At 32.7% G+C, this 72,089-nt stretch overlaps 3 protein-coding genes across 5 annotated transcripts in view; all 3 read right to left on the reverse strand.

The window, feature by feature from the left end:
• Window positions 1-321: 321 nt before the first annotated feature.
• On the reverse strand, window positions 322-3,676 carry LOC127724260 (big defensin-like). Its single transcript, XM_052231199.1, has 3 exons — window positions 3,581-3,676; window positions 1,375-1,603; window positions 322-607 (listed from the first exon to the last, which is right to left on the reverse strand). Exons 2-3 carry the CDS (start codon window positions 1,592-1,594, stop codon window positions 465-467), a joined length of 363 nt encoding a protein of 120 aa, XP_052087159.1. The 5' UTR covers window positions 1,595-1,603; window positions 3,581-3,676; the 3' UTR covers window positions 322-464.
• Window positions 3,677-11,796: 8,120 nt separating this feature from the next.
• On the reverse strand, window positions 11,797-37,197 carry LOC127724250 (autophagy protein 5-like). Of its 3 annotated transcripts, none has more exons than XM_052231182.1 (8): window positions 37,111-37,197; window positions 32,514-32,651; window positions 32,030-32,157; window positions 29,928-30,006; window positions 28,243-28,405; window positions 21,624-21,715; window positions 19,862-19,970; window positions 11,797-17,236 (listed from the first exon to the last, which is right to left on the reverse strand). In XM_052231182.1, the coding sequence occupies exons 2-8, from the start codon at window positions 32,622-32,624 to the stop codon at window positions 17,100-17,102; spliced, it is 819 nt and encodes a 272-aa protein (XP_052087142.1). In that variant the 5' UTR covers window positions 32,625-32,651; window positions 37,111-37,197; the 3' UTR covers window positions 11,797-17,099. The 3 variants fall into 3 exon arrangements, with proteins under 3 accessions (XP_052087142.1, XP_052087141.1, XP_052087143.1); XM_052231181.1 differs by having other exon boundaries at window positions 37,067-37,197; XM_052231183.1 differs by lacking the exon at window positions 37,111-37,197 and adding an exon at window positions 36,971-37,048.
• Window positions 37,198-49,187: 11,990 nt separating this feature from the next.
• The window catches only part of LOC127724238 (cysteine sulfinic acid decarboxylase-like), a 27,777-nt gene continuing 4,875 nt past the window's right edge, over window positions 49,188-72,089 (reverse strand). Inside the window, exons 2-14 of the mRNA XM_052231161.1 lie at window positions 64,928-65,061; window positions 63,586-63,679; window positions 63,308-63,398; window positions 61,329-61,435; window positions 59,275-59,525; window positions 58,187-58,303; window positions 57,586-57,650; window positions 56,325-56,403; window positions 55,299-55,380; window positions 54,763-54,880; window positions 53,485-53,539; window positions 51,014-51,103; window positions 49,188-49,481 (exon numbers count right to left, since the gene is read on the reverse strand). Coding sequence (XP_052087121.1) covers window positions 49,302-49,481; window positions 51,014-51,103; window positions 53,485-53,539; window positions 54,763-54,880; window positions 55,299-55,380; window positions 56,325-56,403; window positions 57,586-57,650; window positions 58,187-58,303; window positions 59,275-59,525; window positions 61,329-61,435; window positions 63,308-63,398; window positions 63,586-63,679; window positions 64,928-65,061 — 1,463 coding nt within the window. The 3' untranslated portion in view covers window positions 49,188-49,301. The remainder of the gene's footprint in view (window positions 49,482-51,013; window positions 51,104-53,484; window positions 53,540-54,762; window positions 54,881-55,298; window positions 55,381-56,324; window positions 56,404-57,585; window positions 57,651-58,186; window positions 58,304-59,274; window positions 59,526-61,328; window positions 61,436-63,307; window positions 63,399-63,585; window positions 63,680-64,927; window positions 65,062-72,089) is intronic.

Below are 72,089 nucleotides of genomic sequence, written 5' to 3' on the forward strand. Positions count from 1 at the left end.
TTTGACCGGGCCCGATTAGGTGGTGTTGCGTCTTACAAAGTCTATCCAAATTATTTTTGCAACGAATTCCGCTCAAACCGGTGCTAGTGGCCGTCTTAAACTTGCAGTGAGGTGAGAGTTTTTTTTTTGTTTTGTTCCGTGTTGAAGGCCTCACTGTGACTTTGAGATGAAGAACAGTAATAAAAGCGCTGTTCCTTTGCTTTTTGTGTTTTTTTTTTCTGTTCATGTATTGATTTTGTGTCATGAATGGATACCCAATATCCTTTGCTTTTCTATTAAATGTTCAGTATTTTAGATGCTATGTAGAATAAGTAATTAAACAATATTTAGCAATATTTTTGAAAAAAGTGGTTTTTAATTACATATGTTTTAATAATAAGAAAAAAAAATAATAAGTAGAAAAAGTGCATGTAAAAAAATGAAGGAAATGAAGATCGTTACAAGTCAATATATTTTGCTCCTCATTATAAATTGGTTGGACGACAGCAATAGTACGATCCACAAATGTCAGTATGATACAAGTCTACCATCTCGTGACTTTGACATCTTCGTCTACACCATCCTCTGTTATTGGCACAGGAATGACTGTCACTGTCCCCTCTTGACCCTGTAAAACATCATTACAACAAGTCACAACATTGTTATTACCGGTATTTGTTCATTGTTTCCCGTCGCAGGGAACATAGTGTCTTCATCCGTCCATGCGTCTACAACACAGCATTACACAGAGACCATTTGATAGAAAGTACGGATACTTAGAAGGATTATTTTTCATCATATTTTCCTGAACATAATTTAACAAATATACTCACAATGGCAATATTTGATTACCTCAATTCATTTTTACTCTGACAGTTTGTTTGCACTTTTGTTACACGATGACGCCTTTGGAACGAAACTTCTCTTATATTGATTTACAGAAAACTCTCATTCTCGGTAGGATTGTTTCTTGTATTGTGTAGTTGTCTCTTATTTACCTTTATTTTGATTCGACCATTTATAATGGTGTTATGGAACTTTGGCTATTTTTGGACTAACGTCCTGCACCACAACAACAACTTGTGAACGCACCTCCTTTGACATCGTATTAACGAACGCTGTCATACTTAGTAGGATTATTGCCCTCATGTATAATAAAACATATCTTATCGTAATTATCATCCGATAATTTTTACGATAATTATGGAACTTTCAATTTTTTTTTCGACTATTGTACAACATTGATACCCTGTTAATGAAACACCTATGAAAACGTTTGACAGAAAACTCTCATACTTCGTAATATTCTTTACAATTATGTACCTTGGAAAGAACAGAAATATGGAGACATGGATCAAAATATCAAGAATCTTCAAAAGATATAAGCATACTTACGGATTGCATAACTTATGACAGCATAAATCCCATAGGTTGCTACCAAGGCAAGAAAAACAGGTGCTGACACTGTCATTCCTGCGTAGGATGCCAATGGTAGTAGTGCAGCTGTACGTTTTTCTTTTCCAACCTTAGTCTTAGCTAAAGCTTTTCCTAAAATCGGTCCTGGTATTATCAGCAACATGGTATAGAGCAAACAAAGGAAGGCAATCTTGTTCATATTCGATATCTAATACAAAAGTCGACAAATTAATGTGAGAAATAGTGGAATTACATCGTACAATATTACAAAAAACTTAAAAGTATGAAAATGAAAATTATTTTGATATTAGTATATTTGCATTCGGTATCAAAGTCTCGTTTGGAACCCGTTTGCAAGCATAACACATTGGTTTATTATTAATTTTACAAAAATTACAAGAAAAGTTTTTACTATGTGCATCGGTATGCTATTAATTCAATCAACATTGAAAATGAAATAACATGCAATATAGAAGTAAAATATTTATTATGAATATCAAACAAAACAAAAAGGACAAAGAATATATGAAGTTTGCGTTCCTAATGAAGAAACGCAAACCTGACCATTTGAAAGTCGGGGTTGTGTAAATGTTTAGAATCTTTAGGCACTATATGACAATTAGGAACCTATTAAGAATAGCCAAATTCATATGTCCCAACTTTGCCTCATAGAATTTGAACAAGAAAATTAAGCGAAGAATGGAAAAATGAACATATGCAAACAAAACAAATAAGACAATAAAAATTAAACTAGAGGCTCTCAAGAGCCTGTGTCGCACACCTGATTCTACTTTGGTTTTTGGAAATCATTTTAAAATAGATAAAAATCATAACAGATACCCTAATAATGAGTGAGGCCAAATTTAGTTTAATATTGGCCCTGTAATTTAATAAAAAATCCTGGTGGCCATCTTGAAAAGTAAATGAGCAACAAAGTAGCAACACTTCATCAGCACCTCATAAGAAACATTTATGCAATATTTGGTTTCATTCCATTCAGTGCACCTCTAGAAGAAGCATTTGTATGTATTTCCAATAGGGTCTTATGTTAAAGGAAGTCTCCCCGCTGGCGGCCATCGTGGATGAAGGATCTGCTTCAAAGTAACAACACTTCATAAGGAACATTCATGCCATGTTTGGTTTCAATTCATTCAGTGGTTCTCTAAAAGAAGACATTTGTATGTATTGTCCATAGGGTCCTTTGTTAAACACTGTCCAAGCTGGTGGTCATCTTGGATGATGGATCGGCTTCAAAGTAAAACACTTGGTCAGCACTTCATAAGGAACATTCATGCCATGTTTGGTTTCATTCCATTCAGTGGTTCTCTAAAAGATGACATTCGTATGTATTTCCCAAAGGGTCCTATGTTAAACTAAGTCCCCCGCTGGCGGCCATCTTGGATGATGGATCGGCTTCAAAGTAACAACACTTGGTCAGCACCTCATAAGGAACATTCATGCCATGTTTTGTTTCATTCCATTCAGTGGTTCTCTAAAAGAAGACATTTGTATGTATTTCCCATAGGGCCCTATGTTAAACTAAGTCCCCCGCTGGCGGCCACCTTGGATGATGGATCGGCTTCAAAGTAACAACACTTGGTCAGCACCTCAAAAGGGACATTCATGCCATGTTTGGTTTCATTCCATTCAGCGGTTCTTTAATAGAAGACATTTGCATGTATTTCCCGTAGGGTCCTGTGTTAAACTAAGTCCCCCGCTGGCGTCCATCTTGGATGATGGATCGGCTTCAAAGTAATAACACGTGGTAAGCACCTCATAAGGAACATTCATGCCATGTTTGGTTTCATTCCATTCAGTGGTTCTCTAAAAGAAAACATTTGTATGTATTTCCCATAGGGTCCTATGTTAAACTAAGTCCCCCGCTGGCGGCCATCTTGGATGATGGATCGGCTTCAAAGTAACAACACTTGGTCAGCACCTCATAAGAAACATTCATGCCATGTTTGGTTTCATTCCATTCAGTGGTTATCTAGAAGAAGTTCAAAATGTAAAAAGTTAACGACGACGACGACGGACGACGGACGACGTACGCCAAGGATGAGAAAAGCTCACTTGGCCCGAAGGGCCAGGTGAGCTAAAAACAAAGATTTCAAGTGTACGGTGTATCACATACGTACATGAATAATTCTTATAATAATATTTGTACATAAAAAAAGATAAATACCTTATTTCACGTGGCAGTGTTGTTGAAACAATCTCTACCTCGCTACGTTTGCCTCCTCTGTGAATCTAAATAAATCATATATATATATATATATATATATATATATATATATAGACATTATACATGTAAATCAGGATGTAAAGTGAAAAAGTAATGATAAACAGGATGAACGCTTTCGAACCATGTCTCAAGTATGAGATATCTTATTACGAAATGTCTTCTTTATTTTGCTGTTTATTATACTTAGATCGAATGCCTTTCAATGTATTTCAATTACAAGATAAAGGGTATAGACCAAATCCTAAGATCTAACAAGTTTGAGCTTTTTAAAAAGCTGTGGACTGCTTCGCTCTATCCTAATTTAAGGTAACACGTGTGCATGTGGTTGTTGATTTAGCATTGGAAATGTAGTATTTTTAGTTAGATATTGACTGATATAAAATGGATGTCTTAGACTTGGAATATCAATTTTTGTATATATATTAAGATGAACTTTTCTAAAATTTTAAACTGGCTGTTCAGTGTTGTACGTTATACTCCCATGCTTTTAAAAAAAAATTCGATTTACTTGTTGAAATTCAAAACATTTACAAAACACGACTCTCGAGGTGTGCCTTTCAGATTGACAGAAGTTATAAAATACAGATAATGCATTTTTGTAAACATTGTATATGAACATTGTTTAGCTAAACAAATCGTGCATATTACAGATTAACAAAGCAAATAAACAGGTGTTAAAAATTGTTATTTCAATATTGAATTTCAGTGTGCAATATTTGCATAATAAAACGAACATGAATTAATAACACTTGATCGGAACTGAAATACACATAGTTAATTTTCCGGCATTTGATGTCTTATCCTGAGACGAGAAAAGTCTATAATTCTTTATCTCATTTAAGCCAATAGCTGTTGCTGTATCTCAGCCGAATCATAAAGCAACCAATCAGAATCTTTATGTGATAAGTAATTATTTCAAGATGGCGTGTATATCGACTGAAACTAATAGCTCCGTACCGTGATGCGAAGCAATCATAGCACAGAAGGCGTGTATCCTTTATTGACTGCAGGTCTAAGTTGCGGTAAAATGTCTTACAATACTATCAAAATTTTCTAATACATGCATATGAATTGCTGCAAGTCAAATATTAAGTCACAACTTTATTATAAAAACAAACCTTTTTCAAAAAATCTGACTAATTCATAAGTTACCTTCATCTGTTGGCTAAGCTGAAAATGTCTATTAATTTCTTTAAATGCATGAGTCTGATGAACCAAAAGGACTCAACATTTGATTTTCATCATTTAAGATGAAAATTGAAATAATGTTTGAGGAAAACATTCGCCTTAAAGTCAATTATTCCTCTATATCATAAGGGAAATAAGAACTATTCAGAAAGACACATAAAGAACGACCTTAAACTAGAAACTATGACAAACGTGATTATTTCACTTTCCAATTGTTAACTTCTCATTGCTCAGCAGTAAAATAGAGGCGAACAATACCACAGCAGTAATATTCCCTATGCTTCGTCGTATCGCAATTACATATCATAGTTTATACGTTACCCTCGTGCATGTTTGCACTATACAGTCTTCGTTAATAGGGGTGTTCTCCTTTATTTACACCTCAACTGCTCAAACAGAGTGTTGAGGAAGAACGAGTAAAATCGACACTTCTAAATGTTTTTGCGTTCACCATCACGAATTGGTTGACCGATACAATGTGTCGGTGTCCCAACTGACTAGCGACATTTTTTCGCGTTCCTAGATCCTAAGACAGCAATATAGTCGTCGGATCTGTATTTTACATATTGTGTCATATTTTGACATGCTGACTCAGTGTAAATTCGCACTGATAGTTATGCGTGTATAGCAGGAAACGAATCCCTTGTCGATGTACCAGGTCTTGTTCCTTTTTGGAAATCATACGATTCCGTCAGGGTTTGTTTGTTACCGTAATTTGTTTCTTCTTAATCGATTTGCGATTTACGAGATTTAAACATCGGTTAACTTAAATCGTCTTAATTTATAAAACAAAACAAGTTCATAGTTTATCTTTTGAAACATGATTTTTCTTATATTCTGTCACTGCTATAGCAACTCCATATAAAAAAATAAGAAAACAAAGAAACAAAAAAAATTTAATAAAAATTGTAAAACGTAATTGCACATTGCATCGATCCTTGATCCTTCGCTTTAACAAAATAGAATAACATTTTATATCATTTCATTTTACATTAATTCATAATTACATGTATAACTTTTGGTACCTTTAAAAGAGAAGCGAAAGATACCAAAGGAATATTCAAACACGTTAAAAAAACGAAAAACGACCACAAGATAAACAACAGTTAATAAAACACACTATAGAAATCTGAAGACAGAGTAACACGAACCCCTGCCAAAAACCGCGATGATCTAGGGGGATTCGGAAGGGTTAGCAGATCCTACCCCACATGTGACATTCGTCGAGTTACTCCTATAAAAAGTTCTAATTGGCAAAGTTGACCTTAGATGGATTTGGCTATTTTTTTTAGTTTGTTTTTTGTCATATAACTCTTCAACTTTTTCAGTTCTTATACATCCTTGGCTTTCAAATATTCGGCTTTGAGCGTTCCTGATGAAGGTAAATCCAGAAAAGCGCTGTGGACGCATGAAATTTATAACGTGTTTTTTTCCCATTTTTTAATAAGTTACTAGTAAATTACATTACTCTTAATCTATGATGTGCAAGTTTAACAAAGTACCATTATCTTTCGGATTTTGACCCCTTGAGAGGAGGAATTGTCTTTACCTCTTTACGCTTACGAAAGTCGTGCACTTTTATAAAATGGTTTGGCTAAGCTAATAAGTAAATACGTATTGTATGATAGAAAGAAAAAAAATCAAAGCACTGTTAGCGCTATAGGCAGTTAATTAAAAACATGATGAAAACTTTGGCAGTGTTGCTTTAATTGTTTATCACAGCTTGTTATATCTCATGTTTCAGATTTTTTTTTATACATGTGCTGTACTGATTTCCACTATCCTACACACTTTTCTCTAAAAATATACCATTTGTTTTCAAACGTTTATCTTTTTTTTTAATTACTTTAAAATATGTATCCTTTCGATGATTGAATGTCTGAGAAGATGTATGTACACTGTCCCAGGTAATGGGAAGGTTTGGCGCCAGTAAACATGTTTAACCCTGCCAGATTAAGTGTGTGTCTGTCCAAAGTCATTCAGTGGTTGTCATTTGTTGCTGTTTATCATATTTGTTTTTCATTATTGATTTGTACATAAATCAGGACGCTAGTTTTCTTGTTGGAATTGTTTTACATTTGTCATTTCAAGGCCATTTACTATGCGGTATGGGTTTTGCTCATTGTTACAGGCCGTATGTGACATACAGATGCTTACTTCTATCAACTTCTCAATACAGCTGATGAATGAATTTAACTTATGCAGGAATAATGTCATCAGAATTAAGGTTTTCCACAGTGGTGTATAGTTTAATTCCACTATGTACTAGGAGTTTTCATATGCCACATTAGCATTTTTAGTTAGATCAGCAGGTGTCACTCCGTACACTAACTGATTTAATAATACTGGGAACAATCTGAGGTGGTGTAATTTTATTGTTTATCATGCATGGATCATATTACACAAAATGCTGATGTTGTTGGGCTAGAAATGCATTTAATTTATTTTTACATTATTGTACTTCTAAGTGTCCAACCTATTACATTTACATCAAATTTCATACAAATATTTTGCCTGTCTTTTTTTAATATTTTTATATTCTTCATTTCTTACATACTTTATAAAACATATTTCATGTATCTGTACATTGTATCATCATGATGTATTCAAACTATCTTTATATAACTGATATCTGGGTTACTACTTGTATATATATTAATAGTGTGCAATAATACAATGTAGTAACAGTTACACAGAAATATCATAGTTCTGAAAGTATCATTAGACAGCCTCAAAAATAGCTTGACTGTTACAGTAAACTGCATGACAAATAATATTCATGTGTTGTAATCCCTGGCAATTTTGTAATAATTCCTGTCAGACACCTGAACCAAAATTTGTCTGACTAGTCGTCATATGATGAGACCAGGTAAAAATCTTCATAGTACGTGTACTTTGATGATATCTGTACATGTATATAAATATATTCAAAACATCAAAAAGGTCTAGAGTTTCATAGCTGTCATGGAATTATTGTGATGACTAGTCAATGCAGCTACTAGATAGAATCATGTATTGTACATGTATGTCTTGTCACTTCTAGGATATTAAAGCCAAGAATTGGAATCTAGCTGAAATAAAAACAAATATAAATATTTATATTGTTTATTTAGACATAAAATCATGATAAATATTTACACAAGTTTTGTCCATGAAATTGAAAAGAAATCATCATGGGTTATCTTTTTTTAGGGTCAGATCAAAGTTTGATTTTTGACAAATTAAGAAATAAAATTATGTTAAATACAGAATATGTTCTGTTTGATTCAATATTTTCAGCTTTGCCCTATAAGGGGAGATAACTCAGATATTGCAACTTTTACACTGGAATGTGTTATGAATTAAGCTATTATGTTTTTTAGCAAGAAAACGAATCCCGTGACCCTATTTTTTCTATTTATATTTTGAAAGCCCATCATTAGAGCTGAAAAATTAGATGATTTAGTTTTCTTTCTATCTCCCAAAATTGTGTTTTCCATGAATAATGTATACACAATCTGACAGTTTTGCACAACCCTGTGGCTTGAAAAAAAGCCCCGTGACCCATACTTTTATATTTGCGAAAGCCATGATATAAATTAAATGTTTGCAAATTATCAAAAACTTCTATGGATTTTGATTTAGAACCCCATGCATCTACCTTAAGTACAAATAACATTTTGTCAAAATCGATCATTTTACTTTTACTGGGGCTAAAAGATAAAGATAATCAAGAGAGATGTCAGTTCGATCAGAGATGCAAATACTGTGTCTTTAATTAGAAATAGCAACCCAATACTTTTGAGTACCATTAATGTGGTTTTAATTACTGTAGTTTGTTGTGATATTTAGTCATACTTCTTCCTGGTCTAAACCAATTAAATATTATGTGTGTGCGTAAAAGCTTTCAAGTGCCACTTATGGTTCCATTACATCCTTATCCATACAGGTTTATTTTGTATTTACATTTGAACAGAATTCTAAGTTACATAAAAATTATGAAGATCCATTTAAATCCTCTCGGAACTCAGCAACAATGGTACTTTTCAATTAGATATGACTTTTGGAACTCCATTTTAAATTTGGTTGGACGCCGTATTAATTCGTATGAAGTTTTCCAGGCAAAATATAAAAAAGTCTTCTGAGACGTCATAACTTAATTATCGGACTTTGATTATAAGGCTACAGTTTGTAACAAGTGTGGACACAGATCAGTGTGGATAGTAATTGTTTGTTTAGTGTTAGTGTTTTGACAGTGTTTTTACACAGAGTTTATACATGGGTTGTGCCCCACCAGATGCTTTTGATCTATTTCCATATTTGCCTCATAGAGCCCAATATCAAACTATTCTACAGTGACATTCATCTAGGATTTTAGATAAGTAGCAAAAGATCAAAATCAGCAAAGTGCAGGGTTCAACATTAACTTTTTCAACATATGATCGATTTCGATATATTACTTGTCCTAAAGAGACAACCACTTGTCCAAATTTACTCACTGCCAAATTTAAGGACATAAAATCTTATAAAATTCAACTTAAGGCTTTTGTTTTTGGCATTATTCTGAGAAAAATTAACAAAGTGGCTCTGTTACTTGCTCATAACTACACAGCAGTTTTTATTTGCCCAATGATAATTTCGATTTTTCCTGGGCAATCAGAGCAGCTTTTAATGTCGAACCTGATATTGTCATTTATTTAATGTTGGAGAACAGCTTTTTTTAATGGATTTTCTGTCGATTCGTATGTTTACATATTATTCCACTGTAGTCACCTTTGTTTTTGGATATGTTAAATAATCAAGAATTTTCTATATACACTGCCGAAATTTACCCAAAGGAACTTACTTTAAATAAATCAAATATAAACAGTAATAACTGTCCTTTCCTAGGTTTAGATATTTCAGTTTTACACGGGAAAACTCGACGCTAAAATTTACGACAAAAGTGACGATTTTTCGTTCCCTATTGTTAATTTTCCATTTTTGGACGGTGATATTTCTTTGACACCATCTTACGGTGTTTATATATCACAACTCGTTCGCTATGCCCGTGTCTGTTGTAACGTTTTTACGGAGATGTTGTTTACCGAGCCCGGAAATTTGGAAACGATCCGGGTAAACTTATCGATCATACCACATCTGCTTATTTCTATACCATGATTCAAAAGTAGTAGAACACCCTAGGTACATGATTTGGATCTTAATGTGTGATATGGTTTCTGAGAAGTCGTAGGTAAACATTTCTTGTATGGCTTTATTGTGTTCCACTGTGGTGGTAATATCTTAAGTTTGACAAAAAAAATGCAAAATTAGCATAGGATCACCTCAGTAATGCAAGATTGTGTTTAAATCATTTTTGAGAGAGTTTCTAAGAAGCTTTAATTTGTATATGTTTTTCTCATAGTTTCATGTTAAACTGTGTCCAATAGTGGTGACCTTGCTGAAATTAGATTGGCAACAAAAAAACTGAAAATAGGTATTAAGCTATCTAATGATAGTTCCTACAATATTTTGAATAAATATGCAAAGAAACTCTTACGAAGATGGTTGGAATTTTAGGTACATTTGTAATCAGAATACTTTTGTGCCCAATCCAGCATTTTTTGACAGAGTTCACCTGAACTCGACCTCATTTAATGGATCAGTGATCAACGTTAAAGTTACCTGATTAGGTCCGTTTCTCAAATACTATAAGCAGTAGGTCAACTATATTTGGTCTATGGAATATTGTAATTGGTACATGTCAGTCTAGCAGGTTTCATCCGACCCTGACCTCATTTTCATGGTTCATTGGTTAATGTTAAGTTTTTTGTGTTATTGTCTGTTTTTCAAGTACTATAAGCAATAGGTCAACTATATTTGGTGTATGGAAAGATTGTAAGGTGTACATGTCTGTCTAGCAGGTATCATCTGACATTGATCTCATTTCTATGGTTCAATGGTTAATGTTAAGTTTTGTGTTTTGGTCTGTTTTTCAAATACTTATAGCAATAGGTCAACTATATTTGGTGTATGGAATGATTGTAAGGTGTACATGTCTGTCTGGAAGGTATTATCTGACCTTGACCTAATTTTTATGGTTCAATGGTCAATGTTAAGTTTTTGTGTTTTGGTCTGTTTTTCAAATACTAATTGCAATAGGTCAGCTATATTTGGCGTATGGAATAATTGTAAGGTGCACATATCTGTCTGTCAGGTATCATCTGTGTTTTGGTCTGTTTTTCAATTAGCATACACAATAGGTCAACTATAGTTGGTGTATAAAAAAATTAAAAGGTGTATATGTCTGTCTGACACAATTTATCTGACCTTGACCTCATTGTCATAGATTTTTAAAAATGTTAAGTTTCTGTAATTATGCTTTTAGTAAAACCTTTATCTTTAAGACTTTCAACATAAAATCAATGGTCAGTAAAGCAGGCAAGACATTTCAGTGTGTGCACTCTTGTTTCTTTTGAATTGTTTCATTTTTTTCACATTTTGTCATATAAGAACCTTCAACAGCAGTAGACTATGCAGTTTGAGATTTGCTCATTGTAGAAGTCTGTATAGTGACCTATATCCATTTACATCGTCGTCATTTGGTGGGTATTTGTCTCATTGGTTATCATACCATGTCTCCTTATTTTTATATTAAATGATTTTGGTTGCATTCCAGGCTTATCAGATAATAGTTTTAAAAAAGAAACCAATTAATGATATGCGTCCAATATGCAATGATATAGTCAAGTGATTTCAGATGACACTTAAGAGTTGCATTACAAAAGATACCACATGCTTACTAAATCTTGCATGCCCAAAATAGCGAAACTTGTGCTAACAGAATTAGTACTGACGACAGCTCACCATTAGGTCCAAGTAAGCTGAAACTTGAAAATATGAGGACATGTATATACATATCAAACAAGGACAAATTTTCAAGAACAAATATACCACTAATTATAACATATAAACGATATACAGCTTACCCGTAATGATAAATTACCCTATGATATTTTACTTTTTATTCATAATCAATTGCACACAACAACAGCACTTTTTTTAACATGTACATGGTATATATATTTAACAATAAATTGCAGTGCTGCACATACTTAAAAAGACTTGATAAATCTATACACATACATCACAGTACCCTATCACACAATGGAAATACATAGTTAAGAAACAATAGAAATTTCTTCAATTGAGCCATGATCAAATACACTTTATTGCTATTTGTTCGTCATTATTGGCCATTACAGACCACGACAGACATTCCTGTAAAATTTTAAGTCATAAGAGAAAATGTCTGAAGCAACAATGCAAAAGTGATCGTTGCATGACATCAATAGTTCAAGTGTTGCAAAATCTCAGGTCAAATATTGATAATCTATAATGACTCTTACAACAGAACAAACATAACAATCACTGAATACATGCTTTAGAGATAACTGTATTGTATTTGAAGCTATGCGGACGTCCATCGGTAGTTTTACTGTCGCAAATTTAGTTTACCTGGCGACGCGTAGCGGAGACAGGTAAACGGGTATTTGCGACAGTAAAACTACCGATGGACGTCCGCAAAGCTTCAAATACAATACAGTTATCTCTATTCTAATGCAAAATAAAATGCTTCGCTGGGCGCAGCTTGATACGACCGCAGAGGTCGAACCCTGAACAGTTGGGGCAAGTATGGACACAACATTCAAGCTTGATACAGCTCTGAATTTGGATTGTGATTAAATATTTGACACAGCATAGGTTTCTGACACAGAAAGAATGTGGTCTAAGAACTTGATTTTTTTTAATTTACCTATTATGATCCAATGTCCAAAATCAAAATACATGGTTAGATTCAGCATATCAAAGAACCCCATATATTCAATTTTATTTTAAATCAAACAAACTTTAATTTTGGACCCCAATTTGGACCAACTTGAAAACTGGGCCAAAAATCAAAAATCTAAATACATGTTTAGATTCAGCATATCAAAGAACCCCATATTCAATTTTTGTTAAAATCAAACAAAGTTTAATTTTGGACCCTTTGGACCATTAATGTAGACCAATTTGAAAACTGGACCCAAAATTAATAAAATGCTCCGCTGGGGCACAGCTTGATACGACCGCAGAGGTCGAACCCTGAACAGTTGGGGCAAGTATGGACACAACATTCAAGCTTGATACAGCACTGAATTTGGATTGTAATTAAATATTTGACACAGCATAGGTTTCTGACACAGAATGAAAGAACTTAAAAATTTTAATTTACCTATTCAAACCATATCATTATTATTTGCTTTTATATATAAATCAGAAATCAGAAATAACCAATTTAAAATGGAAAATTTTAAAGAAAAAAAAGGAAAAAAAAATCCCCCCCCCAAATTTTTTGAACCCCCTTATGATTCATCACCTGAAACTCAATCCCAGCCTTCCCTTTGTGGTATGGTACCTTGCAGTACAATTTCAGAGAGATCCATACACTTGAACACAAGTTATTGTCATGAAACTAGAAAAATGCAAGTTTTTTGGCCCCTTTTTGGCCCCAAATTCCTAAACGTTTAGGGCAATTACCCCCAAACTCCAACCCAGCTTTCCCTTTGTGATATGGAACCTTGCAGTACAATTTCATAAAGATCCATACACTTACACACAAGTTATTGTCGTGAAACTAGAAAAATGCTTGTTTTTTTGCCCTTTTATGGCCCCTAATTTCTAAAATTTTGAGGGAATTACCCCCAAAATCAATCCGAGCCTTCCTTTTGTAGTATGGTACCTTGCAGTACAATTTCAGAGAGATCCATACACTTGAACACAAGTTATTGTCTGGAAACTAGAAAAATGCTTGTTTTTTGGCCCTTTTTGGCCCCTAATTACTTAAATTTGGAGGCAATTACCCCCAAAATCAATCCCAGCATTCCCTTTGTGATATGGAACCTTGTGATACAATTTCATAAAGATCCATACACTTACACACAAGTTATTGTCATGAAACTAGAAAAATGCTTGTTTTTTGCCCCTTTTTGGCCCCAAATTCCTAAAATTTGGAGGCAATTACCCCCAAAATCAATCCCAGCATTCCCTTTGTGATATGGAACTTTGTGGTACAATGTCAGAGAGATCCATATACTTACACACAAGTTATAACTGGAAGTTACAAAAATGCTTATGTTTGGCCCCTTTTTGGCCCCTAATTCCTTAACTGTTGGTACCCTAACCCCCAAAATCAATCCCCACCTTCCTTTTGTGGTATTGAACCTTATGGTAAAATTTCATAGAGATCCATTCACTTAAACTAAAGTTAGAGTGCGAAAACTAATGTGTCTTCGGACGACGACAACGACGCCAACGTCATACCAATATACGACCACAAAAATTTTTTTTGCGGTTGTATAAAAACAAATCATTCAATTTTAGTCATTATTTCTGTGTAGAATTTTCATTAAACGAAAATTCCGCAAAATGATGTTATCTTCTTTGGCGCCTAATCTAGGCGACGTCATAGGTGTGCTTCCTGCATCAAACGTAAACACTGGGCGTTTTCTGGGTTCTTGTCCGCTTCAAAATGTAATAAAATTTGATGAAAAGAAGTTTTGTAGGTCCAAATGTGAGTTTTTTTGCTTATTATTGGAGAAATTACATGTCAATATATTCCCGAATTCAAAATGTCGGCTTCTTTAGTTACAGACAGGGAGATTGAGAATTTTACGCTTGTCTTCATCCAATCAGAGCCATTGATATAAACTAATTGCATTAGAATAGCTGTTTCTCTCTTTGCCTTTACCCCTGAGTTTTAAATCTTTAGATTCTTAAGAAAATCACTTCCACAACTGGTAAAGTTAAAGGTATCATTTTAGGTCAAAATTAAACTTAGACAAAAGATGCAAGAATCTGTGTCCATAGGAAACCATGCCCAGATCACACTATATTACTAATTGTAGTAAACAGAAAAGTCAGGATCAAAACCCTTATTCAACATATAATTTTAATTGTTTACGTTATAATGAACATGTGTACCAAGTTTACAGTTGATGTGATCAAAACGTCAAGGTAAACTCTGTGGCCAAAAACTTGAATCTGATACAGGATAGAAATGCAGACCGTTAACACACAATGCCTTTAATTTTTGTTTTTAGTTTTAAAAGTAAAACAGTTATATTTTCTTCTTCTCTTGAATTTTAATTGACAACAATGCTCTTATAGTTGTTCATAGTTGTCTCTACTTTTCCTAAAAGTATAATTTTATGGATAAGGAAAATCTCCTTTGTCTATTATCTTCAAAATACTGCTCATTTATGATTCTCCAGGGAGCAATTTTAGAAGACCTTGTGCACTTAACACCTGAGCATAGAAGACTTTCTTAGTTTAGTTGAGATAAAAAGTTAAACTCTATAAAAAAATTTATCAGAAACCAGAAAAAAATTGTTTATGCATATTTTGACCTGCTAAAACTTTAACTTGAGATTTTAAGAGGTTGTAAAAAGAAGATTCAGAGGAGATTATTAAGACCTTGAAAAAGCAAATTAACATCTAACAAATTTTTTACACAAGTAAATATATAAACTTGCATAAATATTACCCCTGACCGCCCTGTATACTATCGTAGGCAGTTAATAAAAGAAACAAACATATTTGCATTAATTGGGATCTTCATTCTGATTCAGAAAAAAAATGTCACTGGAATTCATGGACAATTTATGTTAAAAAATAAACATTTGAAAAGTGTGCTTAATAATACTTCTAACAGTTTATTATCTGATAATTTCCTTCTCATTCTGCATCAGTTCCAGGGTTTTTCCATGGCATTCAACAAGATGGTATCAGTAGACATAGATGAAGATACCAAAAGTTACTTTTGAATTCAAGACATTAGATAAGCTTCCCTGGATAGAAATCATGGTACAGTGCAGATAAGTGGACTCATTAGAGCTGGAACTGTCATGGAGTTTGGAATAGTGATAGGAAAATTTGCATTTCAAAACATGCTGCTGATGGTTACAAAATTCAGGGGGTTTTCCAGGATTATTTGACATTTTTTACAAGTGTAAACGGCATGTATTTCCATGCTGAGAATGACTGATATAATATTCAAGGATTTTCAAAGTAGAGTGGTAATCCCTTGACTGATTTAAGGTTATCACTACAAGATTATACTCTTGTGCTCTAATAGGGTACCCACCTTTGGTCACAAGGTCATGTTTAATAAAAATTACCTCTGGTCACTTTAAAATAAAACAAAACATTCAAATAAACCATTTTGAACCTTTGTTTAGGTCACAGGTTCTATTAAATGAGAATTGAGGTCGCAAGCAAACCCTCAAGTCTTTCTTGATTTTGTTATTGGGTCCCACATTTACCTTTATTTATTTAAGCACTCTTATTCTTATTCATGTAGGTTAAACTGGAGAAAAAAATCATAAGTAATGGACTAAATCACCAAATATAAATGAAGGGAAATAACTCATTATATATCAAATGGCTTATTGGCATTCAATGAAAATATTAGTTTTACATGCATGTACAAATAAATTCTCTTTATTTTCATATTTCAGAAACACAATCATTTTATGTAAATTAGGGCTATTCCATTAAATTGATTGTGGGAAAGTAGGATGTTAATTTTCCTTTTTGGCCATGGGGGGCATGGCTCATTTATGGTTGTATGTACATAAGATGTATGCAAATTACTTAAAGCATGGTTTCTTGTTGGGAAAACACGAAAGTCCATTTTTTCCATCAAACATTCATTTTAACGGCATAGCCCTATCAATCAAAATCATGTTTATGGTTAGAAAATCAGAACAATGTTTGTATATGCTATTGAAATGAAGAAAAAAAAAATTTGAATGAAAAATGCTATGATCTTTGGTTTCTATCAGAAATTCCAACAAGTATGCTGCAAACTTCAAATCAAAGCTCAACTCTTCTTTTTCTGTTTGTTGTCTTTCTAAAACATTGATGTCTTCTAAAGAAAATTTACATAGAATGGAATAGACATGACACAGTCATATCAATGTTCAAAGTTGCTTGTGAAATCTATAAGTCCTGATGCATTATGCTTTAGAAATCTGGCCTTTTCAGTTAATATAATTCTCATCAAATTTACAGGCCCTTCGTGAAAACTTCAGACTGTAGGCCTAACCGCTGACCCTGAATTGCTATCGTACATTATCATCATTTTAAATCACATTTCATGTTTCACATATCATTAACTGATACAGTTCAAAATATTCATTTGCAGAATTGCAAGAAATTATTCAAATCACAAGAATTAAAATAAATAGACCTAGATTTTGAACTCTCTGCATCATCCTGTGTCCGTTTTGTCTAATAAGCATATATGCAGAAAATTGTCTGGGTAACTAAAATTCTGGGACAACCACAATACTGGAGTATTTAATGTCATTTCTATACCGTGTGTTACAACTCTTTTCGTAAATGTATCTGAAACAAAGATGACATGGTTTAAAAAATTAATAACACATAAATAGTGAAAGAACAGAGTTCCAATGTCCCCTGCGTTGCACATATTTTATATCAAAGGTACAAGGGCAATAACTAAAAAAAAACCTTTTTTTGTTCTTTAAAACAATTTATAAATATCTTAGAGAAATGAAGGCTTCAGAGCAAATGCAATGCGATTTCTGTTATAATTAATTTTTCCAAGGGGCATTACTCGTTCAAAATATTTGATCAGAACTTATTTTTGAAATTGTCAAAGACATGGCTGATATAAATCTATGATATAAGTTTTATAAAATTCTGAAAGAATTTGAACACATGAGAGCGCTAACAATGCAATTTTCCATATAATCAATATTTCCAAGGGACATAACTCTTTTAAAAGTAATTGATCGACACTGATTTTCAAATTTGTTTGAGACATTGATGATATAAATCTTTCATATAAATTTTATATAAATCTGGCATGAATTGTACACATGGGTGCTAACAATGCAATTTTCCATATAATCAATATTTCCAAGGGGCATAACTCTTTTAACAAGCATTCTGTGAGTATTGCCTGGCAATACATAGTCCCCTACCGGTTAAAAATTCATTGTACTGGAACAAAATGCTAACTTGATCTATAACTTGTCATGGTGTAAACTATATAACAAATATCAAGTCAATATCTTAAAGCATGACGAAAAAAATGTGGAAAATTGATTATTTGAGTGAATTTTCTAAGTTCAAGGACCATAGCTCTGCACAAAATCATCAGGCCGGAACAAAATTCGAACTTGATCTGTAACTTGTCATAATAAAACTATATACCAATCATGAAATCAATATCTTCAAGCATGACACAAAAAAGTGCGGAAAACTGATTATTTTAGTGAATTTTTCTAAGTTCAAGGACCATAACTCTGCAAAAATTCGTCTGACAGGAACAAAATTAGAACATGATCTGTAACTTGTCATGATAAAGCAATATACCAAATATCAAATCGATATCCTCAAGCACGAAGAAAAAAAGTGTGGAAAACTGATTTGCCGGACTGATGGATGGACAGACAGACAGACAGACGGACGAAGTGCAAACCTAAAGTCCCCTTCGACTTCGTTGGTAGGGGACTAAAAATAATTGATCAGCACTGATTTTCACACTCGTCAAAGACATTGCTGATATAAACCTATGATATAAGTTTCATTAAATTCTGGCAAGAATTGTACACATGAGAGCATTAATATTGCAATTTTCCATATAATTAATGTTTCTAAGGGGCATAACTCTTTTAAAAATTATTAATCAGCACTGATTTTCAAACTCGTCTAAGACATTGCTGATATAAACTTATGAAATAAGTTTCATAAAAATCTGGCAAGAACTGTACACGTGAGAGCGCTTACAAGATCAGACAGATGGACACACAGATGGACGCCCAGTATTTCTATGTCTTGGCAACGCGTTGTGCGGGGGACAGCACTCATAATTCATAAACAAGCATCAACTGTACATGTGGATTCAATATTAGTCATGTGATACTAATTTTCTTAGTGGATTATATGGGTATAGGTAAAATATGTATTTAAATACTGGTATTCAACAAAGTACACATTTTTTATAGGCTTGTATACGGAATTTGACAAAACCATGAAATCAAATCTCCATGAAATTGCAAAATATCCTCCATCCTCGAAAATTGATATCCATGAAAATAAACGAATTTGCAATATATTGTTATGCTTTTTTTAACAGTATTGTTTTTGCTCATTGCTGAAGGATGTATGGTGATCCAACCAAGGTAGTTGTTTATATCCCTGTCATATGGTCTCTGATGGATAGTTGTCTCATTGGCAATCATTCCATATTGGCCTTATATTATATTTAACTAATATTCCAACAAAAACATTCAAGAGCGGACAAAATATGAAGCTGGTCTTACTTTTGCATTTCTCAAAGTTTGGGATGATCATTTGGAAAAAAAATTTGCAAGGGTTCAGCGGAACCCAGTATCTTGCTGACTTTTCCTGTTAGTCGCAGGCTCAACAAAAATGGGGAAATAATTATTAAAAATTTTCCTCTAGATACTATCTTTTGATTGTGAGAAAGCTTCTGTCCGAGTTTGGTAAAAATCCAGGATGGATTTTGAATCTAAAAAATGTTTTGAAAACTTTAACTGCAGACTGTATGTAATGTTAACCGGAAGAAAAACTAAGTCCATTTAAAAGCAATATACAGAAAAACAGGAAATAAATTTTTACAAAAAATTTCCTTCTAGATACATGTACTAGCTTTTGATCATAAAACAAGCTTCTGTCCAAGTTTGGTACAAATCCAGAATAGTTTAAGAAAGTTATTAAATTTTTTAAAACTTTAACCACAGAGTGAATATTTGTGGACGCCGCTGACGGAATGTAGGATCGCTTTGTCTCACTTTTGTGACAAAAGTCGCAGGCTCGACAAAAAGAAGAATCCAATGGCATTTTTTTTTTAATTAAGAGTTTGGCAAATTTCTTTTAAGAAATCAAAGTTTATTTTACTATTTCAAAACTGGTATTTGAATAAACTTCAGGAAGTACTACATTTTTGTACATTGTTTTACCAATAAAAATCTTTCTCACCTTCTTCCCACAAATGTGGGACACATTCATGAAGTAAATCCCCTAATTTTTGTTCCTCTCCTTCTGTATTGCATGGTTTAAATATTTTTTGGATATTTGGAATATCAATCTAAAAATAGAAACCATAAGGGAGACAATTCTTCAAATCAGTAATGTCATTATACATATACATTGTAATACTATTTAAATACTGTAAACTACTGAACTAATTTTCACAAAGAATTTACTTACTTGACTTTGTTACTTAGAAGATACTTAACATTGGTTGACAGATACATGTCAGTGTTTTTTCCGAGCTATGTCCTTTTATCTAGGTCTCTCAATAAAAGGTTAATTTGGTAACTCATGGATGAATAAATAAACTTTCTGTTTAGCTTTTCAGATATCATGGTCAAAGTAATGGGTAAGAGGGGAAATATGGGAATACATGGGGTCCATTTAAAAATTGTATTCTGGTATTTTAGTCACTACAAAACAAATCTATTCCTTTGTTTCCTTTTGGTGGACATAACATTTTGTAAAAATTTGCAGTTTTAAGTGGTTCTTTTTTAATTCGGAAATTATTGGTATTCCAGTCTTCAAAATAATGATTGGCAAGTAGACTTGTTTTTAATCATATTTTCTCAAACATGCATTCTAGAGGTAAGTGAGGGCATGAACAAGCAGATTTTTACACTTATTTATTTATTCTTTATATTTTAAGCACCCTATTATTCTCTATTCTTTGTTTTTTTCATTCTCTCTTTTCTGTAAACCCCAGTAGGGGCCCTAATGAGTGTTTGACCTGATTGTGTATGGCCAATATACTGTCAGTAAGTAAAATAATATGGTCATGCATGTGATATGCTCTCATCCAATGAAATAGTGTTTTTTTTTTCAAAAGTATAAACTAACCCTGTTTTAATGAAAGTCTTTTGATAAATAAATTTCTTTAATTAAAAATCTCACAAATGTTAAATGTAGATAATAGTGATCCAAAATACAAAATTAGAACTGTTTTGTAATCAATCTAGGGGAGAAAACTCTGACAAGATATCAATTCAAATAATTGATACATGGTGAATATATCTCCATGTACAAAATGTATGAATTTGAAACCTGCTCTGGTGGAGAGATGCACATCTTCTTATTTTTACATTTGTAATAGACCTGCACATTGAGCCAGATTTTGAATGTGCTGATTCACTGTCGGCAAGCAGACATGTCACATACCCAGGCATATTATTCTCACTCTAATCTGACCAGTCTTTGATCTGCTGGTTCTCCTAAATGCTGTGTGATTACAGAGCAGCAGCAAATACCAATTTTCATGTCTTTGGTTTGATCTGAGTGGGGATAGACTCAAAATCTGCCACCCTCAAAATGAGCACGCTATAAGACCACTGAGGTAGTCATCAATCAAAGTCAAATTAGTATCATCACTTCAAATAACCACTAATCACCCTATTTCCCAGTGATTTCTTCAACATATGCAAGGGTAATTGACTCTCATGCAAGTGGGAGGTTTAGCTAGCTATTAAACCAGATTAAATCCACCATTTTTTTCAGGAAAACCCCTGTACCGTTTTCTTCAGGAATAAGTGACAGCCATTTTCCAGTCTTTTCATTGGTTGATATAATTGAGCATTTTGGTTCAGTCAGGTGTTATGAACATACCCACTTTTTGAATTTACCTTGGAGTTCGATATTTTTATCAAATACATTTTTTACCTATATCACATTGTGTGTACTGTATACATGGTATACAGATAAGTTTACTTACCTGATATATTCTAAAAGGAATGTATTTGAACATGTCATCACCGGATGATTCCATTAACCGTTTATTTACTGACCAAAATTGATCATATCTGTCTGAAATTAGAAAAAAAATAATCATTTCCTTATTAAATAAAATTGAGAATGGAAATGGGGAATGTGTCAAAGAGACAACAACCCGACCAAAGAGCAGAAAACAGCCCAAGGCCACCAATGGGTCTTAAACACAGCGAGAAAATTCGCACCCAGAGACTGGCCCCTAAACAAAAATGTGTACTAGTTCAGTGAAAATAGACGTCACACTAAACTCCTAAACATATAATAGAACTAAAATTTAAAAAACATACAAGACTAACAAAGGCCAGAGGCTCCTGACTTTGGACAGGCACAAAAATGCGGCAGGTTAACATGTGTGAGATATGAAAAAAAATTCCAATTTCAAAGCTATATAAGAGCATGCAACAGATTGCTGGAGGTGTGCCTACGATCCGGTTTTGGAAAGACTTAAAGATTCAGTTTAAAATTGACTGTTTAAGTCAAAGTGTTGTGACCCTAATTAACTCCCCTCAAAGACATCTTAGATATGGGACTGACATTTTTAAAAGTATTACAAAATCAGATGCAAAGATATTTGATAAGCATGTGCAAAGTTTTAATAAAATGCTCCGCTGGGGCGCAGCTTGATACGACCGCAGAGGTCGAACCCTGAACAGTTGGGGCAAGTATGGACACAACATTCAAGCTTGATACAGCACTGAATTTGGATTGTAATTAAATATTTGACACAGCATAGGTTTCTGACACAGAATGAAAGTGGTCTAAGAACTTAAAAATTTTCAATTTACCTATTCATACATGTGATGGACTGTGAAACTCAGATCAGGAGATTGGGAAATTTTGGTCAGGAGATTAGGACTCAGATCAGGAGGTTTTTAATCGACATTAATTTTGTTGTAAATGTAACCGTGTGCTGTAAAAATGGTCTTTTAAAGTGTGTTTTCTTCAACTTTCCAACCAATTTATTATGTTTATAGTACCCTTGCACTTATAAAGTTTCTCCATCTTTATATTCTACATGTTCAATCTAACATTGTTTTTTTCCAGTATGTTCTTTAAATTTTTTACTTCATATTCTATAAAACAATCATTGCAACCAGAACATTTGTTTAGCTGTCTGCAAATAGTTTTTATTTTATTTTTTTTTCTCTTGCAAATAGTTTTTATTTGCAAACTCAGAAATTCATTCTATCTGTAAAGTTAGGGTCATAGTTATTATATAAATTTCAATTTAAGCCTTAAAAGGAAGTATAGAATCCTCAAATAATTTTCAAATTATTATTTTTTTATTTGTCCTAAGACATTTAAAATCATTTAATAACCATCCTTTTATGATTATTTGTTCAATTTATATTTTATTTATATTCTTTTAAAAATTTTCATTATTAAAAGGAAAGTAACTTAAAACAGGATAAATCAAGGGAAGTAACCCAATAAATACACAGTTTTTGTTACACAACGGCAGTTAGCATGAGGTAATAAAATGCTTCGCTGGGGCGCAGCTTGATACGACCGCAGAGGTCGAACCCTGAACAGTTGGGGCAAGTATGGACACAACATTCAAGCTTGATACAGCTCTGAATTTGGATTGTTATTAAATATTTGACACAGCATAGGTTTCTGACACAGAAAGAATGTGGTCTAAGAACTTGAATTTTTTTAATTTACCTATTATGGTCCAATGTCCAAAATCAAAATACATGGTTAGATTCAGCATATCAAAGAACCCCATATATTCAATTTTTGTTAAAATCAAACAAAGTTTAATTTTGGACCCCAACTTGGACAAACTTGAAAACTGGGCCCATAATCAAAAATCTAAACACATGTTTAGATTCAGCATATCAAAGAACCCCAAGAATTCAATTTTTGCTAAAATCAAACTAAGTTTAATTTTGGACCCTTTGGACCTTAATGTAGACCAATTTAAAAAACGGGACTTAAAATTAAAAATCTAAATACACGGTTAGATTTGGAATATCAAAGAACCCCAATAATTCAATTTTTGATGAAATCAAACAAAGTTTAATTTTGGACCCTTTTGACCTCAATATGAACCAATTTGATAGCGGGGCCCACAAATAAAAAATCTAAATTCATGGTTAGATTCAGCATATCAAAGAACCCCATATATTCAATTTTTGTTGAAATCAAAAAAAGTTTAATTTTGGACCCCAACTTGGACCAACTTGAAAACTGGGCCCATAATCAAAAATCTAAACACATGTTTAGATTCAGCATATCAAAGAACCCCAAGAATTCAATTTTTGTTAAAATCAAACTAAGTTTAATTTTGGACCCTTTGGACCTCAATGAAGACCAATTTAAAAAACGGGACCCAAATTAAAAATCTAAAAACACGGTTAGATTTGGCATATCAAAGAACCCCAATAATTCAATTTTCGATGAAATCAAACAAAGTTTAATTTTGGACCCTTTTGACCTCAATATGAACCAATTAGATAGCGGGGCCTACAAATAAAAAATCTAAATACATGGTTAGATTCAGCATATCAAAGAACCTCATATATTCAATTTTTGTTGAAATCAAACAAAGTTTAATTTTGGACCCCAATTTGGACCAACTTGAAAACTGGGCCCATAATCAAAAATCTAAATACATGTTTAGATTCAGCATATCAAAGAACCCCATATATTCAATTTTTGTTGAAATCAAACAAAGTTTAAATACTGGACCCTATCTTGGACCAACTTGAAAACTGGGCCCATAATCAAAAATCTAAACACATGTTTAGATTCAGCAAATCAAATAACCCCAAGAATTCAATTTTTGTCAAAATCAAACTAAGTTTAATTTTGGACCCTTTGGACCTCAATGTAGACCAATTTAAAAAACAGGACCCAAAATTAAAAACCTAAATACACGGTTAGATTTGGAATATCAAAGAACCCCAATAATTCAATTTTAGATGAAATCAAACAAAGTTTAATTTTGGACCCTTTTGACCTCAATATGAACCAATTAGATAACGGGGTCCACAAATAAAAAATCTAAATACATGGTTAGATTCAGCATATCAAAGAACCCCATATATTCAATTTTTGTTGAAATCAAACAAAGTTTAATTTTGGACCCCATTTTGGACCAACTTGAAAACTGTGCCAAAAATCAAAAATCTAAATACATGTTTAGATTCAGCATATCAAAGAACCTCATATATTCAATTTTTGCTAAAATCAAACAAAGTTTAATTTTGGACCCTTTGGACATTAATGTAGACCAATTTGAAAACTGGACCCAAAATTAAAAATCTAAATACACTGTTAGATTCGGCATAACAAATAAATAAATGTGATCAAAGATTTTACAAATCTAATGCGCCATACTGTGCAATTAAAGATTACTTCTTGAAATTTTTCAATATTTGAAATTTGAAAAAAAAATAATATTTGAAGAATAATTCTTTTTAATTTCTGAAATCTGAAATGAGAAAAAATTGGCCCCCCACAATTTCTTTTTATCCCCCCCCCCTTTTTCCCCCCAAAAAATTCTTTCCCTCAAGATATGGTCATAATCTCAATTCAAATTTCCAATGGAGTTGGCAACCATAATTACCCATTTAAATTTACCATAGTGCTAACTTAATCTATTTTATAATAGAATTAATAAAAATATAGTGTCAAATCTTTCATATGGATTTTTTTGTAAAAAAAAAAGATGAAAACATTTGCAGATATTTTTACTGGTCTTCCTTTATAAATATGCATTTCTTTAAACATAATTTAAAAGCAGTGTAAGGGAAGTAACCAAAACGTTGTATTTGGATTACCTCCCTTACACTGTTTTAGATTATCTTTATTGTTCATTAACCATTACTTTATACATAATTTAAAAGCAGTGTAAGGGAGATAATTTCAATGATGTATTTGATTTATCTCCCTTACACTGCTTTAAATTATGTTTTGTACTAAAGTATTTGTCCATTAACCAGGACAACCTTGTTTTTCCCCCTTTTTTGCCCCTAATTCCTAAACGGTTTGAGCCATAACCCCCCAAAGCAAATCCTAACCATCCCTTTGTGGTATGGAAACTTGTAGTATAATTTCAGAGAGATCCATACACCGTTCCACAGTTATTGTCTGGAAACTAGAAAATGCTCATTTTTGGCCCCTTTTTGGCCCCTAATTCCTTAACTGTTGGTACCATAACCCCCAAAAGCAATCCCAACCTTCCTTTTGTGGTATTTAACCTTATGGTCAAATTTCAAAAAGATCCATTCACTTAAACTAAAGTTAGAGTGCGAAAACCAATATGTATTCGGACGACGACGCCGGACGACGACGACAACGCCGGACGACGATGACGACGCCAACGTCATACCAATATACGACCACAAAATTTTTTTGCGGTCGTATAAAAATCGTTGCTTACCAGTATGTTTGACACCCAAGCTGACAAGTGAAGCCATATAATTATGCATGTTAATTGATTTACAGGTAAAATATAACTTCAGGTAATGTCAGTTACACCAGATGCCTGAGATGTTATGTTGGGCAGAAATTTTTCATTCATGAAAAATTTCATACACGGGATTTTTTCAACAGGAGGGGGGGAGGAGACCCCTGAAAACGGGATTATTGTACTCCCGTCGGGAGGTTCACATGTATGCCTATTCAAACCATATCATTATTATTTGCTTTTATATATAAATCAGAAATAACCAATTTAAAATGGAAAATGTTAAAGAAAAAAAAGGAAAAAAAAAATCCCCCCCCAATTTTTTGACCCCCCTTATGATTTATCGCCCCCAAACTCAATCCCAGCTTTCCCTTTGTGGTATGGTACCTTGCAGTACAATTTCAGAGAGATTCATACACTTGAACACAAGTTATTGTCTGGAAACTAGAAAAATGCTTGTTTTTTGGCCCCTTTTTGGCCCCAAATTCCTAAACGTTTAGGGCAATTACCCCCAAACTCAATTCCAGCTTTCCCTTTGTGATATGGAACCTTGCAGTACAATTTCATAAAGATCCATACACTTACACACAAGTTATTGTCCTGAAACTAGAAAAATGCATGTTTTTTTTTCCCTTTTATGGCCCCTAATTACTAAAATTTTGAGGGAAAACCCCCAAAATCAATCCCAGCCTTCCCTTTGTGATATGGAACCTTGTAGTACAATTTCATAAAGATCCATACACTTACAAACAAGTTATTGTCATGAAACTAGAAAAATGCTTGTTTTTTGCCCCTTTTTGGCCCCTAATTCCTAATATTTGGAGGAAATTACCCCAAAAATCAATCCCAGTATTCCCTTTGTGATATGGAACCTTGTAGTACAATTTCATAAAGATCCATACACTTACAAACAAGTTATTGTCATGAAACTAGAAAAATGCTTGTTTTTTGCCCCTTTTTGGCCCCTAATTCCTAAAATTTGGAGACAATTACCCCCAAAATCAATCCCAGCATTCCCTTTGTGATATGGAACCTTGTGGTACAATGTCAGAGAGATCCATACACTTACACACAAGTTATGTCTGGAAGTTACAAAAATGCTTATTTTTGGCCCCTTTTGGCCCCTAATTCCTTAACTGTTCGTACCATAACCCCCAAAATCAATCCCCACCTTCCTTTTGTGGTATTGAACCTTATGGTAAAATTTCAATGAGATCCATTCACTTAAACTAAAGTTAGAGTGCGAAAACTAATGTGTATTCGGACGACGACGCCGGACGACGACGACGACGACGACGACGACGACGACGACGCCAACGTCATACCAATATACGACCACAAAAATTTTTTTGTGGTCGTATAAAAACTGAAAAATTATGAATATTCAAGGAAATTCAACCGAAAGATATAATTTCAATTTTAAATATATATTTGTTTACAGGAAACATGCAAGAACCAAAAAAATAATAACATGAAAGTTGTTGCTTATATGGACATGATGGACAAACATTATGGTATATTATTTAGTTGATTCTGACATGTGCTCTAAATTTGTAGGTAAAAAAACTACCTGGAAATTGATCTAAATCTATGTATATTTAACAAAAAAGCATTGAAGAGTCTTTACTTAATGTCCCAACTGCAATTGTTGCAAATGTAAAAAATGTAAAAAACTAACTAATTTTAATTTGGTAATACTAAATCTTTTAAAAAGAAATTAACATGATGAATGGAAATCTTAAATCAAAAGTTCCAATTTTAGATTTTTTTTTAGGACACATCTTGTCCTGTTCCCTTACATGATTAATTAAAAGTAACATTAACCTTGTTATCATGACAAAATTAGTATAATTTGCCAAATTTCATGATTTCTTGTTTTGCAAAATTTTGAGTGTACTTTGTAAGGGAAAAGTAAGTATTGTCTAATTTATTTATATATTTTATTGGTTTTATACATTGGTTTCAATCCATTGAGCAGTTCAGAGGAGAAAATTATTAAAGAAAAAGTTTACAGATGATTGCGGATGAAAAACCCATAGTGATGGCAAAAGCTCACATGGCCCTTCTGGTCAGGTGAGCTTAAAAGGTCCAAAACAAACACTTTGTCCTCTAAATCATGTTTATGGGAATATCCAAGTATATTTACCATGTAATAATGCTGTCCATAACTGTTTGTGGTCTCTTTTCTGCATATTATTAATGATCTGTGCTCTGTGTTTCAAGGAATCTGCTTCCTTCACCATGGACATAAACTGGGACTCAACTGCTTCTTTACTGGGACAATGTAATATCTCATCTTCAGGGAAATCCTGAAATTAGGAAAAAAGGATGTTTTTTTTTCTAGTATACTTCTCTTTAGTTGTTTCTGTACATGCTATATGGGGATACCACCAATATCAAAATAGACCCTAAACATAATATGTGGAAGTTTTCTTGCTAATGGAACATTTTTCTAATGCCCAAGCTTAAAGAAAATATGAAACATTGGCATAGTTCTTGAAATCTTTTTTTCCCTGGTGGACCCTGAAGAAAATCTACTGGTCCTCACTACAATTTATATTGCAAAATACCAACATTGTGTCGGTCCTTTGCAAAATTATGGTGGTGAAAACCTTCTGATCACCACTTTGCGAGAACTCTCACATTTGGTTTTATTAAGGCTGTAATGTGAAATATTTACCAGTTGAAAACCTCAACAGTACTAATGTAGCATTGAATAAAACCGTATTGTCTTAAAGTGTGTAATGTCAAAAACTAGATACTGACGATGGAGAAATGAAACAATTTGATTGTTTATTTTGTTATGTTTGGAAACTAAACATAAATAAGTGACAGACAAACAGAAGTGAACATCACTTTGAGGCAGGGATAGTTTATAAAATTGAGAATGGAAACGAGGAATGTGTCACAGAGACAACAATCCAACCAAAGAGCAGAAAACAGCCCAACACACTTGATAAAACCAAAGGCATTGGAGAAACACTTTTATTTGCTGTTCGTTTTCAAAAAGACACAGTATAGCCTTTACAAAGAGCAAAAGCTATCACCTCACAGTAAGTTTAAAATGACCTTTAGCACTAGTCAGTTTATTTTGCTCAATCTCAATCTAGCTAAACCACACAAGCTCTTTCAATATTTTATGAAAAATTGCTTATTCAAAATATTGTTCATGAATTTATATTACTATTTACACCAGTATAATAATGACTGTTTTCACAAATTTTTAGGTATTTCAAAAGAACATCATAATTCAGTGACATTAACAATTTCTACAATATACATGTAGGTACGGTAAGAGGTAATACAAATATGTATGTTTTCTTTGAAAGTTTATTGTCAGTATTAGATTAATGTGTGTTTCCTCAATAAAATGTTTTTTTGTCTTCATATTTCCTGGTTATACATGTAACTTCTTACCATTGATCTTTATCCTTCCTTGTCATCTAAACCACGGTCAAAACAAAAGCTTAAAAATTTATATTACCTGCTTCTCCGATAAGCACTTGCCATTCATGAGTAAGAACAATGACTGGTCAGCTCGGAGTCAGAATAATTTGTCACGATTGGGTGACATGTCTTCATGCGTAATGTTACCTTAAGTTGTGATGTAGCAAATGAAAAAAACCATCTCAGCATGTCTGTCTAGTAATTAGCAGGATCTATATTCATTATATTCATATCACATTATCATGTTTTCATCCTGAATATGCATTTAATTTGCCACCGGATGTGAAACAGCAATTGATCAATCCTTGTCTTTTTGGTATATTTTTATATACAATGTACATATTTATAATTTCAGACGATTTGTGATTGTAAATATTGTGTTACCTGAAAATGCACTGTAATATTCCAAGGTGTTGAATCTTTATCACCATATAAGTCATAGAGTACACCTATTGGATAGTGCCTGCAAAACAGTGAAAAATAAAAGTAAAAAAATAATGAGAAGGTACTAGTACTGTAGACTTAAAAATATCACTGTCCTTTGATCAACTGAAAATATAGGTATACTAACTATATAGAAGCAACATGAAAATGTTCTGTCAGGAGCCTGTTGTTAAGTGGTTGTCGTACTTGTTTGTTGGTGAGGTTCATAATGTTTCTCGTTTCTCTTTTTTTTTATATAGATTTGACCGTTGGTTTTCCTGTTTGAAGTGTGTTACACTAGTCATTTTTGAGCCCTTTATCAGTCAGGGGCGTTACTTAAACAAGTTATTTTTTTTCATTACTTATATAAGTAATTTTTGTTTTTAAAATTTTTTAAATCACTTATTATATTTAGAGTTATTTCAAATATCAATAAAGCATGGACTAACTGTAGTTTTTATGAATTTGTACATTATTTTATTACATAAAATTAAGAATTTATGAATTAATGAATTTGAGAGGAAAACAAAGATAAATGGTTACTTTAAAAATAGTGACAAAAATATTACTTGTATAAGTTATTCTATACATCTTTGAAAAAATTAGTAATGAAAATTATTTGAGGAACATATGTAATTGTTTTAGGTTACAAATTATAAACAACTTTAAGCCTTAATTAAATCACAAGTTCCATCTATTTATATCTCTCTATCTTTAAGATTTTCACGGAAAATGATATTTTAATAGTTCCAAGAGATCAATCTTTGACCCAGAAGCGTCGATATGATATGTAAGTGTGTCAGAAAGGCAATTAGTGTTTCAGGAAGATTAGTTTTTATATTTCATTGGAAAAATAACCAGATGTCTGTGAAAAATGGATAAAGCTAGTAAAATCTGTATGAATGGACACCTGTTAAAGTAATATTTACAAAAATTACTTATATAAGTAATATTTAAAATAGCCTTGTTTTCAATATAACTTGTATAGGTAATTTTAAAAGTTACTTGTTTAAGTAATGCCCCTGACTGTTTATAGCTTGCTGTTCTGTGTGAACCAAGGCTGTGTGTTGAAGGTCGTACTTTGACCTATAATTGTTTACTTTTTATACATGTGACTTGGATAGAGAGTTGTCTCATTGGCACTCATACCACATCTTCTTATTTATACATCTAACAACTCAGTTATATAAAGATATTGAAGTAAGCAAAAGAGTAGAGCCAAGAACCCAAATAAATGGCCATGTATAGTGTAATTTTTAAATTTCAATTGTTTAAGTAAATATAATGTGTATGTATTGCTAAATATGATCTATTTGAAAATATAATAAATAAATATATTATTCTGAAACAGGAAGATTTCATTTTCGTTTATAGTTTTCTTGAAATTTTGTGTTCATGTGTGCATAATTCTGTTGCTCATATATATTTTGACCAAAAACCATGTGTGAAATGTTCATTTTTCGGTCAAATCAATAAAGGAGCAAGGACAATAAGGCCCTTATTTGGCCCAAATAGTACTGCAAATTTAAAAGTTATCATACATATTCTAATATTTGTCCTTACTAGACTAAGGTACAAGGTATTCAGAAATTAAAAACAAATATCACATTTAAGATTTTGTAAAATTTCTTGTTTTCTTTGTTTTTCATCAAATTTTAAGTATATTTTAGATTGGAAAAGTATGTGTGCACCAAACATGCCAAAGAAACAACTATATATTTCTCTTAAATTATTTTGTTGTTTCTTTGGTGAGCTCAATATTTTGATAATTTAAAAAAAATCAATAAGCCAATTTTGGGTCATTATCTTATAGATGTTACATCAATTAAGCATTCAAATATAGCAAGAGAATGATTTTTCAAAACTTAAATCTTTTAAAAACAAACCTACAATGGTAAGCTAGCAATCACAGAAACAACTCATTTGAATTGATTGACAAAGAAAGCTTAAAGATGAAATAGTGAGTTGCTGCTTGAACATGAATGCCCTTGAAAGTTTTATATATGAAAATAAAAAAATATAAATAAACATCGACAATATATTTTTGGGTATCAATAATTTACCATTTTAGTGGTTGTTCGGAATAGGCTAGCCACATCTCTGTTGCCTCTTCCTGATTAACATATTTTGAAAAATGCTTGTTAACTCTATCTGTCACCAACGGGAAGTAACTCAGTCGAGGTAACATAAGCTGTAAAAAAAAGAAGATAAAACGATCATAAATAAATGCATGTGTAATGTGTGTTGAAGACCTATTGGTGGCCTTGGGCAGTTTTGGTGGGAAATCATGTTTTGGTTATGATTAACAAATACTTATCTAATAATTTTTTTTTTTGCCAAAATAATCTACGTTCCAACATGTCGAATTTTAGTTTTAAATAAGACAGATTTTGTATACAAATGTGTATGAAAACTATACAAAATGTACAAATGTATTTGAAACCATACAAATAGATATAAGAAGATATGGTATGAGTGCCAATGAGACAACTCTCCATGTACACATATAAAATATACACATTTGAATATTCATCTACTGTTACTCACATAAATTGACTCTGGTTCTTCACCAGAATCAACCTCCTCTAAAGGCAGTGAAAATCTTACAGGGATTCTTCCTTCCCATAATTCCCTTAAAATCTCACGATCGTCTGCCATGACATTAGTACATTACTTTTTAATCACCTAAAAGGAAAATCGTCAAATTTGAAAAAGGAGAATATATAAAACGTCAAATAAACATTTATATATTGTACTGTAACCATGGTAACAATGTGCTAAACTGTTTCTTACCTATACTTTAAAGGTTTTTTCTTAATTAAATGAAAGATTCAGAAATGTACATGCAGTGTTTTCCCCAGAATTTTCAAATACATGTAGCACCATGGAAAGTAACATAGCACAGGTTTTCCAAAAAAATATAGCACCATGGCTCCTATACATTCTATTATAAAATCATCCAAGATAGCACCATGGTAGAAAATATACAATGTAGCACCAGGGTACCACAGTGCTTTAAGGCCCTGGGGAGAACACTGACATGTGGTCTCAGAACCATTCATTTTTTGTTGTTTGTGTTGGAGGAAAAAAAAGGGGGGGTTTCCTCTCAGGGCAAACACTTCTTTTTGACTACATGTAGCTTTGATTGAACAAAACAAAAATTCAATAACATACAGCAGTCAGGGGAATTAGTTAAACAATTTCTTAAATCACTTATGCAAGTAACATTTTGTTCAGAAATGTTGCAAGTAAGAGTGGTCTTCTTTAACACTAAATTACCTAATTAAGGAGTAAAAATAAATCGCTTGACTAAGTAATCTAATTTTATTGTAGCTTTAAATATATAATATAAATGATCCTTGGATTAATTATAATGCTGAAATTATCAGAACAGACGTCAGGTGATGATCCTTACATGAATCTGGGATAATGTCATGAATATCACTTCTTACAGTATCATACCTCTATTTATTAAAATAAACCTCACTTCTTTTCATTACCCCCACTATTTTCAACACTCACCATTGTCCACATACTGCTTACAATTTTGGACAAGCGGGATAGTTAAATTGGGAGTACACATAAATATAACACAGCTGTTAGAATTCTCTAACAGCAAATTAACTCTGGTACATGTACATGTAGTTAGTCTTAAAATAAGTTGAACAGCCTGTTCCTGGGGAAAACACTGATTGTGTATACGTAGTAGTAAATTTTGAAGATGCCTGCATATACATGTATGCATTGCTATGTCATGTACAAAAAATCAATGTATGTCTGGGGTATAAAAATATGGTCATCCTTTGGTCTCCTTCTGACTGGCAATAGAACACTTGCAAAAGTGGGGCATCTGTTTTGCTGAGTAGGACATGTAGGATGTATAAATTCACAACCACTTCCATTCAAAATAGGGAGTTTATCTGATGCCTCATGTAGAATGAGTATCATGCTGTCTGCACATTAAAAATCTTGCAGCATCTCTTTAAGTGGTCTGTATGTGGCCTGTTGCAAGGCTAAAATTCAGTATGCATGTACCCTCATTTCCCAGTAGCATTCCAAATTTCCCACCCTTCATCCTGGTAGAACTCTATACATTACTATAACAGCCTAAACAGGCATGACAGCAGTGTTCTCCACAGGATTTTTTTAAGGCGCAAAATTCAAGGGCGCGTAACTCTTTTTTTAGAGTGAACGTTTGTGATCTGAAGCAATAAGTCATAAATCATGACATGCAATATGAATTATAATGCTTTGTGTTATGTGTTTAATAATGCAGAGTATTAATGAATTACAAGAATATATATATGAAATAAATTGATTTTAAACACAAAAGTTATTTATATTCAGTCAATTAAAGAAGTCAAAATATAAGTATTCATCTCTACTCTCTGCTCCTTCTAGGGATATTGTTTCAAGATAGTGTTATTTTGTTGGACAGTCTGTTCCTCAACTTTGTCTTTATCCTCTTCAGGGTTAAAAATTAAACCCCAACTCACAATAACTTTTGCTTATACCCCCTTTAACATTTCTAAGCCATGAAAACTCAGTCAGCCACTTGTCATTGAAACCAGAAAAATGGTGCTTGCTTTTATCAATTGCTAAAAATTGAGCTTGGTTGGGATTAGGAGAAGCAATGAAATCTGCATATACTGACAGTGTAGACGGAGGTGTATTCCCCTTTTCATTAGTAGTCATTGGTCTGAAAAAAAACTTCTACTTCCATCATCTACCATTTGCTTATAATTCACCCCTTTGTTATTTGCAGAGAACATGTTCATTCAGAATTAATAAAATCGAATATGGTTAAGATATTTGGTATACAACTTTTAAAAACAAATTTTTTTTATAAATGAACAGCTGACCAGTTTCCGTAGTTTCACATTACGCTTCCGTGCGTATTATTGTTTAATCCTATCTTTGGCAGATAGATATAAACGAAACTACCAATTCGTTAAAGTTAAAACCATTGAAATTATTTACCAGTGACATTATACAGAAGCTGCTGCGATTCTGTACCCGTGTTGATTGTCACATATTTCCCGACACACGGATTCACGATCGATGTTCAATGATCATTTTATTTCTAAAAATATGACAGTTTCAGACGAATTTACCTTGCAAGCAACATTTTTTCACTTTCTATTAAAAAAATCACTCCTCGTTTTCTTTAATCAAACTTTATTTTAATTTTTTCAATTACTAATACTTTCATTCATAGTTTTCATCGTAAATATCTTTAGCATATTCAAATTTATCATGTGTATTCAACACGTTCATTGGTCGTGTTTAAATAGATTCTTCTTCTCGACCAATGAAAAAATTCGTTATATAAATGGTCAAGTGATCACACACACGATGCGTAAATACAATGTATTTGCGATCTATTACTTCAATTTCTGCACTGAATTATTAAAATTTTTTATTTTCTTCAAAAAATATCTATCTTCTTGATGATCATTTATGCTATTACCTGATAACATAGTCCGATAAGGCTGAGATAAGCGTGGCTCAGGTAAAGCTAATTATCAGTTATTGCGTAACACTGACCGACCCATCAGCGGTGATCAGTAACTTGACAATTTTAACCAACATTTATAATGAAAATGTGAAAATTAACACGCTGCGGGATCAAGTATTAAGGGACAGTGGCCAATTAAGACGCTGCGGGATCTACAAAAATATTATGAAGGCGCTGCGGCACCGCAGCGTCATATCGGCCTGGGGAGAACACTGGACAGGACCTACCTTTTGTATAAATTGCTGATTTGTTCTCATCCTGAAATGCATGAAATATTTGCCACTGGACATTAAGCAAAGAACTAACAATCAATCAATTATGGTTATATGTCTTTTACATTAGCAACAGGGGAGACAAATATGAATGACTGCAGACTTGATGTATAACTTTAAATAACCATCATAACAGTCAGCAAAGATATAAATTTTTCTTATTTAGGATGTTGATGTCCCAATATCATAATATTGCATTATATTACTTGTCATGAGGGAAAAATAATTTAAAAATGTCGACTAAGTGATACAAATTACAATATATGCATGTCCAACCTAGAAACGTGTGAATTACCCCTAAATCCAACAGTATAAAGAAAATCGTTAAAGTGAAGATAAAAACAGTCTTCCAACATGTTCAATGCAACATACTTATTAAGAATTATATTTTGTACCCTAACCATTTCTTACGACCCAATTTGTACATGTACCATTACAAAAAACATTTTTGTACACTAGTACCTTATATGGAATATTTACATGTATGCCATTTCGTACCTCATATTTATTGTATGCAATTTCCTACCTCATGGAGTATTTATATGTATTGCTATCCTTTAAAGACCACTCGACCTTAGAAATATTATATTAGAAAAGTTTTAAGGCCTGGCATCCACTAGATATATAAAAGTTAAATGCATTTTGTGTTTCAGAAAGATGTAATCTTTTTTGGATTTTGATGGGCATTTTTTTTCGTTCATGCAGAAGGTGAAAAATAAACTAAGTTCATGAAGTTGGGATACAACTTTGAGATGCTCCCTCTCAGGTAAAAACTGTATTGTATTGATTGTCCTTGATAGACATGGACAATAGGTATCTACACATCTATAAGTGAGTTGAAGGGTTTAACTGAGTGGACAGTATCAAAGCAATTCAGGTGTTTGTTTATTTTTACAACTTCTGCAGAAAGGATAAAAAAATGCCCATCAAAATCCAAAAAAGATTATATCTTTCTGAAACACAAAATGCATTTAACTTTTATATATCTAGTGGATGCCAGGCCTTAAAACTTTTCCAACTGGACAGGTAAGTCTGTACTCAGAGTAGTTTTTGAGGTGCAAACACAGCCATTTTTGTCCATTTGTTATGATGAACCTTAAAAAGTATACATATCATGTGACATTCCTGAACTTGAACAACCAAAAGACAAAAAGGTTTGACTACGCGGCTAAATAAATGCATTAGTCATCTTCCATGTGATTTTGCAATTCTACTTTGTATTTTGAAACACGATGACTGGATGGTTGATGACACCCCTTCTGGCTTCATCTATTCACAGTAAGGGGCAGTTTAAAGTCTTGCAATATTACCAGGATGTCAAAATTGAAAAAAATGAGAACTGCATCATCCATACGTTGTCACTTCTTTAGAGTAAAACTGTCATATTATGTGAAATTGCATCACTGATTCAGCCGATGAAAATTCTTCACAAGGAAATAAATTGTGAAGAGTTTGAAACAAGGGAAGGTACTCTTTGGATATAACCATTTACCAACCTATAGTAGATTATGAGTATAGTCAATAATGTTCCAGATACTATTTCACGTTAATAGTTTAGCCAAGGATTTATATAGTGTCTCACTATACAAATCCTTGGTTTAGCGTTTACGTTTAAAATTAGTTAGACAGACATAAGACAAACCTTTTTTAAAGTCGGTATATGCAATACAAGTACAAACATAAGTTCTGAAGAGTTTTTAAAACCGACAGAGCAACAATAAAACAAAACATACATATAAATTCATGCACACATAAATTAAACATAGAAAGCAAGAGTTCATATTAATGTATAAACATGCAACACAAAGTTCTTTAAAGCATCTTAAAAGTTAAACATACACTGAAGCATGCACTTATGAGATAAAAACACAAAAGCAAAAATAAAATGATAGTTTACACATAAAAAAACGCACATTGAGATTAGTTAAGTAACTAAAATTAGCACAAAGCAGCAGAAGCACTATAGTAAAGATAACAAAATAATTTAATTTAACAAAATAAACAGATAAACAAAACCAAAAACATATAAATTTAATACTAATAATTGTCAAATTTAGTGACTTTACCCGATGAAATTATTTTAAGGGATTCCAAATAATCTTATCAAATTAAAAGGTCATTTTAGCTGCATTTTCCAGAGACATATATATATACAACATATATACACAAATGTGTATATGTTACAGTGAATTTGTAAAATCAGGGATTTTGTAAAATCCCTGAAATTTCAGAGATTTTGTATAATCACTGAACTGATTAGCGATTTTACAAAATCCCTGATTTTGACAAGAATTTTACAAAATCACTGAAATAATTCAGTTCTTTTTTACAGATTCCCTGATTAAATTCAGGGAATTTGTATACAATAATTTGATTCTTTTTTATTAAAAAGTTCTTTAAAAAAAGACAGTAAGTTTTTTTTTTTTTTTTTTTTTTTATATAGAGTGCTTCTGTAGTTCCTGAAAAGTATAAAACAAATTATATCAAATTTCATAATCAAATATTAGACAGTACTTGAGGGTGATTGCCGTCATAAGAGGAGAAAAACACATATGAAAAGAGTTAGAAATTGATTTGTTTAGGCTATGTGATCCAGTGGCAAATATTACATGTATATTATTTTGACATGGACATTGATATATAAAAAGCTGTAAGGGTTGTTTATTTTGCATCCTATAAAAAGAAATTTATACCCACAAAATACTTCTACTAATAATAATTAAAATGACAACAGATAAAGTTTGTTTTGTATATACTTGCATTTCTATGAATAGATATCTAACCAAGCACAAATAGGCTACCTTGGCCCTTTTTATATGCTTCACTTTATACTTTTGTCATATCTCAGATACATTCATTCTTACACAAAGTGATAAAACTTTAAACACGTTTCTGAACTTTTCTACTCTTAAGTTTCAAATCGAATTAAAGGTAAATATTTGTTTAATGTAGATATGAAGTTCTTCAATGTGGAGACTGTGAAAAAAAATTGTGAAAACAGTAGAAGTCACTCAACCTTTACATGCAAAAAATAATAAATTGTAGTATTATCTATCAGTTCATATGCCTTTTATTCATTATAACTGAACAATAGTTTTAGCTATAAGTGTTTATTATAAAAAAATATTTTAAAATCATTGGTCTGTTCATCAACATATATTAATATCAATATAAAGTTGATGTTGCTCATATGGGTCTAGGTTTCGGAAATTTTTGTATAGTCAAGAGGGTGTGTGGGAAAGGTGTTTACCGACGGTTGTCAGACGCCCTCTTCTCACTATTTTTAGTGATATTAAGAAAAACACATATCTAATACCAAGTTTAAACTTGCAATCAGGGATTTTACAAAATCCCTAGCAATGTTTTCAGTGATTTTATAAAATCCCTAACAATTTCAGGGATTTTACAAAATAACTGAAAGTGTTAGTGATTTTACAAAACCACACTAATCATTCCAGGGATTTTACAAAATCCATGATTTTATAATTTCACTGTAACATATATATGTCTCTAATTTTTCTACAATATATTTTTTTTTATTTCAGCTTGGACTGTTATACTAACTATACTATATGTTAGTATTAATTTTGATATTTTGCCGGCTCTATTGAAATTTTAATATTAATACTTTATATTCTTATACAAAATTTCAGTAAATTGAGGTTCTCAAAATGTCCTTGGGTCATCTGTTTTCTATGTATATAATAAAGTTGAGAATGAAAACGGAGAATGCGCCAAAGAGACAACAATCCGACTATATACACATACATGAAAAATTTCATGTAACAAGAACATGAAGAAAGTAAATAATGGTTTGCCAAAAAACGTTTGCACGTACATAAGTAAGTGTTTAACCTTTTAAAAGAAGAGTTCAAAGGACAATGGAGACTTTTTTGCTTGAGTGGTTTGTAGGGAGTTAGATTGCTGCTAAACCCGTTAGAGGAGATTTCTTGATCACTAAGACCTTGTTGAGAATAAACCAGAATTCATTTGCGGATCCAGGGGATGTCTGGGGATTGGAACCACCCCTTTCTTTTGACGATCAATGCTCTTGAATGTTGACATTTGGTTGGAACCCCCCTTTTATCCTGTTTTAGAACCCCCTTTTAAAAATGGCTGGATCCGCCCCAGGAATTTGCATAGCCAGCTTGTTCATTTAGTCAACACTGGTCTAATAAAGAAATACCGTGACTCATATGCATGGATATCTGTCCAAAATGTCCACTTGGATAAACAAAAGAATCCAATGTAAATTTGCAAAATGTGTGACGAGGATGGAGACTCTAAGGAACCAAGTGCATGTGTAGCTCATGTCTAGAATGGCAACCAAAGTCAAAGAACTTGTTTTGTTACCAATGTAAATTTTAACTAACTTTTATGCAAAATTTAAAGGTATACTTTGATTTGTGAATTTCTGTCATTGGGATGCAGTCTCATTCACGCATATATACCAATAACTATTTTATTAATATGAAGCACGGTAGGTATAGTGTCCGGCTAGGATCGTGGTTTTTCGAGCGAATCTGTCCATTTTTTTCGAGTGTAGATCGGGCTTTTTCGAGTGATAAAACATGCGATCAGGTCAATTAACTACTAATTCGTAATTATAATAGTTTTTTACGTGACTACACATCTTATTTTTAATACTATACATGTTTTGAGTAACAAAGAAGCACAATTTCCTTGTATTTAACCATTAAATTCAGTGTTTGTTATTGTCCGGGCTTTTTCGAGGGGAACTGTGAAACCGTCCGCGGGTTTTTAAACAAATGGTCCGGGTTTTTTAACGAAAAGTTTAATAAGAAAAAAGTTATTTCTGACTTTAAAAAATGACTTTTCTAGTATATAAATGCAATTTAATGAATGAAAATATCATAATTATATTCTCAATAAATCACAAAAACATATTACTACTTTGATCAAAATTAACCTTTTTCAATTTAATGCAAGTTTTCTGTTCGGAAAACGTTCTACCACAACTTTCCAGTATTGAAATAGAAATTATTTGATCCTTTACAAAAAGGTCTTAAGAACATAGTGCAGGAGACTCATAATCTTTTCAACTTCATTTTATGGTATTTTTATTGTCACAGTTAATAATATTTTTCGTGGTGAACCCCGCAGTTTTTATACGGTACGTATTATGGTATACCGTTGTCCGTCCGTCGTCAGCATGTCGAACAAAACTCAAAAACGCTGTAACCAATTTACATGAAACTTCGTTGAATTTTTTTTATCTATTGGGGTATCCTCCCTTTCGAATTTTATAAATTTTAGATTTTACATTTTCGAGTTATAGGATTTTATTAAACAAACTAGAGGCTCTAAAGAGCCTGTGTCGCTCACCTTGGTCTATGTGCTGCAGTGCATATTAAACAATGGACACTCTTCTACATTAAAGACAAGAATATAATTCATGTCAAAATTCTCTGTTTTGGTGATCGTGACTTGTTTGTAGATCTTACTTTACTGAACAATCTTGCTGTTTACAGTTATCTCTATCTATAATGAACTTGTTCCATAAGTATTAGAGGATAAGATTTCTGTAAAAAATGTTTGCGTTGCACATGATCCGCTATCCTTAACATTAAAATACAGTTATTAAGCTGCTCAGATTGTGATCTGTTCAACAGCAATTAAAACTCTAGACGTATATATCTGAGCATCACGGGACGACACAATGTAAAAGTTAACGGACGACGACGGACAACGACGGACACCAAGTGATGAGAAAAGTTCACTTGACCCTTTAGAGCAAGGTGAGCTAAAAAGGGGTGATTTTACAGTTTTCGGACAATATTTTTAAAGTGCTTTGAGGAGTTTTCATGAAACTTTGGTGACTGCTTTATATAGATTACATCCCTTTTATTTTTTTTTTATAAATTTTTGATATGACATTGAGAAATTATTTATAGGGTTCATAACGAGTGATAATGGGTATCGCTTGATATCAACTCGAGTTATTTAATTTCAATATAATATTAAGCGATGCTCCGGCGAGTTTGATATCAAGCGTATCATGCGCCCATGGCGCAGCTGTTTATTAAAACACGGAGTAAGAAACCTACTGGACAGCAGAGAAGAATAAAAAAAATGCATTTGTTTTTGTTAGATGTCTTTCTATTTGTATCCATCTGATGAGTTAAGCCTTTTTCAACTCATTTTTATAGTTCGTTCTTATGTTGTACTGTTACACCACTGTCCCAGGTTAAGGGGAGGGTTGGGATCCCGCTAACATGTTTAACCCCGCCACATTTTGTATGTATGTGCCTGTCCCAAGTCAGGAGCCTGTTATTCAGTGGTTGTCGTTTGTTGATGTGTACATATTTGTTTTTCGTTTATTTTTTTTACATAAATTAGGCCGTTAGCTTTCTCATTTGAATTGTTTTACATTTGTCATTTCGGGGCCTTTTATAGCTGACTATGCGGTATGGGCTTTGCTCATTGTTGAAGGCCGTATGGTGAGCTATAGTTGTTAATTTTTGTGTCATTTGTTCTCTTGTAGAGAGTTGTCTCATTATCTTCTTTTTTATATGTAATAAAAAATATTCTACTAAAAGACACTTTATCCGACCAGTTTTTATTCCCATTGACAATAACATCTGAATTAAATTTCATATATAGTTAACAATGAAATGAATAATTCATCAGCTTAATTCACTCTTTGTACGTACGTCTCGATCCAAATTGTCTATGCTTACATAAGATTGTTGTCATCATGAATATATACTGTACATGTAATTTATTAGATGTGACAAACAACAATATATACAGATGGCTGATACTTGTTTATAAAGTCTAAGCGTTAGTACACCTTTATTAAACTGATGAATGCATTGGTTTCGTGCCTTAAAAAGTACATAATTTGAACCCTTTTTTATTGTTTTTAAACGTAAATACACTGACACACAACATTCTAAGCTATAGGAAATTTGTATAATCACTCGATAAAACACGGACGCACTCGAAAAAGCCCGGACTGCTCTCGAAAAAACCCAAACACATAGAAATGAATTTAGTCTCGAAATATCGTTTTTCAATGCAACAACAAGAATTTTTTTAAAATGTCTGTATATCTAAGGATATATGGATTCCATGTATGCATTTCCATCGACGTTTGCATTGGTATGTGTATAAAAATGGCTTTATTCTGTTTTTTGGAATAAAAGCATTGTAAGGCTAAATTCAACTTTTTGAACGAAAAGTAATGTCGAATTGATAATATCTTTTTATCTCAAATACTAACACACCTTGTATATCCTTGTATATTAAACTCAAGCTTGTATATCACGTCTTTTCAGAAAGTAAGTCTGTTTGTTTACATTTTTGATCATATTCACTCGAAAAAAGTTGTCACACTCGAAAAAACCCGATCGAATCACTCGAAAAACCACGATCCTAGCCGGACACTATACCTACCGTGTGAAGTGTAGTTAAAGTTGCTTCTAAAACTGATGCAGTAGTGACAAATGCTTTGTTCACGAATTATTTGTGTTGTGCGTATTGCTGTATACATATTCTTGCTCCATTATCAATTGATAGAGATTACGAAACAAAATATATAAAAAATACTGAACTCCAAGACAAATTCAAAAAGGGGAAGACAATAAAAAATGACAAAATCAAACGTTACCAATCAACGGAACAAGTGGAAAACAACGGTCATATTATTGACTTGGTACAGACATTTTCCGAGGAAAATGGTGGATTAATCCTGGTTTTAAAGCTAGCTAAACCTCCCACTTGTATGACAGTTGTTTATAGTTCAGTTATATTGACAAAATTGGATAAGCAACCAAAACAGACATAATAGGTTAATGTGACAATAATTGGGACCCAGCAGTCACTTAAAAATTCAAACAACCATACACATTAATCTTACAAAGACGCCAATAAAGAAAGGTATAGTAAATAATGATTACTCATTTAAGATGCCAAGACCAAAATTTTGAACGTCAGACGCGCGTTTCGTCCACGAAAGACTCATCAATGACGTTAATTGATTAGGCAATGACATTACCAAAACGAAAACAGAGGCATCTAAAGACGAAATTTGCATGTTATTGATTCCATTAACACATGTGTTTCTTTGATCATCATGTTCATATGAATACAAGGAGACTTAGGGTATATATACACCATTGAGACAGAAGCCCAAAGACACAAACACAATATATATTTCAAGGACATCATACGGTCACTTTGGTGAGTTTTTGTCAACCACTTAATCGAATCCACTGCTGGTTGACGTCTCGCCCTAGATAGTATCACCAACCCAGAAGTAAGCATACTCCTAAGATTTTTTTTGTACTATCGCGGATACTGTCATTTTCTTCACAATCAAGTTCTGTTCTTAAAACTTTAAAAATCCATCGAAACACTTGCAGTTTTTAATTTCAAATATACAGATGGCTTAGCCAAATTTGTCACATTTCTCTTTAAATTTTCGGTTTTCATGCTCTTCAACTTCGTATTTTATTAGGGCTGTCTTCTGTTTTGATTTCAGCGCCACTGTTGTGTATAATGAAGATTCAACGCGCTTCTGGTGCACTAAATCAAAACCTGACATCTCAATTGATGATTTATTCTAACAACACTGTAAATATGTAGATGGAGGGCAAGATACGAAGAAGACTGATCTTTATATTATCTTCATTTCTTTTTTAAGAAACATAGAAACCATATACTTTGAAGTATTCGGTCAGATTACATCATCTATAAACTGTAACACGAAAATAAATAATCCTTTTCATTTTTCTTTAAAAAGTTATAGCTGAATATAAAAACCATAATAATTTCAATCTTCATAAATAAGTTTCATTAAGCATGAAACGTGTTTAAAGGGCATTTCGTACTTATTTACTTGATACATAATTTATCAGTGGCGTAAAAAGCTGGTTACGAAATACCACTTTTTTTAATTGAATTCCTACAAGAAGAATCATTCTTCCACACCAAATCGACATGTTTTACAAAATCGACTATTTGTGATATCTTGATCACTGCAGTCTTTAAGTATTTTAGTAAAAAAAAAAACTTTTAATAATTAAAATCTAAAATATGACAGCAAACTTCTATCTAGCGCAAGGACTGAGAAATAATGTACACTCTATAAAAAGGAGCTAACGGGACATTGCAATGAAGGAAAGAGGAAAGTTAACAATAGGAAGAAAAAAGTCGCCCCGTTTATCATGGATTTTGGTATAAAAATTACTTCGAGAAGTATTGACGTCAAGCCTGAAAAGACAAAGGTATCTATTAACGTTGGATATAGGAAAAGTGTGTAAATTTGCTGGATGTTTTATAAACCATGAATTTTTCAGGACTTTTCTACCCCAGAAATAAATTACTTTAGTTGTATTTAGCAAAACCTTTCTGTACTTTGGGTCCTCTTCAACTTTCTGCAAGATTAATTATGCTCTTCAACTTTGTACTTTATTTGGCCTTTTAAGTTTTTTGATTGGAGCATCTGTCCGGCCTACAAAACTTTTAGCTTGGTATCAATGATGTGTTTATTGACAAAGAATATGTCATCTAAATGTCTGCAGGTATTGTTCTTAATATCGATACAGCATGATGAGCTTTGCCATTGTTCAAATCTTACTGTGTTTGCCGTTAGAGGAATAGGAATAGCTTGATTGAATTTAACTGTTTCATCTAGACATTCAAATTTTTTTCAATAAACTTGGTTCAAGTGTTTGTTTTAATTTGGACGATGTAAGCATTAAATATAAATAAGTTTGGCAGAACATTATTATTATGTTGTTTGATTTATTCAAAGAAATATACACACACGCACACACACTATATAAGAATAGAGATTTTTGAAAGTATGTTATAATGTAAGAGATAAATTTGTCCTGGTAAAATATATCCGGGCGGACACATATTACTAGTATTAAAAGTCCATGGTTACAGAATTTACTAGTATTTTTAGTCCGATGTTAGCAATGTATGTCCCCAGACTAATTTTCCCAGGAATTCAAGTCCATGTCACTAATATTCCTAGGTAAAAACGTCCATGTCCTTTTTTTATAGGAAAAAATATCAATGAATCAAATCATTTACATTTAAAAAATGGAAATTTAAATGTTATATATGTTTTAATATTGTTTAAAAGTTGTGTATTCATATTTTTGATAAAATGTATGTCCCCAGACTAATTTACCTAAAAATGTAAGTGGACATGTTCAACTTTTCTTATTTTTAAATGTAGGATAAACATGATAACGATTGAATCATGCTATAAATAATACAGCAATTTAATCTTGTTTGAATCATACTTTAGATACATGTTGATGATATAAACAGTTGTTTGAATATTTCACAAATCAAAATTGCTCATCAATCATAGCTTGATACTATACAGCCTTTCGTAAAGAATGTGTTTTAATAGCTTTATGTTATTTTTATAGAAATAAACTGAGCTTGTTTTTCATTTTAATAAATTTATTACTTTTTAAATTTTGTATTGTTTATTGTGGTTTTTTTGCTCACCTGACCGAAAGGCCAAGTGAGCTTATCTTATCACTAAGCGTTCGTCGTCCGTTAACTTTTACAAAAATCTTCTCCTCTAGAATTACTGGACCGAATTTAACCAGACTTGGACACAATCATTATAAGGGTATAGAATTCATAAAAATGTGTCGATGACCCCTCTTGTCAATGAAGCTGGCTGACATGACTAAAACTTAAACATAGCGATAAAGTGCATGTTTTGCCTATTATTTCGAAAACCGCAATGAAGAAAGACTTCTTTTAAATTGAATTTTACTGTGCGTATTGCTGTGCGTTTGTTTATTTTACATTGGCTAGAGGTATAAGGGGGGGGGGGTTGAGATCTCAGAACGCATGTTTAACCCCGCCCCATTTTTGCGCCTGTCCCAAGTCAGGAGCTTCCGTCCTTTCTTAGTCTTGTATGTTTTTATGCCCCCGCCGTAGCGGAGGGCGCATTAAGTTTTACCCTTGTCCGTCTGTACGTACGTCCCAAAGTTGGTTTCCGTTCTCTAACTTTAGTTTGCCTCAACCAAATGTTATGAAACCTATACACAATGTTTATTACCACTAAATACAGATCAAGTTTGAATTTTGGTGGCGTCACTTTTACCGTTATAGAGTTATGCCCCTTTACAAATGGAAAAATTGCTATTTTTTTTTCGGTTTCGTTATCTTACTTAAGTTTGCCTCAACCAAATGTTATGAAACTTATACACAATGCTTATTACCACAATATACAGATCAAGTTTGAATTTTGGTGCCGTCACTTTTACTGTTCTAGAGTTATGCCCTTTACTAATGGAAAAATTGCTAAATTATTCGTTTCCGTTCTCTAACTTAACTTTTTTTTGTGAATATCAAGTATTTTGAGAATTGGAGTTATCTTTCTTTGTCCATGATAATAGTTGAATCAACTACAATCAATGCTTTATACAATGCAATGTTTAATTTTACCTTCCACTGATAAATTAAAGCAATTTTTATACTTCATTTCTAACAAATTTTAAGTCTTCTTTGAAAATTGGTCAGGAGTTATCTTTCTTTGTGCATAATGGTAGTTGAATCAACTACAACCAATGCTTTATACAATGCAATATTTAATTTTACTTCCTACTAATAAATTAAAGCAATTATTTACCATTCAGTGCTTACAAGCACTTTGATTACTTTTCTAGAGTTATGCCCATTTACAAATGAAAAAAATGCTAAAATTTTCGTTTCCGTTCTCTAGCTTGAGTTTATCTTAAATTAATGCAATGAAATGTATATATTTATAATGCTTTTTACCACAAAACTCAGTTTAATTTGTTTCCGTTCTCTAACTTTAATTTGCCTCAACCAAATGTTATGAGACTTATACACAATGCTTATTATCACATAATACAGATCAAGTTTGAAATTGGGTGGTGTCACTTTTACCACTCTTTAGTTATGCCCCTTTATAAACATAAAAATTGCTGAATTATTTGTTTCCGTTCTCTAACTTTAGTTTACCTCAACCAAATGTTATGAATCTTATACACAATGCTTATTACCACTTAATACAGATCTAGTTAGAAATTGGGTGGTGTCACTTTTACTGTTCTTGAGTTATGCCCCTTTATAAATATAAAAATTGCTGAATTATTTGTTTCCGTTCTCTAACTTTAGTTTACCTCAACCAAATGTTATGAGACTTATACACAATGCTTATTACCACCAAACTCAGATCAAGTACAAATTTAGGTAGAGTCACTTTTACCGTTCTTCAGTTATGTCCCTTTATATCTTTATATGATATGCAAGCGGGGGCATCATCTGTGTCCATGCATGGACACAATCCACATTTATTTTAATTTGGTTTACCTATATGTTTCGGAGGTTAGTGTGACGTCCATTTTCGCTGAACTAGTACATATTTTTGTCTAAGGGCTATCTAAAGCCCGCCTTCGGGTGCTGGATTTTCCACCTGTGTTGAAGACCCATTGGTGGCCTTGGGCTGTTTTCTGTCATTTGGTCGGGTTGTTGTCTCTTTGACGCATTCCCCGTTTCCATTCTCAATTTTAAAATCTGACATTGGCAAAAATGTTCATAATGTATAGCCCTACCTATTGTTCGTTTACATCAAAACTGCCAGAAAACTTATCAGCAGGATAAGATCTACAAAAATGTCAATATGACTTAAATTGTCAATTAACTCTTTATAGAGTTATTCCCTTTTGATTGTGATTTTAAAGTGGCCATTGTTGAAGATGCCGGTGAGCGACACATGCTCTTTACTTTTAGTGCCTCTAGTTTGTTATATGTACATCCGTAAATTAATGGATCTGTTGACCGAAAAAAAAATAGCTTAAGATCTTGCCATCTTTAGGGTTCTGTCCTCTGTCGTTAGTTTTTTTTAAATAAAGTTTCCTTAAAAATGAACAGTGGTGAAGAATGAATCTTTTGTAGTTATCCCTAATACATGTATTTACAATGTTTGTCTCGCTTCGACTAAACCATAGAGGCAAGACCTAGGCATGATTTTTCCGTTGTCAAAATGTGTTTAAGTTTGTAAGGGGCACCACTAATGGTAAGTCAATGATAATTTATATGCAGTTGTATTGTTATTGTAGCACATCACATTTCTATAGAGATTATTTGATCCAGTCTCTTGGGTCTCAAACTTCGACATATTTTAATTGTGATGGTTATTAAAAAAATAGATGTATGATTCCCAATGAGATAACTTTCCACCAGAGACCAAATGAGGATGCAGTTAGCAACTACAAATGTATATGTAACCGTACGACATTTAACCATGGGTATGTCAGTTTGATGGAACCACTAATATTGAGTCTGTGATATTTAGCATGCATTTGAATTAGAATAGACCACTTTCGAGTTATGTCCTTCACCGGAAAAGTTCGTCAATTATGCGCGCCTTTAAGCTGTTAATGCGACTATGATAAAATATTATAATCAAGATGTTTAATTGATGATAAGATTAAAGCATTAAATCATAGGCTTTTTGAAAAAGACAAACACAAGTTAGATTAAAGCTGCACGAATCATTATAACTCAAATAATTTATACATCTTCAGCAAGTCTTATAATCTCGTCAACGATGAAATCCATATCAGATTTTTCACAGACAGGATTTCCAACAATGACCCTGAAGAAGTTGACTAATCCCTTCGTAGATAAAGGTTGATAGCTGATCATTATTGAACCTTTGAGCATCATCCGAGCCTTTATAGCTGGAGCTACCTATAAATCAAAATATATGGAAAATTAAATTATAGTTAGCATACTGACAAAATCTTGACCTTAACCGATGATCCAGCTGTAATCTGAGCTTTGGTTAGCGCATTAGCTACAGGTTACATTGCATATCAAATTTATGAATGTTTTGCTTTTGTCGTATTGTTTTGAAAGTGTTTCATTCTTAAGTCATTTTGAAGTTCTTAATATTCCCGTATGATGTAAGTCATTACCAATTTTACTGCACCAGTAAACTTCAACAAATTTTGATTATTTTGTTGTGTCAATCAGTTTCAATCATATGTGTTTCGGGTCAGTTGTAATTCATTTTTAGAAATTCTTTGTATTTAAAATATAAGTAAACAATAGGAAAATCCCTTAATAAGAACATGTTTTACATACATTTTTCATAATTAAGAAATATTGATTCCTACAATTTCATTGGTCGACAGCACCGGCATAGGAACGAATGTCCCCATTCTGATCGGACGTGGGTGCGTACTTATGCATCCCGTACAACCAAGCGGACACCCCAAGGTAAGGATTTTAATGCCGGTCGGGAGATCAAACTGAGTTACCATTATTCTATTCCTTAGTCACCCTTGGGTACGTTTATAGACAACGACCTATGAAGTGTTAAATGTGCGTTATTGTGTTTCCATTTCTTAAGATTTTTTTCCGAACGAGTAATCGAGTATCGATCGGTAAAACCAACGACTACTCGATTAGTTATTCTCCACGAGTTCCCAAATATATTGATTAAAAACAATTTACATGTTTTTCCCAAAGTCTGCATTAAAGGGCATTCGGTGTAATCAATAAGGACTGAACAAACTGCAAATAACGGCATGTGGTTATTGACAGAAAAAAAACAAAACAATTACAGATATACGCCGCCATATTACTGAAACAGAAAGATACAAGTCAGACAGAGTAAAATTACACAAATGATCATAACCCATATATAATTATATTATACATTTTCTACAAGTCATAATCTCGTCAACGATAAAAATCTAGATGAGATTTGACATCATTGAATTAGGCTGATCATTGAATTTGTACTTTACATGGGAAACAAGACGGGTGCCAATAGTGAACCAGGACGTGCTTACTCTTGCGGATCATCTCCTGTTTTGGAGGGTTCGTGTTGCTCATATGTCGTTGACAGTTTTTCTCTTCGACTTGTGAGTTTTAATGGTCTCCTAGGTATCTCCGGCCTTTTTTTTGCTTATGGCACTCTGAATTTATGTCAAAACGAGCGTGTTTGCAGACCGCATACTAGAAAAAAGAAACTGGACACCACTACTGTTTAGATGGTCCATTTGTCTGAAAACTTCAGGAGTACGATTAATAAAGCAATCAATGCATACTTGCTCCAAAACTTGACCTCTTTCATTTACATTCAATTGATTATAGAAAGTTTAAAAAACTCTATAAAAATTTGGAGCATGCATTGTTAAATCTTAAATATCATTTTATGGAGCTGATCTGTGGATTGGGAAATACAATGGGATGGACATGTAAGTTAAACTTACCTTCCCAATTTCTTTCCACCATCCTGCTGTTTCATGTTTACCACGGAGACGTTGTGGAATATACCAAAATGAAATGTTTGTACATTGAAACTGAAAATTACAAATTTCGTAAAAAGTATGAAATGAACAGGTCATAAAAAATCATAACATTGAAATAAGTGAGATCATAGTATGTGTTATGAAGGTTTGGATGTAACTATATATTTACGAGACAAATATTATATCAAATTCCTATTTTGACAGACAACATTAAAGAGGAAGTTAATGACAGAGGAATTTTCGTATTTTGTTGTATGTTTTCACTTTCTGAAGGTAATTTATAAGACTTGTAAAGAAGTCCATAATAAATGATAAATTGACACACCAGGGTGTTGTGCGCTTTTGTTATCACAAGCAGCTTAAGGATGTTCGTTCCTCTGTTTCAAAATAATAAGCTTTTTAAAAGACTGTTATAAATTGATAGTATATAAATAACGGAACTTAAAAAGAAGAAAAATATGACAGGGGCGTGTCCTTGTTTTTGAGATATAATCAATTGAAAAAATTTGGCGGGTAAATGATTATCTCTAGATTTTTCATACATTTAACATTGGCATCTTTTTCTTTCAAAAACTATGAAAAAATAACAAGGATTTTAAAAGATTTTCTAAAATGGCTTTTTAAACTATATGTTATAAAATTATGAAAAGAAAAGTAGGGGTTAGTGGGTGAATTTTTTATTGGCACTACATGGATAAAACTAGACGATTTCGACTATCTGATTCAAAAAACAAGAGTAGCGAACATCCTTAACATGAATTAACACCTTATAATTTGGATCGTCCTGAGCATGCATGAAATATTTGCACTCAACGTTATAGCTAGGTAACCAACAATTAATATAATTTTTGAGTGTCCGAAACATTTTTCTGGATTTATCCTTATCAGAAACGCCCCAACTAAAATATTTGAAAGCCAGGGATGCATAAATACGTAGAAACGTTAGGATATTAAAATACATGTACCTTAATTTTTGAGTTGATATTTTAATTCGCTTGGATGTCTGATGGTACGTTCACTAAAATTTTTTATACTGAATTTGAATTTAACCATCATATGTAGAAACACAACATTGTAACTTATTTGTTTACCTTTAATTTGTTTACCTTTAATTTGTTTACAGGATTGGGTCGATATCGCGGTTAAGTGGACAGTAAATTAAGACTGTCGAACCCTGACATAAGTTAGTTTCGTCCAATTATCTTTGAATTAATTTGAAATTAAAACTGAGAAAATAAGGTCATTTTATTTGTCCACGCATAGTTGGCCTTTTAAGGTTTTATGGTCCATTTTAGTCATATAGCTCGTTCGTATATTCTTGAGTTTCATTTTTTATTTTTCTTCCAGGTTAAGATCTTTGGAAGCATAACATTCATAAAGTATTTTTATCATTATCATAATTTTACAAACGTAAATGTTCTTGTCTGAAGAAAAATATGTGTAAATAAATGTATCAACGAAAAATTAAGGCAACATGCTAGTTATTTAAAAGTTGGCTTATTTCAATGCTGTTTTGCCATTTCGCTCAATCAGAAATTTGAAAAAAATCAATTAATTCTAATATAAAAAGCTTTTAATGTTGTGTATGTCTGATGAACAAAAGGGTTCATTAAAGCACACTGAACATGTGAATGTAGTTTATTAACTTCAGATTTAACATTCCCACACCGAGGTGTAATTGATGAAAAGTTTGTAACGGTGGGTAAGTTAAATATGAATCCGATTCCCACGGAAGAATTTTGCTCCTTGGGAATCGGATCAAGATTTTACCTACCCTCCGTTACATACTTTTCATTAATTGCTCCTTGGGATTCGGACCCCTCCGCGGAATTCGGATCGGAATACCCGGTGCATGTGATCCCATCAAATTAATAGACATGTTTAAAGGAGAGGTGGATTAACCAAAAGGATAGTTAAACTCAGAAGTCGAAAACGAATTGACAATGCAATGGCAAAAAGAAAACGAAAAACCATCAAAAGATAAACAATAGTCTACAAACACAACATAGAAAACTGAAGACTGAGCAACACGAACCTCACAAATCGGTTGTGATCTCAGGTGCTCCGGAAAGGTAAGCTGGTCCTGGTCCATATGTGGCACCCGTAGTAATTTAAACTATACTATATATGTTCTTATACCATATGCGGATCCAGGAATTTGAAAGGGAGCTCGGACCCCAAACTAGACAAAATTTGTAGTGGAACCGGTAAAAAGTCTGAAGTAACCATAAATGAAGCCCCATACGGGGGCCCGGGCACCCAGCGTCCCCCCTAAATCCACCTCTGTTGTAATATAATTGTCTGTTCCAACTATTGGATTGTTTATATGTGTAAACATTGAAAAGATAGAATTTTTCTTAAATAAAAAGGAGGACGAGCAGAAGGTCTTTCGTATTTTACATTAATTTTTATTAATATATATATATTTATACCTCCGGTAGAACTAAACGAAATCCTTCTGTTCTTTTAAGTTTTTCTGTTAGATACCTGGAAATAAAAATCTCATAAATGATACAAATCACCTAGCAAAAAGTACTTAGTACAATGATCCTACATGTATACAATCTATAACTCATCAGAAAAAGCTTGTAAAACATAAAATTTAAATATTGGAATATTAGTGTCAGTAGGATATTAAAAAGCTAATCAGTATCCCAACTTTCCCGTTTATTAGTCCCCTACCGACGAAATCGAAGGGGACTTTAGGTTTGCACTACGTCTGTCTGTCTGTCCATCTGTCAGTCCGGCAAATCAGTTTTCCAGACTTTTTTTCTTCGTGCTTGAAGATATTGATTTGATATTTGGTTTATTGATTTATTATGACAAGTTACAGGTCAATTTCAATTTTCACGATTTTAGCTTTTCTCTTTGTTCAGTTAAAGCCCTTTCCCTAGAATTAATTTTTTTATGAAATACTTATTAATTAGTAGATTTATGTTCAAAGGGAAATAACTCATTTTTTAAAAGACTTTAAATACAAAATGACATTTTGGATTTTTTTTCCTTTTCTTTGGTAAATTGTTTGAAGAATTTAGTGGTAGGTTTGTTTGTCATTCTTGAAGATATTGATTTGATAATTAGTATATAGTTTTATCATGACAAGTTACAGATCAAGTTGGAATTTTGTTCCAGTCTGATAATTTTGTGCAGAGTTATGGTCTTTGGACATAGAAAATTCACTTAAATAATCAGTTTTCAATAGTTTATTCGTCATGCTTGAAGATTTTGACCTGATATCTTTATGTAGTTTTACACCATGACAAGTTATAGATCAAGTTAGAATTTCGTTCCATTACAATGAATTTGTAACCGGTAGGGGACTATGTATTGCCATGCAATACTCACAGAATGCTTGTTCATTTTTTGGTTAAAAACAATTTTTTTAAGCACTGCTTTAAAATAAGAATTTTTGTTCAACAATATTTTCATGAATACAATTATTTGTAACATTATTGAACTAGATATTTATTTTTTTTTTTTTTTATAATTACAATATAATTATTCAAGCCATTTTCCTCTATTCTTTATTTATTTTATCCATTATTCTCTAATCTTTATACTTAAGCACCCAATTATTTTCTATCCTTTATTATTTTTGCCTGTTTTTCTCAATTCTTTTTTTTTTTAACCTTTTTCTGCACTTTTTTGTCAAATATTCACAATTCTGTAAACCCCATCCATACCCTCGTATAACCAAGCGTCCTACTCACGTCGCATTTTCAAATGCTTTCTCAATCCTAGCAGCCATAGCTTTATCACCACGACCTTTCCACATCAACCACAATTTAAGGACATCATTTTTACGACCACACTGGATTGTTCTATCCCCTATTTAAAGACAAACAAAGCACCAATATAATCACATATTTGGAGCTACGATTAAGGAAACAAAGAATTATTTTAATCTTCTATAGAATAAAATTCGTATTGCTCAGTCTTTAGTTTTTCTACACGTATGTTGTATTTTGTATACTGTTATTCGTCTTTTGATGGTTTTTCATTTATTTGCCATGGCATTGCTAGTTTGTTTTCGACTTATGAGTTGGAATTTCTCTTCGGTATCTGTCGCCTCTCTTTTGATAACTAAAATCTACATGTAACCAGCAACGATCAAAATTTTTTAATGTATCATATTTCAAAAATTTGAACAGAAAATCGACCCTTTACTACATCTTTTTCATGAAATCTTTATTTTAACATTGCCTTTAAATACATAACGTCTCCGTAATGTCAAGAAGAAATTTACCTATATCAAATGACGTATCGTAAATTTTGTCTGGTTGAAACAGATACTCGGCTCTATATGCATTACAATTTTCCAAAAATCCCTGTTAAAAAAGATCAACCATATTAGAATATTTTAACACATTTTAATCATTTGTTATTGTGAGTGATTATTTTTCCGCGTTCTGTTGCCCTTGATGAAAATTTCAATTCCCAAGGGTGACTGGTGAATAGAAATGTGGTCACTTTGGGTTCTTTGAGAGGATTAGCTAGCTATTAAACCAGGTTTAATCCACCATTTTCAACATAAGGAAATGTCTGCACAAAGTCAGGAAAATGACAGTTGTTTTCCATTCGTTTGATGTGTTTGAGCTTTTGATTTTGGCATTGTATAAGGGACTTTCCGTTTGCAATTATCCATGGAGTTCGGTATTTTTGTTATTTTAGTTTTTTCTTCCGACCGGCAGTAAAGCACTTGCCAAAGTGGGGCGTCTGTTTGGTTTTGTGGGATGTTTAAGTAAGCAGCAACGACCGGTTAGAATGGGAATGTAAATTCCGATGCCTTGTGTAGAGATAACCCTTGCACCAACTCTTTGAGGAATCCGTAGGTACATGCAGCCTGTTGCAAGGCAAACTTTCTGTCCAATTTTCCCCGACCTTCATCTCGGAGGCCTCTATTGCAGGACATAACTATTGTATCTATTGTTAATTTCTTCTCGTCCTGAACATGCATGAAATATTTGCCACTGGACATTAAGCAAACATCAATCAATCAATTAAAAGTTCAAATGTTGAGTTATCTTTCGTTTCAGATATCAGGTGAATACAATATAGGCAATGTTGTGATACTAATACGTACTGAAATTTAAATGTAAGATGAAGCTTTGCTGAATACAAATTTATTGTATCAACCGTCTAAGTGTACATTTTGAATGTTCGAAGCGCATCATGTGGAAAAGTCAAGTATATACAAAACATTAAATTTTTGAATTCTGAAGACAAGTGAACTGTCTTTTAAAGAAATCATACAAACAGTTTATATGTTAACCTTTTCTTTTACAACGAAAACTGAACACTGGATACCAGCGCCACCCATTTTGTGTATATTCCATGCTACAGAATCAGACCTTCAAAACAACATTCAGAAATGACATAGATTGCACAAAACATTGATTAACATGTTAAACAATATGGTTTTAATGTGTATTATATTTCGTAGAATATTCATCGGAAAGTACCAAGACCTAATAGATAGATATTTAGTGTCTACTTCATAAATAATACAAAATGGTCTCGAGTTACACATTCTAGGTGCTGAATTCGAAGTTGTGTATCTTTTTCTTTAGGTTACAGTTTTCCCTTTATTTTTTTTTGTGCTATTATGTTCCTTTCTGTCGAATGACTCTTGACGTGACTCGGTATTTATGCATCCAGCTATTGAGGTTTTCTTGGTTTGAGAGTTCCTGGTGCAGGTTAGCCCAGAAATGCGTTTCGGAAGCAAGATGTTTTATGGTGTTTCATTTTGTTTACCTCTGTCTTTATATTTTACCTTATCGAGAAAGTGTAAACTATATACTGTAGGTACTACCTTTGTCTTTGGTAGATTCGTTTGCATGTTTGTTTGAATTTTTTATGCAGCTGTATTGTATGTTTACACTGTTTTGGCTGCTGAAACCCAAATATTGTCACATAAATCTCTTTGGTATGTTTGGGTTGCTCACCTAATTTTGTCAAGATAACGGAACTATAAACAAAATTCATACAAGTGGAAGGTTTCGCTAGTTATAAAACCAGGTTTAACACTCCAGTTTCTTCGGAAAATGCATGTATCAAGTCAGGAATATGATAGATGTTTTCCATTCGTTCCGTTGATTGATTGATGCATGAAATATTTGCCACTGGACATTAAGCAAACATCAATCAATCAATTAAAAGTTCAAATGTTGAGTTATCTTTCGTTTCAGATATCAGGTGAATACAATATAGGCAATGTTGAGATACTGATACGTACTTAAATTTAAATGTAAGATGACGTTTTGCTGAATACAAATTTATGATATCAACCGTCTAAGTGTACATTTTAAATGTTCGAAGCGCATCATGTGGAAAAGCCAAGTATATACAAAACATCAAATTTTGAAAATCTGAAGACAAGCCTTTTAAAGAAATCATACAAACAGTATATAGGTTCCGTTGATTGATTAAATCAAACGTTTGAATTTGTCAGTTTTATTGACTCCCCCCCCCACCCTTTATGAAATTACCTTGGATTTCGGTATTTATTTTTATACTTTCTGAATACTACGAACCTTTCAATTCCTTTAGTAAGATGTTTCAACTTATCGGACAGCATTACTCCACCTCCCCATGCTCCCTATAAACAAATACAAGACAAGTTACTGAAATGAAAAATACAATGAGACTGAGTATACAAATGAAGACATAATGCATATAGCCAATAACACAACCATCTACCAAAGACCAAAAAGGCTGCTCGTATCACCCCGTGTAGAATTGAAGACCGTATATGCACGTGTAGTCTTTTTGTGATGTTATTTTTTCATTGGCGATTGGTCTTAGTATTTCATCGACATCGATCACTAGCCGCTCAACACTGAGGTTGTGTGTTCGAGCCCACCTCGTGGCAGGATTGTTAAACTTCGATCTACATGTAAATTTACTAGGATTGTATGTCTAAACTCCATGAGTATTTCCGAGCAATCCTCTTTCATCCACCTATAAAAACTGCACACCAAGCGATATAGCAAAGAGTGCTGAAGGTGACTATCAATCAATCAATCAATCTTATATTTTTGGAGAAATTTAAATCAAAAATTTCATTGAAAGAAGAAACATTTTTGAGACAATAAAAATTCGCTTTTGTTTAACATAATTTCAAACAGTACATACGTCTGCGTGCATCCATACATTATAACGTTGACAAATATCAGCCACAGCCTCAAGATCGTCATAAGATCCCAACACTGTTGTACCACACGTTGCCATAAACATGATGGGAGCACATTTCTGAAAAAATAAAAAGCATGGAAATATTTGGTATGATATTTTAAGTAAAATAGGCTCAGTGTATGAATTCCTATATACATCTAATAAAAAGGCAACCACCGCTATAAAAAAAAATAATCAATTTCTTCGAATATGATAAAGCATTCGGGTTACACAAAATAAAATGTTTGTAATCATGGTTTCGAAGCCAAATATTTCAATGCCAAGGATGTATAAGAACCGAAACCGTTAAAGGGCTATATAACCAACACGGACATTAAAATAATAGCCAAATCCATCTAAGGGCCACCTTGCCTGAGGGAGTTAAATCCTTAGTTTCTTAATAATATCTAAATTTATTATTAGACTATTTTAGACAGGCTTGTTAAAATCATGAAGTACTGACTACTGAGTGAACTATATGTTATCAATTTACATATACCACTTATCTTGCTTACTTTTGATACTCGTAACTAATGCTTAACATTAACATTTCCGAGAGTTATGTTTAGAGGGTTGGAAAGGATGGAACTTAAATCTGTTCATTAGAAAACTCTTTGCTATAACAATCTTTTTTTAATATATCGAGAAGATAATAAATTTTTAACGCTTGTTATTAGAATATTTGATATTTTTACTCTATTTGTTTTGCATTTTTATACTTTGTATGTATTACATATTGAAAGTTTGTATAATGTCGCTAACCCGTGATAATTCTTTTACGTGAGTGACATGTAACATTTTCAATCCATGTTTTATTTTGATACTAATTGATTTTTTATTGTACTGAACAATGTTTGCTATAAGCTACTTGCAAAAATTGGCATCTTAGTTTTTGTAGATACAGAAAAATAAAGTTATGAACTAAAACGGTAATGGTTTCCTGATATTTGTCTTCACATTTGTATGGGTTTAGCCCCATAATTGGAAAAATTATGTCCCTTTCTGACGAATTTCCTGTATTAGTGTATCCAAGCTTACATCATACATACATTTTGTTTACACTGACGTATCTTGTGTTCTAAATCCTCCGGAATAATTCTACCTCTATCATCGGTTTTGATTGTTACAACATTATCCGTCCCAAATCCGAGAAAGCTTGCACCTTTTTCAATAGAATAGTGTGCGTCTTCGGACTTCAAAATGGTCATTGGTTGGCAGGTAAACATGCCTTTTTGCTTTAAAGTGGAATTGTATCTCAATCTAGCTAAATGTATAGCTGTAAGATTCGAGAAGGAACTACCTACCAAAAAGAAGTGAAGTCTGAAACAATTATTTTTTTTCTTATTAATAATATAATGCCGCAATTAGCCCACAGGAACAATAACTGTACTTTCCTAGATTTAGATATTTGATCGATCCTTTGAATAAGCTTATTTTAAAAAGTTACCAATTCAACACTGTAATGAGATCTATAAATAATGTTTTTATCGGTATACATATTGATTTTGTTATCAATAAAATTGAAACCCAACTACTAGTAAATATTATTGTTATACACAAATGTTCATTCACGGTCCCCCCCAAGGGTGACTGGGGAATAGAAGTATGGTCACCATTGGTCTTCCTCCGACCGGCAGTAAAACCCGTGCTAAAGTGGGGCGTCCGTTTGGCTGTCCGGGATGTACAAATTTGCAGCCACGTCCGGTCAGAATGGGCACGTTAAATCCGATGCCTCGTGTGAAGAGAGTGCCACGCTCTTTGTACGTAAAGAACCCTTGCAACAACTCTTTGAGGGGTCCGTAGGTGACCTGTTGCAAGGCTAAATTTCTGTCCCTGTCCAGTGTGCCCTCATTTCCCGTGGCAGTCTGAATTTCTCCGACCTTAATCCCTTAATCTTAATACAGAACCTACCTATTGTGTTTATTGTTAACTTGTTCTCGTCCTGAATATGCATGAAATATTTGCCACTGGACGTTAAGCAACCAACAATCAATCAATCATTCACGGTCCTATCTGTCGATACCTATATTTTGGCATTACACAAGGTCATGACTTTCTCTGACTTTTAATGTCGTCTTTACACTTAAAACATTGGATTTTGGATGTGTTCTGATTGATATTTTAGTCTTAGATACATTATTTTGTTATGAGTTGTTACTGGCTTTGAACTAGCTTTCAGTTACTGCATAGATGTATAAACCCATGGGTTTATACATCTATGGTTACTGCGAGTACTCTTAGATCTGTACTTTGTGTCTTTTGTGTCAAACCACATCTTCTTATTTGCATATCAGTAAAAAAAAAATAAACTACTTGTGTGCATTATTTTGCAATTACAGAACTCGTATAAAAACTTACCATACAAAAACGAAAAAAAACCATGTATATATTAAGTACAAAATATTAAATTTATACATATATGATGAGAGTGTCCCACATTATCAAGTTAAGATTATAGACTATTAATTGATTTTGAATGCTTAGTCCAGTTGCAAATATTTCATGCTTATTCAGGACAATAACAAGTTAACAATTAATATAAAAGGGTCAATCGGGATGGCAGAGTGGATAATCAGACTCCTACTTGAAACGGTGAGTATTTTGGAGAGTATTTAGGCACCGAGTATTTCGGTAAATTTGCATTATGGAGAGGGTCCAAACTGTCGTTGGTCAACTATAAGGATATCTTAAATTTAGATTCCATAAAAATGATAACAATTTTTCAACTGAGAATCAAACACATAAAAAGTTAAATTATTCTATTTGTAATATATATAAAATCGTGCAAATGCCATGCCTATCAATACTGATAGTTTAAATAGTATATGACTATGCCAGATAATATTCAAAAGCAAATAATGAAATTCAATAGAACTTTCAATAATTGTATAACAAATAAAAGATTTGGGCGACATCCACTCACTAAAAACAAATGGATATTTACTTGAAACTTTCTTTTTTTTATGGAGAACATGCTTATCTGTTGAGAAAATATAAATAATTAGTGGTAAATATTATCAATAAACTGCAACAAATGTTAAGTTAAACACAGAATGTCGCTGAAGTTACGAAAATCTTAAAATTGTTAATAAAATATCAATACCTGGACAGAAAATGCCTTCGCCATCTGGATACCCGATCACTGATGATATCTTTTTGAAAATATAATTTTCTAACGTCACCATGACTGGAGACACTTCATATGTATGCCTGAATAATATTTTTTATTCTTAGTCTATTGTATATTTTTTGTATTTTACAAACCTCGTGCATGCATATTAAATTATAATTTTCATTATGATCACCAACTTTAAATTATTCCGATTCACTATTAAATACATGGAATTATTACGCATAAGCTCAGTGAGTAGGGAAAATTCATAAAACCCACCATTTTCTTCATAAAATGTCTGTTCCAAGTCAGGAATATGACAGCTTTTTTTTCATTTTTTCCATTGGTTGATATAGTGTAGTGTTTAATGTTGTCAGGTTTTATGGACTTCTCCCTTTTTAATTTAACCGTGGAGTGTGGCATTTTTGTTAATACTTTTTCATTATAAATCCATATATTGTAGCCATGTCTCTTTGTATTTGAATACAGCAATGTCGATATGTAGAATGAAAAGGGAATGATACCAAAAGGCAACAGAAATAAATCAAGATACCAAAAGGCAATAGAAATAAATCAAGATACCAAAAGGCAATAGAAATAAATCAAAATACCAAAAGGCAATAGAAATAAAACAAGATACCAAAAGGCAACAGAAATAAATCAAGATACCAAATAGAAATAAAGCAAGATACCAAAAGGCAATAGAAATAAAACAAGATACCAAAAGGCAATAGAAATAAATCAAGATACCAAAAGGCAATAAAAATAAAACAAGATACCATACCAAAAAGCAATAGAAATAAATCAAGATACCAAAAGGCAATAGAAATAAATCACGATACCAAAAGGCAACAGAAATAAATCAAGATACCAAAAGGCAATAGAACCAAAACGCAATAGAAATAAGTCAAGATACCAAAAGGCAATAGAAATAAAACAAGTAACCAAAAGGCAATAGAAATAAATCAAAGGACATATCGAAAATATAATTTAAAAAGTGAAATTAAATCAAGATTACAACAGTAAAAGTAATTTTGTGATAAATTATGAAGGAAAGGAATTATATACCCACTATTCATCACCACCATATGACAACAAACACCCTTGATAAAGTATTGAATGGGTAATATTAGTTATCTTGGTGTAATCAAGCCTTAGGATGTACAGAATTTTACACCGGTGTTGGAAATTCATACACCTTGAGGCGCAGTCGAAGGGGTATGTATTTACTACACCTGTATAAAATTAGGTAGACCCCTGATTACACCAAGAAAAGGAATGTATTTCTTATGAAGAATTCTTTCACTCACTTTTATATCGGAGAATAAAATTGAAATGTCTTATGAGGAACGTCCATTACACATTTTTAAATTCCGATGTTGCTGCGTATTGTCAAATAACATTTGTTTTTTTTTTTTATTTTGCCAAAATTATTTTTCTTGTGATTTTGCATTTTTGGAAATTTTGGCAAATTGTTATCCCCGGTTATCTGTGGTGGGGTGTTATTTACACCCGGGTGATTAACCTATCAGATTGCAATATTCTTGCTTTAAAAGAAATAACAGTAATAATCAAACATATTAAACAGTACAACAGACCTCAACAACCAGATTTAGGGAAGCGAGAGATTATAACAGTATAAGTATAAATGATTATATGATATTATATGAGTGAGAAAAGCTTGTATGGAGACAAGAAATTTATCCTTATTCCAAGGAACACAAACCCGCACTCTCCCAAGTCTACATTTACCTTTTGGTAATATAGGTCTTCACATGTTTCGGTACTTATACATCCTTGACTTTCGAATATTTATCTTAGAGCGTTCTGATTAAGGTAAATCCAGAAAAAAAAACCACATTTTTAATTGTAATATTTTTACAAGAGGGTTAATAAGGCTTCTCAATGACCAATATATTAACTATTTATCATTTAGGTAAAAAATAACCTTAATCATGAATACCACTTACACATTACAGTTCAGGGCCTCGGTTAACCAAGCTCCAAACAGACTGTATGGATCAATGGCGGTGTACATCGTGTTGAAGAAATGTGGATGGCCTACAAAAAAGGTTGAAATAAATCAACATTAAGAAGCATTAAAGAAACAGCGTTGTGATGATTTTAAATTTGTTCATAACAATCCAAACGACAAACGGTAGTATATAAGAAAAATATTCCTATAGTAAGAAAATGACAATTCATTTAAATTCCTTTATTTAATTGTTTTATTCGTCCATTACATTACCTGGTACAATACTGCCATTTATTACTTTCTTTCCTAGCTCCAACAATTTCTCACGTGGTATAGGTTCTTCGCAAATCTCCAGATCTAAAAAATTCTTTGTAAATGTTTGATTAAATAGAAATCGTTTATAGTAATAGTAATATATTGTAACAACATTTATAATTGATCTTACTACGGAAATAATAAATTAAAAGAAGAACATGTAGAAAACACATTCAAACCATATTTAAACCCAAAAAATCATGTTTTGGCCATTTGTCATTTTAACCCCTCTCTAGTCGATGTCACATGCATCTCAAAAATCGTTAAAGTAAGGTAAATTTACGAAAAACCCATTTTTTTTGGAGTAAGCACGTTATTAGTAAACACGTTTACATGTCCTCATGCCATTGACAATGTTTTGCATGTGCATGAGTCAAATCACGACTATGACTATTTGCTTAAAGTTTTCATTGAGATCTTTTTCCCAAAGAACACAACAAATGGCCCGAGAACACAGTTATTTCGTAGTGCATTTCTTAGAGACGATAAATTCAAATTAAAAATCTCACCTGCTCTATCGCAAAAAAAGATTTTTACAGTGTAGTGATCTACTATTGGGACAAATAATATCAAAATTATAAAAAAGTCTACCAGCTCTAACTCAAAATATTGACTATTCTATGATAAGGGGTCTAACATTCAGTTTGTCAGCTTCAGACATACAAATTTTTTTACCTTTTTTTAACTGGACCAAATCACTACTTTTATACATAAAGATTCAGCACCCAAATTTTTTTAACATGTAATTTCATCCTCTTACTTCATATTTCATGCATAACATATAAAGAAATAAATTTGAAAAGTGTATGAAAAAAAATTGCAAGTTATACACTGTCCACACTAGGGACCAAATGTAAAAGTTTTTTTTCGGAAATAGCTTGATGTTTAGTATTTGTGTTCTAAATTCTTTTAGAAAGATTATTTACTTACTTACTTTTGATGTTGTGAATTTTTCAGTCGCAATCGTTTCCAGCGATACACATGCACATGATGTAGCTCAAATACACTCTATATCATGTAGACATATGTCTTTTATTTTAAAGGTTGTTCAAAATAATCAGATTAGTAAAACGAAATCTAGAAAAATTACATTTGTAAACCTACTAATTTATGTTTAAAAAACGCAAAACAAAGCTAATGACGACTAGAATTGGGAAAATTATATTTTGAAATACCTCAGCGTATTCCAAAAATAATTCAAGTAATTGTAAAAAAACTAATTCTATTTTTAGTATTACGCAGATTTTATAACTTGCTAAAATTGAAAAAAGTATGGCACACACTTCAATCATTTACTTACTTGCAAGTCTATTGGTTGCTTGAAATTGAGAACTTTAGTGTTTGGATCGGTTTGCGGTATGAGAGCGTCATCTAGAATAAGCTTACTGAAGTCTTTCACAAATTGCTGGATTTCTGGTTCAGCATAGGAATAGCCTGCATATAAAGGAATATACATGCAAGATATATGGCATAAGTGGTTTATTTTTTTGTTTGTATATAACATGTATAAAGAGAGAGTGTGGGATATACGTAAATGAAACAACCGGTCTACAACACAAGAAACCAATTACAAAAATTTCGAAGGTCAACATAAAGTCTGTATAATATGTAAAGCGATAAATTGCTTTCAGTCTTAATAAAAAGTTGCCAAAAAAATTAAACAGACACCATAATAAATATTGCACCAAATTCTAAAAATAACAAAACAAACTACGATATATATGTCATATGACAACCACTGACGTGGTTCCCGACTGAGTTATCTGCCCTTCAATTCTCTATCAGTTGACTAACGAGCCTCCTCATGTGGTTTTTGATTATGTGATTACTTGGTCGTTTTTATAGTGATTATTTGATTACCAGACAAAACATTTCATGATTATTTGATTATTTGATAATCTAGAACTGTCTTTTTGATTATTTGATTATCTTGTTTAAAAAAATAATTAATGATTATGTGATTATATTGGCAAAACATTTATGATTATGTGATTACTTGGACACACCCATGAGGGGCCTCACTAACTAAAGGTGTTGATTTGTTTTCATCATCAATGGTTTATCAAACTTTAGAACATACTCGACCCTTCTCGTCCAATAAAAAGTCAGTTTTTCCCTTCTAATTTTCATAGTACATGGCTTTCCATGCACTATAAAATGCTTTACATGAATGACTTTTCAGTAATAGTTATACACCGAGGGATAGGTGTGTCTGGATAAGAAACCCCGACGGCCGGAGGCCGGAGGGGTTTCTTATCCAGACACACCGTATCCCGAAGTGTATAACTAACTTACACCCGATGCTAAACCACACATTTGTTAAGATTGCATAAGAAATGAAAAATAACGGATAATTTTTATCAAACCATGATTAATAAAAAAAAAAAAAAAAAATATTTTTATGTTAAACCCCACTAGTAACCTCCTTACTTTGACCATTGTTGTCCATCTTTATTCAAACTTTGACAATAGTTTACTGAGTAGATTTTACAAATGTCAAAGTTTCTGTTTCGCATATTATTAATAAATGAATGTGATTTCACTGGCCGTAGCTTTTACATAGGTCAAGGTTGACCGTATCGTGCATTCTTATAAAAAAAGCACATCACGTTCCTTGTATGCAGTTGCCATTATGGAGGGTTATGAGACAGACGATATTTTAAGTCAGGCATTAGATTTGGCAGAAGAGATTGAAGATGATGCTATATTTATTACCCAAAATACTTATCAGTCAAATGAAGGTAATCTTAAATGTATGTTACATGTTTTATCAAAAAAGCACCCCCCCCCTTTTCCTAACATTAAACAAACTTTCACACTGAGTGATAGGTGTGTCTTAATTAGAAACCCCGACGAACAGACACGCTTTATATACAAAAAAACAGATTACATATGTAGGAACCCACTTTTTGGGGCAGCTATTGTTTTTTTTACTTGAAGATGAATGTGAAGATTTGCGCTCAGAAGACTGTATTCCTAAAGGTATGTTTACAGTAAATAATATGTTATGCCGCTGCACAAATCGGCCACAACAATGCAAAGTTTCTAAAGAGCTGGCATAATGCATCTTTTATATACGTTTAATCCTTGAATTCATGAATATTAACTGATTTCAGTGATAACAGACTTTGCATTGAATCTTTATTGGACTTTTTAAACTACAGGCACAGGTTATTCCTAAAGAAACAGAATCCATGTTGTGGGAAAACGGGTTTCTTGGATATGATGATCCAGAAACTTTATTTCATACTATGTTTTGGACAATAGGTATAAACTTTGGTCTTCGAGGTGGTCAAGAACATCGCGACCTCTGCATGGAAAACTTTAGATCGGAAACAGCAGATATCGGCGAACATGTTTTGGTTTATAGGGAAACAGTGTCCAAAACATTCAGGGGAGGACTTGACCATAGGAATATTGAACCACACACGGCCAGAGCCTTTGAAAAGAGGCAGCAACCAGATAGGTGTCCCGTACACATATTCAGGACCTACATTCAGATTTATCATTAGAAAGAGCAAAGGAAGCCTTTTATTTCCAGCCCCTTGCTTGTTATAGAGATAAGTCCGTTTGGTTTTCGAAGCAACCAGTCGGGAAAAACAAACTTGAAGTTGTTGTAAAAACTGTGATGGGAAAAGCAGGCATAGATGGATTTTACACCAACCATTCTCTAAGGGCAACTACAGCAACTCGTCTATTTAATGCTAACATTCCGGAGCAGCTGATACGGGAGCAAACTGGTCATCGGAGCAATGCTTTGTGGTCATACAGCCGACCATCAGAACCACAGAAACGAAAAGTGTCCGAAATCCTGCAACTAAATGAAGATAGTTGCACCAGCGTCGGACCTACCGTGTCAAAACAAGCAACCACCAGCAGCAGCCCTACTGCGGCTAAACAAACAACCAACACCAACGTTCCTATCGTGTCCAATCCAGCCACCACAATTAACGCCGAATCAGTTCCATCGTTTGTATTCAACAATTCAAACATTAATATTTATTTAAGCAAGTAATGTTGTCTAATGTATATTGCAAATAAAAGTTCTTTAAACGTATGTTATTTGAGAAATGCCCTATGGGGTTGAAATTTAGAATTCAAGCAAAGGAGTATCAAATGAATATTTTTTTTTATTCCAAATAGATGCTAAATAATTTTTTCACTATGAGATTTCCTGATCTTTGTTTTTTTTAAATATGTCACGAGACAGTTTGTTGTGAACACTTTTAATTATCACTTCGGTTCATGCTATTGACAAAAACAATATCTATTGTTAGGAATAACAATGAACTCTGCTTTCGGGATGTAGAAGCAGGGGTTTCCAGAAACCCCGCTCGTCACACCCTGTGGTCAAAATCCTTTGTTATTCGAAACAATAGATCTATTCAAGGTACACTTGTTTCCAAAATAGAGACTATGAAGTATAACAATAGAACCGGGGTGTAATTGTAGATTAATTATGAAAGGGAACTCTTAATAACTACACTAACGAAGTGTACAATCCTCTGAGGTATTTTCCTTGGGAAAATAGCCTACTGATTAAAGACGAAAGTGAATAGAATTATAAAATAACATTTTGAATTTTGCAAATGTTTATCATGATACAGATATAACTAACGAACGAAAAATGAAATGGGGACAAATATGTAGGTAAAATAATCTTTTATTTTTTTTATTTTTTTTTGAAAGTAAATATCTTTTATTACATATCTGCTGTTTTAACAATTTACTCGGATTACAGCGTTAGCCCGAGTATCCCTGTTATTAGTTACTGAATTTCCAGGGGAAAAGCTCAGTAAAAAAGTAGTCAATTATTAAAAGTATTATCATATACATTCTTTAGAATACAGTGTATACATATAAAGTATAGAATTCCGTGGTATAAATCACGTGTTTACGGAACATCTATTTGCTTTCCGAAATAAAATAATCTTTTATTCAATTTTGATACCAGACATTCGAGTCAATTATTATTTTTTTTTCTTTCAAGAAAACAATGTCAGACTGCAGGATATATAAAGCAAAGGATTTTTTTCGAAAAAAAACACAATACATGTACATTCATCAATAAAAAGTAAGCATCTGATGTTGAATGGTTGTAATTCAAATATTTATAGAGTGAGTTTTATAATTATCAAAAATATACAAATTTCAAAAAGCTGAATTATATAACATTGTGTGCTTTTCAAAATCAAGAAATTTAAGGTATATAAGTATATTATTTACAATGTACCTGAAGCAGAAGAAAACTCAATGTTCGAACAATTTATCCTTTTTGTCCTCACAAAACTATGTTAGTGCTATTTCATTCCATCCATTGAAATAATCATTACCTATGTTATACATTCCTTTTGTTAACCTAGTTACACTTCATTATAAAAAGTGAATTCTTATCAAGGTTTGAATATTGCAATGGGAAAGGATAATTTTGTAAGGTCACTCGAACGTGTGAATATGTTCTAAATTGGTCGGATAATACTTCGGCTACGCCTTGGGCTTTAAATCTTCAAAAAACATGACCAAGTATTGTCTAACCTTTACTTGTCTGTTTTTGCTTATGATTATAGTTTCACTAATTGCACGAGCTACTAGACGTATGTTAACATGAGTGTAAATCACAAAAGTCTGCCATCTGATATACAAAGTGAATGTGAATTTTGACAATAAAGAGTTATATATAGTAGTACGACATTAGTAAAGCTTAACAAAACGAACTCTCAAAACAACTTAGATTGAAATCAAGCTTTTGGAGTATTCGTACTACAGCTTACCGAAAAGTTTCAAGAATTATATGTTGACATGAAAGGGCATACATGTACCAACGCCGAAACTGCTTACCTAATTTTTTGAAGAAAATTCAACAAAATAAATGGTCGTGGGAACTTCAAGAATGCATGGAGCAAGCTCACCACTTTCTTGGCAAATATGTTGAGCTGGAATTGTTATGCCAGAAAGGTATTGCGATAAACAATTTAACTGGAACAAGTTCGAGAAAGGCGACCAGCTGTATGTGTTCTTTCTAATTGGAAAAGCTGGTCACTCTCCTAAATTCACACCATAATGGCGTTGTCCTTGTCCTTGTCGAGTATACTCAAAGAGAACTAGGATGTTACCTCATTAATTATTTTGTGGTAGGTGTGTTCGAACACAAGTTATACATGTAGTTAATGTGAGGTTGTGCCACGGCCAGTAGATGAAAGGAGAAATAGTGATGTGTGAAAACGCAATCAAGATGATACTTTTCTGCAGGAAGGCGAGGTCCCGCAATCAGATGATAATGCGGACAAAATTGTTGATCTAAGCGAATCAAACTATACACTGCGGTCGAACAGGGTAAACAAGTACCAGGCGTTGGTATATGATTTTGTTAGATTTTATCGAAATATATTGTTGTATATATTTTCTTAATCATGTATACAAATATATATATGTACATTGTATATAAAGTAAATATGTACAGCAACTACCGGTACAAATCATTAGGTTTTTTTAATTTTATTTTTCAAAAATGGTAAAGTCAAAGGTAACAACAAGAAAGAGAGAGGATTGGTACGGAAGCCGATAAGGGCCATTCAAAAAAAAATGTTTATGTCATAATTACGACATAACATGTCGTAATAACGACATCGCTATGTCGTAATTTCGACATAACATGTCGTTATAACGACATCGCTATGTCGTAATTTCGACATAACATGTCGTTATAACGACATCGCTATGTCGTAATTTCGACATGACAAGTCGTAATTTCGACATCACTATGTCGTAATTACGACATAGCTATGTCGTAATAACGACATCGCTATATATATAAAAGAATATGTATTATGATTGCCAAGAGACTTAATGACACAGAAATTAACAACTACAGGTCATCATAATGCCCTCAATAATGAGAAAAGCCCCCGCATAGTCAGCTATAAAAGAGGGACGAAATATACCAGAGGGAGAGTCCCCGAAATGACAGCTGTTTAACAATTTAATTCAAACGAGTGAAAATAACGGTTTTAATAATGTACAAACAAAGACCGAAACACGAATATGCAACACAGCAACAAATGACAACCACTGAATTACAGACTCCTGACCGCTTTCTGATAATAACGACAACCTCATATAACTTTTCACTTTTTGAAGCGATAGGAATTTCAAAATGGTCGCCAGTAAAGGCAAAGTTTGTAGCGTAAACAAATTCATCTTTTTTTTTTGAGAATATTGAACACTTTATGCAATCAAGCTTAATTAAAGTTATTCACTAGCACCTCAGACTTGCACATACTAGAACTTTATTTATAATCAAGTCATATGAGACCCAGTTGAATAGGGAAGCAATTCAAGCTCCCCGGAGCCTCTAATTATGTTTGGCATTGCAGGTTCTGAATAAGATGAATTTTAAGCTTTTCCCAATAAAAACTATGTTAAACTTTGGACTCATAGTGCTCAGACCCACGGATCTCTGTACCTTCATTTGTACACACTTGAATCTTAATGTACTACTGAGGCTTGATGCAAATTATAACTGCATTGCTATTGTTGGTTCTTAATGAGATTCTTCAAGCGTCCTCCCCATTGAAGCCCTATTAAAACTTTGTACCCCAAGTTCTTTTAACCACTGTTCCCCAGATCAACTATTCCTACAAACTTAGAAGGAGGGTTGGGATCCCGCTAACATGTTAAACCCCGCCACATTCTTAATGTTAATATCCCTGAGGTAAGAAATCATTTTTTTCAGTTTTCTATCCAATTTTGATGTTTTTTCGTCTTATTTGGGACCTACAGAGGTTATCAAGGACTTGGAATACGCTGGTTTGTTCAAAAACGCAACTCTCAACAAGAAACCAAATGACACAGAAATTTACAATTAAAGTCACCGTACGGCCTTCAACAATGATCACAGCCCATACCGCATAGTCAGCTGTAAAAGGCCCCGAAATGACAAATGTAATACAATTCAAACGAGAAAAACTAGCGGCCTATTTTATGTACAAAAATAAACAAAAAACAAATATGTAAATTAAAGACTTGGGACATACACATACATAAAGAATGTGGCGGGGTTAAACATGTTAGTGGGATCATAACTCTCCTCTTAAGTTTGTAGGAATAGTTGTCCTGGGGAACAGTGGTTAAAAGAACTTGGGGTACAAAGTTTTAATAGGGTTTCAATGGGGAGGACGCTTGAAGAATCTCATTAAGAACCAACAATAGCAATGCAGTAATAATTTGCATCAAGCATCAGTAGTTACTGTACATTAAGATTCAAGTGTGTACAAATGAAGGTACAGAGATCCGTGGGTCTAAGCACTGAGTCCAAAGTTTAACATAGTCTTTATTGGGAAAAGCTTAAAATTCATCTTATTCAGAACCTGCAATGGAAATGCAGGACTTCATAATTTATACAAATCTGTACATGCAAAACATAATTAGAGGCTCCAAGGAGCTTGAATTGCTCCCCTATTCAA

Source organism: Mytilus californianus, unplaced genomic scaffold (genome assembly GCF_021869535.1).
Source record: "Mytilus californianus isolate M0D057914Y unplaced genomic scaffold, xbMytCali1.0.p SCAF_14, whole genome shotgun sequence".
NCBI lineage: Eukaryota > Metazoa > Mollusca > Bivalvia > Mytilida > Mytilidae > Mytilus > Mytilus californianus.

Excerpts from the sequence above, each read along its gene's own strand:
- LOC127724260 (XM_052231199.1), bottom strand. The coding sequence starts at position 1,594 with ATGAACAAGATTGCCTTCCTTTGTTTGCTCTATACCATGTTGCTGATA. Across the intron at positions 608-1,374 it reads TGTCATAAGTTATGCAATCC|GGTCAAGAGGGGACAGTGAC; the intron begins GTAAGTATGCTT and ends GATGTTTTACAG.
- LOC127724250 (XM_052231182.1), bottom strand. The coding sequence starts at position 32,624 with ATGGCAGACGATCGTGAGATTTTAAGGGAATTATGGGAAGGAAGAATC. Across the intron at positions 32,158-32,513 it reads AAGAACCAGAGTCAATTTAT|CTTATGTTACCTCGACTGAG; the intron begins GTGAGTAACAGT and ends TTTTTTTTACAG. Across the intron at positions 30,007-32,029 it reads TCCGAACAACCACTAAAATG|GCACTATCCAATAGGTGTAC; the intron begins GTAAATTATTGA and ends ACTGTTTTGCAG.